Source organism: Cavia porcellus, unplaced genomic scaffold (assembly GCF_034190915.1).
Source record: "Cavia porcellus strain 051 isolate PalLab524CR breed Dunkin Hartley unplaced genomic scaffold, mCavPor4.1 scaffold_9, whole genome shotgun sequence".
NCBI lineage: Eukaryota > Metazoa > Chordata > Mammalia > Rodentia > Caviidae > Cavia > Cavia porcellus.
Window position 1 is genome coordinate 40,368,026 of NW_026947492.1, and position 60,948 is coordinate 40,428,973.

Sequence of the window (60,948 nt, forward strand, 5' to 3'; positions counted from 1 at the left end):
TTCTTCCATCTTTTATCAATTAAGATCGCCCTGTGTATCCATGGATCTCCCTGACCAGGAGAGGTAGGTGGTAACAAGAGACCCTGGAAGTTCTGTCCTCTGAAGGATTTTGCTTAGAGACATCCTGAGTAGGACACAGTGCCATCATGGTCCACTTCTAATGGCTCTAACTACTTATCACTGTCATATGTACCTGAGCCTAACATTTCCCTTCTTCACTTGTCCCTAGGAAATTCCTAGGAAGTAATATTTAGAGATAGAGGGAGGACAGAACTGTGGCAGAAGTAGGCACACTGGAGAGTGTAACTCACTTGGTCATGAGACTGACTTGTGCCTTAAAACACCATTCACACACGGCTGAGCTTTCTGGTCACTTGCGTCTCATTTTTTCTTGACAGTAAAAGAATGGTAGGAGTGCCTGACCTTGTAGTATTGTGAGCCAGTTATCACCTAGTTCATGATAACAGCAGATAATATACTACTTATCATGCTTCTGTTATGTTTTTTTGCTTTCTGCAAGTGTCCATTAAGCAAGCTGAAAGCTTCTAATGGAGAATTGTCATTTGTTTTAAAAGAAAATTATTGTTTATTGAATGCAGAAGAGATTTACTTCAGACCTCCAAATTGTGATCCTCAAACTTCAATACACAGTGAAGTCCTGTGGGTCTCATGTGACAATGCAAAGTCAATTCAGTAAGTTTGGACTTGGCCTGAGAATGTGCATGTTCAGTGAAACCCAGGTATTGTCAGCACTCCTTTTATGGACTCCAGTGTGATCCTCTTCCTGGACTGTGGTTTAGTGCCCATCAGTTGTTTTCTACGTGTGACTCCCTGTCTGTGCTCCAGATTCTAAAGAGCCTGGAGTGAGATAATTTCCAGTTTGAGGCCAGCCTTGGTCACATAGTGAGACCCTCAGCTAGAAAACAAACAACTGAAAGGTATGAATGCTCACAGTGTGGTTTTCTTCCTCTGGAATCAGTATCATATGACAATTAATTAGAAAAGCCAGTGTAATGTCTCACCTCCCAAACACATTTATTCAAAATTCTAAGATAGGATCCAAAATCTGCCTATGGAACCCTCAACATGCCTAGAATCCCAGCACTTGGAAGACTGAGGCAACAGGATATCTGTGAGTTCCAGGCCATCCTGGGCCACAAAGTCAGGTCAAAGCCTGCTTGAACTGCATAGTATGACCTTGTCTGAAAGAAAAAAAAACACAATAGAAACAATCAACTTTTAAAATAAGTGTTTAACCACTCACATATTGAAACTGGATAAATTCACATCAAAGGAAAATTGAGGATATGAAAAACTGACCTGGTGGTACCTGCATAGAATCTCAGCAACTGACTCTTGAAAATAGCTGGTTACTGGGACACATAACTAACTGGTCACTATGACAATAGACTGTCAGCTGGTAAATAAACCTCTCCTGCCTGGAAAGCCACCTCAAGATCTTGGAGCTGCCAGTAACACCATGATTGCCCTTGCCCTCTTGGACTGTTCTGGTTTCTATGTGCTTACTCAGACTGTGAGCCCCAGGGAGAAGTCAGTGGCTTACCTGTCTAAAACATTAGACTCAGTGTCAAGAAAATGACCTCCCGGTTTATGGGCATTTGCTGCAACAACCTTCTTCATGAACGAGGAAAAAAAATTGACTTTGGGACATTCAGACAAACGGTCCTGTGATGGCTGTGAAAACAGCACCCAAAGGCAAGGGGACATCATGGCCACCTATATCCAACTTCTTGGCAGCTTGGAAGGCCATGAAGTGTTGGTAAACAAAGCATTTGGAGCCTGAGGATGTCTTGCGAGCTTTGCAAACAATTTAAACAGAAAGTAGATGAAACAGTGCCTGTGTGATTGCTAAGGCTATGGGACGGTGGCACTGATGACATGCAGGTGAGCCCACAGGAGATGTCCCATATAGCCAGCATAGCCAGCAGTCCCTCTGTGAGATGGGCTCTGCAGGATGTGGAACTGCTGATGACCAGCATGAAGGACCTGCTCTTGGGGCCTGAGCTGACTGGCGCGATAAGTACATGGCAGCATCTCCAGCCCTCTTTTACAGATCACCCAGCCCATGAACTCCCATTATAAAGTCATGGGGTAAAATCCATATTCTGAGGGCATCCACACAACATATGGCTGACTCAACTACAGGCCATGGGAGGACAGGCAAGGGACCACAAGGCTATTATCATAGCCAAGCTTTGGGTCCTAGCTTAGTGACCTCGGAGAAGACATGGAGCTAGAAAGATACAACACAATCACCCTTATGGTTTGGGTCACAGTTATAAAAGGGAGCTGAGAGATGGTGTCCCTGGATGGAGAAATGACGGCACTAACTAACCAAGACACAGCTTCCCAGGTAGGGAGTTCAGAAATATGCTACCAGGTCAGGGATTGTGATGCCACCTGCCTTGCCTTTGGAACCCAGAATTGCCTTTTCTATTCTAGTTCTCTTCTGGGTCCAAATGAATTTTAGGGCTGTTTGCTCTAATTGTGAGGTATTTAAATGTCATTGTGATTGAGACTGCATTCAATTTGCATAATAATTTTCACTCTGTTGGTTCTTTCTATCCATGAGCAAGAGATGTCTTTCCTTTTTGTGTTATCCTCTTTGATCTCCTTTTTCAGAGTACTGTAATTTTTAATATCTAGATCATTCACATCCTTTGTTAGGTGGACTCCTAAGTATTTCCTCCTTTGGGTGTCATTATTTTTATTTTTATAGTATTTTTAAATTTGCTTTCAAAGGCAACAGAACCAAGTAAAATGAATAAAGCAAATCAATAGAAAACAATGAGAGCAACACAGATGCTTTGAAGAAGGGTGTGATTTACCTAATTTGTCTCTTGGTGAGTATCTTTTTGAATGTTGGTTTTATATTCAGCTATGCTACTGAATTTGATTATTCATTCTAGAAGTCTTTCTGTGGAACTTTTGGAGATACTCTATGTAGCGTATCACATCATCTGCAGATAATGATATTTTCATGTCTACCTTTGCTATTCTTAATCCTTTTATTTCTCTCTTATCTAATTGCACTGGCTAATGTTTCCAGACCTGTACTGAGTAGGAGTGGCGATAGTGGACATCCTTGTCTTGTTCCTGAATTTAGGTTGAAAGCTTTCAGGTTTGACCATTTAGTATGAAGTTGGCTGTTGATTTTGTCCTTGATAGATTTTATCATATCAAGGTAACAACCATCTATTCTAATTTTCTGCAGTTTTTTATTTTTATCATGAATGAGAGTGAATTATGTCAAAAGATTTTCTGCATCTATTGACATGATTATGTGGTATTTGTCTTTGGCTCTGTTGATTGCTGTACTCTAGCAAAAAGAGCTTCGTTATATTTGTATTATACCAAAATACCTGTAATGTGGCCATACTCTCTGTGTATGCATTTTCTTTCCCCCTCTGGGTGACCTAATTGATATCTTAATCAATGCTCTCCTCTATAAAGAATTGTGAAACCTAACCTTAATTGATATGTTAACCACTGTTGCCCTCTGTGGCATGGCTATCAAGAGCAAAGAGCCCTGGGGCTGGGGATTTAGCTCAGCGGCATAAGCACCTGCCTTGCAAGCAGGCGGTCGTGAGTTCGATCCCTGGTACCGATAAAAATGAAAAAGACAAAAAAAAAAAAAAAAGAGCAAAGAGCCCAACAGGATAATTTGCAATACTGTGAGTTTGGGGAAGGGGAATTTCCAGGAATGCTATAGATTGTAAAGACAGAGTCGAGATTTTGATTGCAAAAAAAAAAAAAAAAAACAGAGAAAAAGAAACAATTCGTCTTGTACTGGAAAAAGCCGATTTAAATTTAAAAGAAATAACTATTGTGCCTAATGTAATTGATGATTATACAGATAAAATGTAAGTTCTTGCACGTGCTGTGGACATCTGGGAGATTATGCGGCACAATTACTTTTGTTACCTATAAAAAAGCCTTTTTTGTTAAGTATGTAATTTCAGTAGAACAATGGCCTGTCATGTGGCACTGTGGGACAAAAAAAGTGGTGTGTCATCCAGATGAAGCCTGCTCTCTGATCCGGAATGCCAGAACCATATTTTCCTTTGGTCCCACCCCGAATGGACCACCAGAGGTAAGGAGGTTCCCGATCGGTATCACCAGTTGTTCTCTGTAGCCATTAGGGCATCCCAGAAAACCCACCAATATGCCCAAGATAGCAGAGGTGAGACAATTGGCTAATAAGTCTCCCTCGGGATTTTCTGAAAAGATTGCAAAAGGCCTATCACATTTACATACCAGTAGCACCTAAAAATGCAAGGCCCATTAATATTGCCTAATGTTGACTATATTGGTTGTTAGACTCTCCATTAAAAAAAAAAAATAAGACTCTTTCCTCCCAACGGATGCAAGGCATCCAACAGATTCCAGTCCCTGTGACTAAAGGCAAGTGCAAAAATTTCTAAGAGCCATAGGACTGATCCAGAGTTTAGGACCCTGGCAGAGGCCTGTTGCCTATCTTCCCAAGAGATTTGATTATGTGGCAGCCAGATGACCACCTTGTCTGCAGGTGATTTCCTCGGTGGCCCTCCTGGTAAAGGAGGCTTAAAAATTGACTTTTGGACAAAAACTCTTAATTGTCCCCTCTTATTCTCTGGAGACTCTCATCAAGGCTCCACTGGACCAATGGCTGCCCAACTCCCAAGTCATGCATTATCAGATATTACTTCTAGATCTGACTACCATCAGTTCCAAGGGAACAGCGGCTTCAAACCCTGCTACTCTGCTACCTGATGATGCCCCTCCTTGCCTCTCCATGACTGTATTGGGGACCAGACTTGACAGATGAGCCACTATTCAGAGTTCCTTTATATTTCTCTGATGGAAGCAGTTATATCTATCAAGGTAAGCAGGTCACGGGAGCTGCCGATACCACAGACTCTCAGATTCTATGGGAACCAACCCTGGAGCTTGGAACATTGGCCCAACAGGCTGAACTCATTGTACTCACTGAGAACTCAAGTTGTCAAAATATACATTTATTACTGCCCATGTTCATGGGGCCATTTATCAAGAATGGTGCTTATTGATTTTGGGGTTGAAAGATTAAAAATGCTCCCCAAATTTTGAACATGTTGGCTGCCATCTGGATGCCAAGGAGAGTGGGTATTATCTGCTATAGAGCCCATTGGGCAGGAGATGGCCTTGTTATACAAAGAATAATTTGGCAGATGCCACTGCCCAAAAGGCAGCCACAAAATCAGTGGGGATTGAGATAGCCCTGACAATACTGCTGATCCCACCTACTTTGTCAGAGCCTATTTACACCTGAAAAGACTTGCATCTGGTGGCTCAACTTCGAGTGATACCTGGGGGCTAATATCAAAGCTTGCCCAGTCTGTGAGCTTCAGATGCTCTCAGTGCCAATTGTGAACCCAAAACAACCAATAGAAACCACTCGCTACGTGGGACTATGCCTAAAAAACATTGACAAATAGACTTTACAAAAATGGGAAAGCCTGGACTTCAAAGAAATAAGTACTTATTATTAATGATAGGTATTTTTCACTAGATGGGTTAAAGCTTTGCCTACTGAGTCTGAGTCAGCCCTGATGGCAGTTTCCCCGATTTGACCTCCCTTTATCCATGGGGTCCGACAATGGCCCAGCTTTTATAGTCCAGATAAATCAAAAACTAACCTAAGTTTTGCAGATCAATTGGAAACTCCATTGTGCTTACTGGCCTCAAAGTTCAGGACAAATAAAAAAGATAAATCAGACTTTAAAGACAGTAGTAACTAAGATGGCCTTAAAAACTGTCAGGAACTGGGTGAGTCTCCTTCCTTTGTGCTCTTTTGCATGCATGATGTACCCTCTATGTTGCAGGTATTTCCCCTTATGAGGCTTTGTATGGCAGACCTCTTCCTCACATCCTTAAGATTTCTTTTTAAAAAAATTAGCTGATTTAGCTAATCAAGATCTTATTGAGCCCCTCCCCCAGACTTTTCAGCCAGTTCTGGCATCCATCCTCCATCTGCTGCCCACTGTAAGGACAAACGCCCTGCTGTGGGGCCTGGGACACCGGTCCTTATCAAGAGGCCTCACCATGAATCTCTTGAGCCATGATAAACCTGCCTAGATTCATCATTCCCACTTCAGGCAGGTCCCGGCTTCCAAAGACAATCAACCTACAGATAAGTGGACTGTCGTTCCCTCCAAGGATTTTTTTAAAGCTTAAGATTGCCAAATGTAACTGATAATCCTGTGTTCTCCCTTATAGAGACCCTGAGGAGACCTCTGTCTGGCTTTTAAAAAAATTGTTACTTGTATAACAAAACAGAGTTAATTTAAATGTTGGTTTTCTTTCTCCTTTTGGTTAACAGCTTTAATAATGACAGCTGCAAGAACTTTGTTAATCCTCCTATTGGGCCTTATATTGTAAACAAGTTGATAAACTATGTCAAAAATCTTGAAGCTTATGAGTTTAAAGATGCAAAGTTATAAACAGATACCTATGTCTAAAAACCTCATGAGCCAATGATTAGGTACACTGACTAAAATCAGTGGGAAATGCTGTACACTAGCAAAAAAGAGCTTCCTTATATTTGTATTATACCAAAATACCTGTAATGAGGCTGTACTGTTTGTGTATGCGTTTTCTTTTCCCCTCTGGGTGACCTACTTGATATGTTAATCAATGCTCTCCTCTGTAAAGAATTGTGAAACCTAACCTGATTGATATATTAACCATTGTTGCCCTCTACAAATAACAGATGTGGTGCTAGAATACACTGATAAAGGATTGTTAATTACTGCTAGACCTCTGTTCTCTGCTAAGGAAAACGAAGATCTTCCTCATTAGCAGATTTCCTGATTCACGCCCATAACCCTGTACTTTATAAACTTTGATATGTTCTTAAAGGCGGCAAGTATAGAGGAGCAACACATAGCTTTTGCAATCTCCACCTGCACTGTGTTGCTGGGCCCAGGATAAAATAAATCAGCACTGTTTTTTAAAATATGTTTTTGCCTCATTTTTGAACTTGAGTTTGGGGGCTCATCAGCACTATTTTTTAAAATATGTTTTTGCCTCATTTTTTAACTTGAGTTTGGGGGCTCATTTTTGGATGACAAGATTGATATGTGTGTTACATTTATTGATCTACATATTTTGAACCCAAATACTTGTGATGAATCCCACTTGGTCATGATGTATAATCTTCTTGATGATTTTCTGCATTCTCTTTGCTAGTATCTATTGAGGATTTTTACTTCTGTGTTTATTAGGGATATTGGCTTATAGTTCTCTTTTTTGGTTGATATTTCTGACTTTGGTGTCAAGGTGATACTTGCACTCAGGAATGAATTTGGGAATATTGCTTCCCTTTCAATGTCATTAAATAGTTTAAGGAGTATGAGTGTTAAGTTTTTTCTAAATTTCTTACAGAACTCTGCATTGAATTCCTCAGAATCTGGGGTTTTCTTTGCTATAAGTTTTGATTTAGATTTTCAATCTCATTAACTAATACTGGGTTTTTTAGCATTTGAATCTTCTTGATTCAGCTTTGGTAATTGATATGTATCTAGGAATGGACCCATTTCTTCTGTTTTCTTTACTAGGTGAGGAAACATTTTTGAAGTAGGTATTGATGATGACCTGAATTTCCACAGGATCTGTAGTGATTTCACTCTTTTCACTCTTCAGTGCACAAATAGGAGTCTCTCTGCATGACTCCTGAGGTACTTGGGGTGAAGGACCATGAGAGGATGAGAAAAATAAGAGACAAAGCTGGGATCAGGTGGAGTCCTAATCCTCCTGATGGGAGGAGAGGTATTGGTCCCTCACTACAGGGGCATTTATTTAATCCTTTAGCAACTTAATGTCACAGGAATCCCTATTGTCCTAGCAACCCACTCTTCAGGTTGTCTTGGGGGTGGCATTCTATGGGCTGAAGCAGCTTCTTCAGGTAGCTGCCCCATGTGCTCTTTGTTCTTGGAATGACCATGCTCCAGCCTTGCATGTGTGGTCAGTTTCTAACTTCTGTGGGCCCCAACATCTTTTCTTTCCTTTTTTTGCTAAGGTTGGCTAAGGGCTTATCAATTTTATTTATTCTTTCAATGAACCAACTCTTCGCTTCTGTAATTCTTTTGATTATTTTGGTAGTCTCAATTACATTTTTTTCCCGATCAGTTCTTTGTAATTTTCTCCTTTCTATGATCTTTGGGACTGACTTGCTCTTCTTTCTCTAGAAGCCTAAGGTGCAATATTAGCTTGTTTATTTGCGCTCATTCTTTTTTTCCTGATGTGAGAATTCACCACTACAAATATCCATCTGAGGACTACTTTTATTGTATTCCACAGGTTCTGGTGTTGAATCAGCATGTTTGTTTGATTTTAGGTATTCTTTAATGTCTTAATTAATTTCATCTGTGACCTACTGGTTGTTCACAAGGGTGTTATTTAATTGTCATGTATATATGCAGGTTTTGCAGTTTCTTTTGCATTTGCATTAATTTTCAATTTCAATGCACTATGGTAGATAAATATGCACAGGATAATTTCAGTTCCTTTACATTTACTTAGAATGTTCTGGATGCTAGTATATAGTCTATTTCAGAAAACAGCTCATGTGCAGCTGAGAAGAATGTGCATTCTGATGTTGTTGGGGAGAACACTCTGTAAACATCTTCTCAGTCCATTTGTTCACAGGTTTGGCTCAGTTCTGATATTTCTTTGCTGAGTTTTGGTCTAGTTGGTCTACAATTATTTTATTAATTATCTGATTTTTCATGTGAATTTCTATGGCTAAAATCCCCCAACAACAGCCATGCCACCATCTCAATTTTAGACTGACTTGAAATTTCTTAGCTTGGCCTGGTGGTGCATTCCTGGAATCCCAACACTCAGGAGGTTCAGGCAGGAGAGTTTGAGGCCCACCTGTGATACATTGTGAATTCAGTGTGTTGTACACTAGCAAAAAGAGCTTTGTTATATTTGTATTATACCAAAATAACTGTAATGTGGTCATACTGTTCTGTATGCATTTCCTCCCTCTCGCTGGGTGACCTACTTGATATGTTAATCAATGCTCTCCTCTGTAAAGATTTGTGAATACCTGGGAACCTAACCTAATTGATATGTTAACCATTGTTGCCCTCTACAAATAACAGATGTGGTGCTAAAATAATCTGACAAAGAATTGTTAATTACTGGTAGACTACTCTGTCCTCTGCTAAGGAAAACAAAGGTTTTCCTAATTTCCTTAGCAGATTTCTTGATCCACGCCCATAACCCCTCACTCTATAAAATGTGATACGTACATAAAGGCTGCAAGTATGGAGGAGTGACACACAGCTTTTGCTATCTCCAACTGCACTGTGTCACTGGGGCCAGGATAAAATAAATCAGCGCTGCTTTTTAAAATATGTTTTTGCCTCACTTTTTGAACTCGAGTTTGGGGGCTCATTTGTGGATTACAAGAAGTGCCAGCTTGAACTACAAAGGGAGACCTCTTCTCAAAAAGTAAAAAAAATAACAAAAAGAGAGAGATGGGGGTGGGGAGAGAGACAGAGAGAAATTTCCTTTACCAGATTAATTAATCTGCCCCCACTTAATCCCAGACTCAAAGTCCTTGGACGTGAGTAAAATGCAGACATATTTTCTGCCAAGTCATAGCACACATTGTCTGGAACCCAAAAGCCAATGCAATCCTTTTTCCCAGCAGAAATCTCCCAAGCTTGGTCTCCCAAGCCTGGTCTTTACTGGCTCTTTGGTCCTCTGAGCACTGACCAAAATCCCTTATCAAATACCATCTACCAAATTCCAGCATTATTTTTTCAGCAGGCATCTTTGATCCTTTCCAAATTCTTTATACAAGACTTTGCAAAGGCTCCTGAATCACATGCTCAGGAAAAGTCATACCCAGGACCCTGTAACCCTGGTATCAAATTTGTTATTTTATTTTATGTATGTTTGTGTTATTCATTTTTGTGTTTATGTATAGACTGGAGTTCACTCTATGGTACAGGCTGGACTGGAACTCACTATTTAGCTCAGGCTCACCTGGAACTCATGCTAATCTTCTTGACTCAGCCTCTGGAGTTCTGGGATTATACGAGTGTGTCATCAAGCCTGGCTCTGGTATCAAGTTCTATTTTAGCTGCTTTTCTCATCACTGAGACAAAATACCAGACACCAAAAGGTAGTAAGGAAAGATTTATTTAGCAAACACTTTGGAGAGATTTCCTTCCATAACTGGCTGGCTCCCTGGCAGGGTGGTGTGGCAGACAGGCATTGCAGGGGAGATGCTGGGATCAAGAGTGTGATGCTGGATTAAGGGTGTGTGCTTACTGAATCAGTCCACTGACTGGTGTGACACAAATCCTTGCATGCATAATGGGCAGCCCCGTCCTCCTCCCTATGAGTGCTATCCAAGAGTGTTGCAAGAGTCACCTGCTGTTGCTACTTCACTGCCCGCTGCCTTCTGCCTGCCCTCCTTTGCTACGGACTAATTCTCTTCTCTGATGCCCCTCTGCAGCCTCAGCCTGCCTTGCAGTCGGCTGATAACAGACTACAAACTGTACCAAATGGAGTCAAACCAATTCCTCTTTTATTTTGGGTGTCAGGTATTTGGTCTCAGCAAGAAGAAATACAACTAAGACATGGTGGTCTTTCCCTCTCTTGGGAATGTTCATCCCTAGGCAGGTGTGTGGGGTTTTTTTAACCTCCTTTTTTTTTTTTTTTTTTTTTTTCGGTCGATTTGTGTTTTTTGAAGCTACTGTGGGTAAGATTATTTCCCTGATGTCTCTCAATGAGCTCATTGCTGGCATACAGGAAATGTATTGACTGATTTGGGGTTTTTGAAGTAGGGGTGGGTGATGTCTTTTTTCATGTTCAGAGTGCTCTTAAAGTCACTATGTTGCTCAGGTTGGTCTCCAACTTGAAGTAAGCCTCTTGCCTCAGCCTCCTGAACCCTGGAATCACAGGAAACCATGCCTGAATGACTTTTTGTTTTCTATTTGAATAGCTATTTTTTTTCCATGTTTTAGTAAATGCAACTAAATGTTCATCAATTTTGTTTGTGCTTCAGGAAAAAGAAGTCTTTGTTGCATTGATCTTTTGTATTAACAGGCTGGCCTTGAGCTCACTTTATAGAGCTCATGCAACCGCTCAGGCCCCAGGAGCCACTGCTCATGTTGGAGTTAGAGTTTTGATCAGCTGAATCTGGCTGGCATTTCTGGCCTTGGGGTATTTTATGACTTTACTGATGCTTAATCAATTTGTTATTGCTGGCTGGGGATGTAGCTAGTAGTAGAGCCTGGCTTGATTTCTATCACCACCAATGAATGACCAAAACATTATTCCTCTATATATCTGTAATGCAAAGCAGTATAATATAATCTTTAAAATAAGACTTGTATGAAAAGTGACACATTTGAAGCACAGTGTTTCAGAAACATTAAGAAGTTACAAAATGGGCAAAATCTTACCATGGGAAAGGTATATAGGAAACATAAGTCTTAGTATGAGACAAACCAATAGAGACCAAATGTGCCTAGGACTACTTTGAACACTAAAGGTGAATTTTTACAGTGCAGACATAGCCACGGTGAAACATGCAACATATGTCCACTGAATTTTCAATATTCCTATAGGGGTAAAGTGTATGTAACATAAGCTTTAACGTTTATCTGTGTACTTTACTGGCCTTAATGATATTGTACTGTATAACTGTCAGCATTCATCTTCAAAAGTTTTTAATGCTGACACATTGGAATTCTGTGCATTAAACAATGACTCCCAATTTGTCTCTGTCCCAACTTCTGTTGTCCATTATTTCCTTTAGTTTTCCATTCATTTGATGGTTATGCACCTCACACAAGTGGACTGAGACTTTTGGGCTGTTGTTTTGTTGTGTTTTGTTGCCTCTGGCTGGTTTCACTTAGTATAATGAGCCAAGGCTCCTAGTGTCAGGGTTTCCTTACCCTTTATGCCTCCTAATACTGCATTCCATGTCAATGTCAGATTTTCCTTCTATATTTATCCATTAGTGGAAGTCTGGCTTCTTCCCCTCTTTGGCTACTGTGATACACCGTGGCCACTGTGCACAGCACTGTGGTCCCACTGATTGAAAAAGCTCTTTGCAGGTCCTGGCTGAAGTCCTCTCAAGTCAGTTCTGAGATCAGGTTTCATGTTCTTGTGAAAGTCACCTGTATTCCCTCACATCAGCCTTGCTCATATTTTCTGTCTAGAAGTGCAGTATATTAATTTTAATTTAAATTGTTTCTCAATTTTGAAAATTAAAATTAAAACTAAATTACCAAGTTATAAGAGTAGAGTGACTGTGGAATTCCATGTGAACCTGGAGAAACTAATGACAGCAATAGTTCTTGGCCACCTTCTCAGCTCTGTACACATTGAAATCTAGAAATATTCCAATGGATTCACAAATCCCTCCTATCTTAGCCTTCTTCTATATGTAGGATCCTAGTTTCTTTCCCTGTTCCTTGGTCATGAGCACCTAAACCTGGGCACCCGCATCTTAATTTTCCCCTCATTCGTGAGCTTGGATGCAGGTTTGCTTCCCAGTTCACTCCTGCACTAGGTCTCTGAGCATCACTGGTCTCTGCGGGAAGCTGCTGCTTGGGTTAAAGAGGAGACTGTGTAAGGCCAGCAAGCTGTTCCCAAATTCCACACAGTAAAGCACCCAGGAGGCTTTTTCAGGGTACAGAGTACACACCAGAGGGCCCTCCTGCTTCTTTAGGATGGAACTTGGCAGTGCAGGATGGCCTGTTTCTAGTTGTATTCCTTCTTCCAATACCTATTCTGAAGTCACTGGCATTCTGAGAGCATTTGCATCGGGTATGGGGGGAGTGCTCCCCAGGAGAATCTATGGACAGGTGTGTGTGTACAAGGATCAGGCAGTGCATGATCAGGGATGTCTTGTGTGGTTTTCCAGGCTGAGCTGCTGTTTCCAGGATGGAGTAGTGAGGAGATTCCTCCACTGACGTGTGGAAGAGAATTCTGGGGGAAACAGGCATCACTGCCTTCCTCTTTTCCTGCCTAGGACAGAATCCCTAGGATGCAGGTTCGAGATCCCAGACCAGAAAACCTGTAATACATTGGAGAAGTTTTTGAGGCCCTGTTGACAGAGCTTCCTGCAATATATACTGAGACAATCTTTGAATCTGCAATAGACATGATGTTGTAGTCAAGGTTTGTAAGAGAACAGATTTAATAAGGACATTTAATGTATAGGACTATTTTATATTATTCACCCAAAAAAGTCCAATGCAAATGTGCGCCAGAGATCTTTTTCATGCACTTGAGACTCAAAGAGTCCACCTGAAGGTGGACTCCTTTACAAGTGCACCTGAAGACCTGGAGCCATGACAGTGTCCTCCACAAGCCCAACTGGTGGTGTAGAGCCCACAAAAATGTCTCATGCAAATCTGTATCAAGGACCTGCACTGAGAAAGCCCAAAGGCCACTAGTGGAAGCTAGAATGTCTGTTCCTGTAAGATGTGGGATATTTGCCAACAGAGTGAGGGATCTGTACTAGAGCTGGAAAGTGAAGCTCAATATAAGGGCTATATTGGGGCCCTTACCACTCAAACTGCTTTCAAGCCAGAGGCATCTGAGGACACCTGAGGAAATCATCCTGCTTGTCTTGTGCAGGCACTCAGTGGAATACACTTACATAAGCATGACTTAACACAGATTAACCTGAACGGGTTAGTTATGGCCCTCTGTAAGAACATAAGTATCAGATAACAATCTATGAATTATACAGTAATGATGCAGGCATCTCTTGCTCTCGGACTCCTGTACTCTTGTGCTCTGCTCTGTTCAACGCTTCCTATCGCTATTGCTGATGTCTTGCACATGTACTTTCTTCAACCTTGAGGTCTCACTCTTGAAAATCTCTCTTGGGCCCCCAGAGAAGGCCAACAGCTGATGTAGTCAGCAGGATACTGAGGTGAATGATCTTCTGTAGGCTGTGAGAATAGCATCTGAAGGCAAGGGATAGCCTCAGGGAAAGGCTGCCATGTGACCCTGACTTCATCATGGCTACCTGTAGCCACCTTCTTGGCAACTTAGAAGGCCCAGGATGATTGGGAAACAATCTGTGATATCTCCCAAGCCTCAGAAGTGACAGATAAATTCCTCCCCAACACAATGAAACACTAGGTTAGATGACTTAGCCACATAAATCAAGATGTTGATGGTCTTGGCCAACAAACAAACCAGATACAGTAGATAGAAGAGGACCTTTAGCAAGGGCTGTCTGCTGCAGAGCTCACATTGGGGTGTAGGAAGTGCTGCCTCCTCCAGAAATGTCTTCAAAATTATAAGTCCTCATGTCAGAGAAAACCCCTGGGAAAATGTCCAGGTTTCGCATGCTAGGTGTGCTATTCATCAAACAGTTGAGGTAGAGGAACCCCTAGCCCAGGGAGGAGAATTGGGACGGCTGCCTACCTTTACTCGGTATACAATGTACATGACCTATACAGCTATGGAGGTTCAGAGCTGGCAAAACAAAGCAGAAGGTGGGTGAAACAGTGCCTGTGTGGCTGCTATGGCTGTGGGACATTCGGGCTGATTACATGCAGATAAGCCAACAGAGATGTTCTGAATAGCTAGTGTAGCCAGAAACCCTCTATGATATGGGTTCTGCAAGATGTACTGAGGACAGCCCCAGGAATAGATAATCAGACTGTGATAAATTGGTTGAGGACAGAGGCTTACCTCATTGGGAGAATCCAGGTGACCTGTCAGAGCAAGTCACTATCTAGACTTAATAATGTGCTACATGACATTGACATACAGCTAATCATGTTTGCACTGCAGCACTGTAGCACAGATGAGGAAGTCCTCATGGTACACGTAAAGGACATGATCCTGGTGAGTGGACTGGCTGGCATGTTCAAGTCAGAGGAAACCCTTCTAGCCTCCCTTACAGACTGCCTGAAGCATGATGTTGTGGATGTCTTCCCCAGGCATGAAAATAAAACACCATAGTAAGGCAAGATCTGTAAAAGCTGTACTGGCAAAGGTGAAAAAGTAAAGAGGCCCCTGGTGAGTGAGACCATCTCCCCAAGAACAGGCTGGGGGACTCCTGAAGTTCCATAGCACCTGATCTGCACGGAGCTGCTGGATGCCAGCTTAGCTGTAGATAAGTTAGACAGGCAGACTTTAATTAGCTGATTGGCCAAGGCTAAAAAGGCCAAAGCAGCCTGATGAACCTGCAAGAAATGACATTGACCTCCTTTTACCCTGATTAGGAACAGGCTATGCTCCTCGGGCGACCAGAGGTCACATATGAAATTGCTTATTTACTGGTCCTCCAAAATTTATTGGACTATTTTATGTGCAATTTGTACTAATGTTGATGGATATCAGATCTGAGTCAATGCTAATATACAACAATCCAAACCATTTTACAGGACCTATCACTCACACAGAAGGGTATAGAGTCCCACCATATCATGATCCAGAAGCCCCAAGTAACTGGGTATCAGGTGGTTGTCCCTATTTCTGTATGATGTTTCCCCACTTGGTGAATACTTAGTAGGGGTGGGCATAGTGACTGGGCTCAGCTCAATGCCATGCAAGGAAATTTCCAGGTGAATTCATGTGGTAAAACTGTAGTCTGAGGCCACCCAAACCATGTGCCTCTGACACTTCCACAGGCAATGTGGGTTATGTGCATAAAACAGAACCAGCTACCTGGAGGTCATGAGGAGACAGGACAGACTGTCTTGAAATTGAAAAAAGCAGGGGTGATACTTCCTGCACAGAGCCCTTCAGTCAGGACCATTTTGCCTTCACCCAAGAGGGCAGGCAATAGGACCTTCCAGATATTGCCACAAGGATTTTTGCATAGCCCTACTTTGTGTCATCACCTGGCAGCCCAGAACCTGGCCACCTGCACCAAGCCACATATAGTGTCACTGTTTTGTATTGATGATACTATGTTAACCTGATTGTCTTACAGATTTAAGCTACTGTGCACAGTCTGAAAGAAGCTTTTCTGACATCAAGGTCAAGTACCTGGATTGTCGGTCAAGTTCTTAGGTGTTATATGATTAGATAAGACCAGACCCATGAAAGTATCTGAATTACAGGCATATATGACAACCCAGACCATTTTACAGGACTATCTAGGTTTTTGTGGCTGTGCCACACCTGGCTACCTTGCTGTGCCCTTTATACAAGACGACCAAAAGGGGCATGACATGGAACTGGACAGATACAGCAGAAACACCTTGATGGGTTTTGGTTACAATTATGAAAGGAAACCAAGAGTTGGTATTCCTGGATTAAGAAATGGCAGCCTCATATGCTGGTTTGCATGCCTGTGAGGAATCATAGGACAAATATGTGCCTATCCCATTCCAGAATTAAATGACATAGGTCTCCACTCTCACATGTTGGAGGATACAGCTCCAACAGCAGGCCTCTTTCTCAGCTAGCCTGCTGGCAACCAAACTGGCAGTGGTTTTGGGATCCATGAAGTACACAGGCTAAGAACCCATCCATGAGGACAAACTACAGGATGTGACTCCTAGTCCCTATGCAGAAGGGAAAGAAATATCTCTGAATGGTGCTAGATATACTAAGGGGTCTAGCTGTGACCCAGTCCCACAACGGACAATGGTCTCTGTCCAGTTCAGTATGAAAGTACTCTGGCTTGAAACCAAAACAGATAGGTAAAGCCAATGGGCAGAGTTGCAGGCAGTGCAACTGCTTGTGATTCATTTTTAAATTGGCCCATATATGTATACACAGATAACTGGGCTATCTTTAGGGGGCTGATGCTCTCCCTGCCAACTTGAGCAGCTAAAGAGTGACAGAGCACCAAAATAAATGATAGGGATACAGTCTTGGATTCACCACTCCAGGATCAAGCAGGCTCATCCTGACAGCGGTTGGAAGGCCCCTCTAGGTGGGACAAACCCCATAGAGATCACCCTGAACAAATAACATGCTCAAAGGCTTGCTCCTGCCCCTTCAGAAGCTGGCAGATCAATGCACAGCTGAAGATTAGATGGACATAATACAGTGGAGTACCTGTCCTAATTGAATGATGCTCTGTTATCCTGTTTGGCTTTTAATCTTTCTCATCTTGCTGATTTTAGTACTTGCCATAGAACTCTGGACTGTATCCCTAGAGGACTGGAAAGTTCTTTACAAAACTGCCTTTACTTTTCTACATTGGTTTACCTATTGTACTAACTACCTTGATCTGTTTTGTCAAGTTATAGATTCAATGCATTCTTACTCTGTCTAGTTTTGGTTCCTTATCTCCTGTTAATCTCAGTGTTTGTTATTTGCTGGGCTGCAATTCTAGCAGACTTGGAACTCAATAGGAAAGCTGCCTTTGTTCTCTGCTACTTAAATATAATTCTTGGGTTGCCTACAGTTAGCTATTTACACCAAAAGTGAAAATGACCCTCCTGCGGACAATATGCATTAACATTAGAGTATATGGAAATTCAGGACATTGGGAATTTCAGGTTCAAACTGAAGGTGCAAGTACCAAGATAATTCCTAATCAGACCAAGTGGGACCCCCCACAGCCCAAAGTATATTTGTATTTTGGAGATCACTGGTGTTTTCATTGACCCCTATACCTGTTGTAAATCACACAGGGCCCCCCGACTCCTGATCTATGTCTAATCAACATAAACCCAGGCTTAGACAAAGACTGTTGGCTCTGTGTCCCTTTCAGTCCTATCCTATCAAGCTTTGAGCTCACTCAAAATAACTCTGAAACTTAATTCAACTAATGTTCCTGATCGCTTACTTCAGCCCCATCCTACAATGGTATGGGGAAACACTTTCTGCTTCCTGGGTTCCATTAAGGGCCAAAATATCTCCACTGACTATAGATATGTTGGCTGTCACTCAGGTTTTCTGTTAGTCTACCCACCTTGGAACTTTCTTTGTTTGCCCTGACAGGGTGTGTCAAGTATTTGATAGTACCAAAATGAGTCTTCGACTCTTGCTTTGTGGTACCTGACCTCTCTGTTTATTCAGGACAATGAAGTCCCGCACGTGCCCATTGGTGACGTCAAAAACGTGACCCTGTGATATTGCTCTATTACTTGGGATAGTAATAACAGGGAGTTTGACACTCAGTGCTACAGCTGTGGGTGTAAGTCTACAACAATATTCATCGTTAAATGTCCAGATTGATGGACATTTTGCCAACATACAAAGCTCAACAGCCACACTAAAGGATCAATTGTCCTCCATAATCAGAGTCCCAGGTCTCCTGATAGCCCAGTATTGAAGTACCTGCCTTTTCTTTGAAGAAGAATGCTACTACTATGCTTACAAGTCAGGAATAGTGAGAAAAAAACTCCGGTCAGCTGAGGGAATGCCTCAAGCATAGAGTTCCAAATCTTATGAAAGGCTCTCGATGATGGGGATCTTTAGATTTTTCTCCCCTCATGGAAATGAGTGCTCCTGAGTCCTTTAATGAGCCTCCTGGCACCACTTCTTCTTTTAGGCCCTTGTGTGATCTGCATTTTGACATGCTTTATGTCTGAATGCTCTGCAGCTATACATCACTAACTCCTTTTGAAAATTAATTTTCCCATATCCAAGGCTTTCTCTGTGAGTCTGCTCTATTTGCAGATTACGGAGGAAGAGAACCAGGCCTCATGGGAGGAGATCCCAATCAGGAAACCAGAGCCATGCACAGATCCCTGCCAGCTTGGGGACAGCCAGACCCAAGCTTCTCTCCATGAGTCAGTGCCATTTGCGACTCCTCCTTGGGGGAGGAGATTCTTCCCCAGAAACATATCATTTTCATTGTTTTGTTGGGTTGGGTTTTCATTTTCTTCTGTTTTGTTTAGGTTAACTCTGATGGCATAAGCAGCTATTTAAAAGATAGCAAGACATGTTATGGAAGCCATTATGCATTTACTACTGGCTTGTTTCGATGTCCTTTATTGCATTCATTGTTTTGTTTTTATTGTTTCTATTCTATTTTGTTCTGTTCAATTTTTAAAATGCCCTAAGGTGGTATCTGCAGCTAGACTGAAGACAACAAAGGCCTTGTAGTAACTATTGTTGATTTCATTAAGGTTTGGAAGTCCTGTATCACTTATTCTGGTTTATTCTTATTGATTTTATTCTGTTTTACTTTCCTTGGTTTTATCCTCTTTAAAATAAATGTTATCCATTTAATCATGTAAAAAGAAAAAGAAAGTTATTTTTCCTTACCAGCTGCTTAGTAATAAAGAAAATGAGAAAGAAGAATTCCTTCTATAATAATAATAGGGGGAAATATAAGGGCATAATTATAGAATAGCCAACTTACATTTTACAGCAAACTTAAATATCAATTAGTGACCTGTGACTATTCTGCTGCTTGCTATGTAGTTAGCCTGCTAAATTCAGTCAGCCTTGACTGCATCCAGCTGCTTCTCCTGATAACCCACTGGGTCAACTTGACTGTGTCCAACTGCAAGGCTTGTGTTTTTCTTTACTTAGAAAAATATATATTGTTTCCAATTTGCTTCAAGAACTTCCTTTTGGAAAAAACTGACCCAGTCACTGGCACATTTAGTTCTATTTGCTCCACTCCAACCCTCTCCCGTCCTTCCCAATAATATACTTATAACTATCTTGCTTGACAACACGACTTTATACATGTAACCAATCATGTAATAACTGCCATCAGCCTTGTACTTTCTGTTTGCAAACTGTATTTAAACTGAACTCCTAAGCTAACTCATGGTTGGTGATTTGGACGAGTGTAATAAAAGTTGCCTAGTGTAAAGAGTCTTCGATTCTGTTTGATATGGGTTTTGCTGCAACAGTAGTTGGAAGGAGGGGCGGTTTGTAGAGATGAAAGCTTGGTTTTCAGAAATATATCTTCCCATATATAAACTACCATTTTTCAAAATACATTCTTAAATCTAATATTTTATTTTCAATGTTGAATATTTTTCCTAAGTAACTCTCAGTGTCATTTTGTTTTATATGCATGATGTAGATATTTCTCCTGCCTCCCCATTTTTCATAGAACTTAGCAACTATTTAAATATACACATCACTTTATGTTTGTTGCTGTTGTAAACTTCCCATGTCTTCTCCTTTTGTGGTTCGCATGATCTAACAGATTCACATGCTCTCCTTTCCTTTCTGCTTCATCTTTATGCCCTAGACACTAATGAGCTCTCGCTATTTATGCAAAATCACAGTCACCAAGCCCCATGTTGGGAGATGTTAGGTTCCGGTGAGAGGAAAACACTGCTTTGGATCTTCCCTTTAGGCCAACAAGTTCTCAAAGAAGTATCCTGCGCTGTGAAACTTTTCTTGATCAGCACCCAGCACCTATCCATTTTACTTCATCATTCAATCTTTTGTTCCTTCACAGTACATATTACTAATTGATGTACTTGTTCATCATTGATGTTCTTGTTCATTAATGTGTAGGCTTATTTACTGAGCCTAAGCCCAATAAACAAATAAATGAGTGAATGAATGTAAAATATATCTTTGAAGAGAAGTGATGACACTTTTTTTCTATACTTGCTTTTTTATCCCTGCAACTTAGTTCCTACTGCCCAGCTGGGTGGATCCTCCATGTTCCTCAAAACAAAGTTGGAAAACTCAAATATTCCAAGTCCCAAGCTATGGCCCTAGACTGGACAACAGCACCTCTGGCAGACGGTTGCCCAAACCAATGATACACCCAGAATCCAATGTGCATCCCTCAAACATATTCATTCTGTCAAACAATGTAAACAGTTCACAAAAACAAATTTGCTTTAAGTGTTTTTGAAACAATTAAGAAAATATACAGAAGAATAACATCTGCCCCTACCTTACTATTTGAAACTGAAATATAAATTAAGTCAAATCTTAACATTTTAATCGCTATTTTTAATATATTTGTGAACAAATACTTGGTAGCAACACATTTTAAATACATCAATAACTTACAAAGGTCATATCTTTCTGTGTCTCTATTAAACTAATGGATCAAAAGTGCCTTAGTTTGCAAGAAATAGCTAAAGGTGAGGGGGGAAAAGGAGGGAAAGCAAAGAAGAACCCAAGCCTTGGAAGTATAGCACCCTCCACAGCTGGTCCAGAGGATGGGAGACCGGCAAAGTTCAGGTTCCATTAATCTTAGTGGAAGCTAGTTCTGAGACATAGCCTGTCAAATGGATGAAACCACAGCTAAGATGCAATCTTACCAGAGTTGAAAAACATCCCAAGGTCTGTAAAGAAGGACAAATATAGCAAAGGGATTTAATAACTACCGTCGAATCACCAGCATCTGGAGGCATCATTAGAGATGATGCATTATCAATGTCCTGCAAAGTGCAATTCAGTGAGTTACATAGGACATGTCTTCACAAGCTTCCAGACTGCAGAGCAGTGGGCTATAAAGACAATCCCTGAGTTTAGGGGTCAGAGGTCAAGCTACATTTGGAAGCTGTAGCAAGATGTACCCCAGGGCTCTTAGGTTCAGGTTTGACCATCGAAGCTCCATGCCCAGATTGGAACTGAAGGTCTGAATCCAGAGTTACGCGCTCTGTGGCTACTGACCTGCGCCTCTTGGCTAGAGCTTGGTGGCCTGGCTCCTGAACTCGTTCCCGGGGAGGTCGGCCACGGCGAAGTCTGCCAGCTAATACGTGGATATCCCGGGCAGATGGACTTTGGGAGGGCTGTGGGGCTGGGCTGAACTCCTGGGAGCTGTGGGCTGTGGCCCTAGACCGGGCAGCAGCACCACTGGCAGATGGTTGCCCAAGTGCACAACACCGACGCACATTCCTGCTGCAGCAGGTCTCCTTGAGGGAAGCCACAGGCAGAGGGGATTGCTGAGCCTGACGAAGCCTGAAGTGTCTCAGGCCCAGTGAAGCTCTCTTGGCTGTATGGACATCCTTCCAGGGAGTTAGATCCTGCTTCTGGGGAGCCGTGAGTTCCCTGTGGTCCACTACTGCTCGATCTTGTCCCCGTTTCCATAACTCATAGCGCTCAGGTTGCAGGATGCGCACAAATGCATCCATGGAAAAGCTGACTCTGGCCTCTCCACAGCTGCACTGAGAAGCCACTTTACCATAATCAATCCACCGAGGGGTGGCAAAATTGATGGCCTCTGCACAGTTGAAGCCATGGTTGAAGCCAGCGTGATAGCCATAGGGAAACGTCACCATGAACTCCCCAGCCTCCTGAGTCATGCAGCTGAAGGGTATCCCATTGTTCCTGAGCACTGTGGGTGAGATGAGAGCCACCTTGTGCCTCAGGAATGCTCCACAGACCCGAGAGCTGCCTGGGAAAAGCTCCCTGGCCAGCCTCTCCAGGCGTTTGCCATGCTCTGGGGGCACCGCATACCACGTTTTGGGCTCCCCAAAGTGCAAGTAGTTGATGCTGTAGAGGTCCATGTCCTCTGTGTGCCATGCAAATGTGGTCTTCCACATTCCAAAGTACAGGTAGGGTGTGTTGACACCCTGAATGACAACTCCGCACTCCTGCTCCAAAAGATCCTGAATGGTTCCCAGGCAACCAAGGTTCCACTGCTTTGTGTTTTCATCAAACAAGGAGCCGCTGATGTCAGCACCATAAATTGGGGAATCATAGAGGCGATTCTTCCAGTACTTTCTCTCCAACTCTTGAAAATTCCGGTGTGGAGGAGCCTGATACTTTTTACTGTTTGCTAGATGTTTGTACTCTCCCACTGTCATGGGTTTCTTTCTTTTATGGTATTGAGTGAACACACCTGCCTGCCCAGAGACCACCTGCTGCAGAGGAGTGGCTATTAAGAGGTCACTGATATTGTCATAGGACTCTCTGGCTCTCCATTCCTTGGGAGGAATGACCTTGGCTAGGCCAGCTCTGTGAGCACCCTGGGATTCCATGTAGGCAATGTATTTATCAAAATCATTAAACTCTTCTTTGGTTGGATGAAATATCATTATGCTACAACTTGGATTCTGAGCACATCTGTTCTTAGATTTCATAGTTCCAATTTAATAGAAAGCAAGCTCCTAGTGTTTAGATATATTCTAGATAGTTGAGGACGCAGAAAAATGCTACTTTTCAATTGCTGAGTTGCTGCAGGTATGAAGCAACAAGATCTACTAGCCAACTTTTTGCAAATGAAATAATAATCTTCTTAGGCTTTTTGATTGATGAATACTATCCAGGCAGCAGCTCTACCCAGACAATGATGGTCACTCAGTCTGAAACTTTTCTCCTCAGTTGGAACTGGGCTCTCCCTCTTGAGTTCTAATGAATTACCCAAACCTGGGTGGATGACTCAAATACAGCACAGTGTGTCCTCATGAAAGTATCTAAAACAAAATCTGAAAGAATGTAGAAAGACTGAAAATTAATGTTTGGAAGAATTATTGGGAGACTATAAATTAAACACTATAATGAGATACTCTCATTTAAATGAAAAGCTAAAATTTTTACAAGATTGCAAATACAACAACTAGGATCTCACCTCATTAAAAAGTTTTTGCACTTCAAAAGAAATCACCAACAAAGTAAATGAAAACCGACAGAATGGGAAAGAATTTTAGCCAGCAATCCCTCAGACAAAGATAAATATCCAGAACATAGAAATTGAAAAACATCGAGCCCCCCAAATTCAAAGACCTTCTCTAAAAATGAGCATCTGAGATGAACACACATTTCTCATATGAAGATATACAAATGGCAAATAAATACATGAAGAAATATTCACTATCACTGGTCATTCAAGAAATGCAAATTAAAACAGCATTAATATTTCATCTCACTCTAGAAAGAATGGCTACCATCAAGAAATCAACCAATGACAATTGGTGGTGAGGCTGTGGAAAAAAAGGAACACTTCTCCACTGTTGGTGGGAGTGTAGACTGACGCAGCCACTGTGGAAATCAGTGTAGAAATTCCTCAAAAAACTAGGATTGGAAGTTCCATTCAATCCAGCTATTGCCCTGATGGGTGTTTTCCCAGAAAAATTCAAAAGGTCATGTCACAGCAATATATGTGTACCCATGTTTATAGGAACACAATTTGTAATAGCTAAATCTTGGAAACAGCCAAAATTCCCATCAACCGCAGAATGGATGAAAAGATGTGGTATTTTTATACAATGAAATATTAGCTATAAAAACATGATATTGAGGCTTTTATAACCTATAACCTGCTTGCCAACATTTACCAAATGGAGGCAACTTGAGGATATCCTCATAAGTGAAGTAAATCAGACTCACATTTGTAAATATCGTATTTTCTCTCTGGTATAAACATAATAATAAAAACCAAAAGAGTAATAAGATTGAAAATGTGTAATAGATATTGTGATAATTAAAGGGGAAGAAAATGCTCTAAGGGATATTAATGTATATATGTTTAAGTATGCAAGACAAATCATACTATTGTTTTTGTTAGTTCATCCAACAGAATGGTTTGTACTGTCATGTTTGATTACCTTTTATGCTTTGATTTTGTGACTTGAGCAATTACTTCTAAGATAACAATATGTAATTTATCAAGTAATGATTTCTTTTATTTAATTCTACTCTTTTTTCTGTTTTGCATTTTTGGTCTAAATAAAAAAAGATTGCAAATACAAGTGATGACGTGGATGTGGAACAAAACACTAGGTATTCTCATGTCTTACAAGAAGGAATGTGAAGCACTACAAATCACTCTGGAAAGTATTTGGACAGTATCTTCTAAACTTGAATGTTTGTGTGTGCTATGATTCAATTCTTCTATCTGCCCAGGAAATGTGTAAGGCTGTGCATTGAAAGTTACATCTAAGAATGCTTTAAGCATTAGTTTTATCAACCAAATACTGTAAACAAACCAAGTGGTCAACAAGAGGTCAATAACGTTACAAATGTTAAGTCCAGTAGAGTATTATATATTTATACAATGGAATAGTGTATATCAATGAAGTTAAACAAAAGCTACAAAAAATATAGGAATAAATTTTATAAAGATGTTGAACAAAATCGTTGAACAATTATGTTCAACATAATGAACAATTCAACATATGAACAATTGTTCAACATATGAACAATTTTGTTCAACATAATACCTATTGCACAATCCTATTCATATGAAGATCAAAAAGAGACAAAGTAATCTATGTTCAAAGTCCAAATAGACTCCACAGTGACATTTGCATACTTTCGTTAAAAAAAAATCCTCAAAGTCCAAGTAGAGGTCATTTTTGGAAAAAAGAGGTTGTAGTATGGAAGCACCTGGAGGAATGGAGATCTCTAGAGTAAAGATGATCTCTGAATGTGGGAGCTGCTTACATGCGCATCTGCGTAGCTTCTGGTGATAATTCATTGAGTTATGGTTATATTCACAGGCTTTTGTATGTTAGTTTAAAAATATAATTTTGGCAAAAACCATTAAAGACAAAGAGACACATTTTAGTGTATTAAAAGGACAAAGATGAGTGATTGAAAATGAATGAACTAAATATTCATTTTAAATATTCAGAAAATAGAATTTGAAGAGAAGAAGGGATAGTGAATAAGGTACAAAGAATAGGGATCAGGCATTTCTTAACTGATGTTGTATGATTTTGGAGCATTTCCCATGCAGACACGTCCACCAAGATACAATTTTTCTCATTGAAAGGGGCAATCTAAAAGATATGAAGCAAACAAAAAGTAAATGTTCAGTCTAGAGCCAGAATTTTCCCAGGCAAGTATGATGCACAAAGAGAGGAACGTAGGTGCTGTTAACTTTGATGAAGACCAACAGAATGATTACAAGTATGGGCCATTAAAACTCTCCTGGATGAAAGATAAAATGAGAACATGAGGGTGGTAAAGGAGAGGGAAAAAATACCTGATTTTCTGTGTTGAATTTCTGCATTAGGTCAAATAATGCTGTTGGGACTCTAAGAAATACAAGTTACAAAAAGAATAGGATACTTAAAACAGAGTTTTAAATTAGGTGTGTATTTAGTTCTCTTTTAAAAATTTATTTCTTGAAACCTTCATGAATTTTGACTTTATGGTATTAAACTTCAAACTGTTTCCTTGTCCCCACATTTGCTCTACCATAATATTCCTTCCTTCTCAGTCTCCAAAGTTCTTTGCTTCCCTAAATAGGTAACTTGGCTCTTCTCTTCCCTTACCACTTTATCAAAACACCGTCTCTTTTTCATCTCCTATAGTTCTCTTTTGGCACTTACCGCTTCTATGCTGTATACAGCAATGGCACCTTTAGTTAGTCTTTGATTTTGTTGTCCTTTACTAGGTACTTTCTATATACATTCCTACTCAAGCTTCTCAAGTATTCCACTAAGTTGGTATTGTCAGTGTTCTATTTTATGGAGGATGAAATCAAAGAGGAAGAAAATTTATATTTAATTCAATGGTCTGTTTTCTCAGTCTTGAGTTATGTCTGTACCTATCTTATCCTCCATACAGGCATGATCTGCCTTGTCCATCCATGTGTTTTCCAGAAGATCTCAATACCTTACATACTGTAGGCACTCAAAAACTTTTACTAGAGAAATAATTAAGTGAGGCTATCTGGAAGACACTGCCTTCTCTCCTTAGCCTCACCCCATCTTTCTTCCTGCTTTCTGTGAAAGACAGGAAAGACATTTCTTTCCAGGGCTGGTCTCTCTCCTGGAAGTCCCTAATATGAGTATTTTCCACATATGCCAGCACTACGGTCAATTATGTAATTATGGTGATCTTTCTCTTCATGAAATCATCAGTCATCGATCCTGACTTATTAAGTCTGACTTAAACTTCTGTTCTTTTTCTACTTTCACCTTCTTAGGGAGATAAAGTTTACATTCATGAACCTGTTGCTTTATCTTTCTCTCTCCCTCTCTGAATCTGGCTCCATCATACTACCCACACTGTTCCCAGTACATCATCAAATTGCCACCCAAATGCTGTGCCCTTTATCTTTCATATCCTTGCTCCTGAGACATCTCCCCTCTCTGACCCACAGGGCACTAATACTCCTCTTCCCTTTCTCCCTAGTTCCACATCCACTTCCCATCATATAAATGCAGACTTTTCCAAAGCTCAGTTCTCATCCCTCTTAACTTTCTTTTTTCCCATTAAGTATCCTAATTATGTTCCTGGCAACTGCTATTATGGCCCTATGTGTTATCATGGCTTTCTCTAATGCTTAAGGCTTCCTGTACTTCTGCTTCATTTCTCCATCCTGAATGGTCCAGTGAGCCCCTGAAAGTCAACCTGCTAAGCACAAACTGATTATTTTTCTCCAGAAGTCAACTTTTCGTCTTAGATGTCTTTATGTTGATGATAGTTAGCCTAGTCGCTACTGACAACTACATCCCTCTCTCAGTGACAGAGGAACTCATGATAGTCTATTATGAGACCCCAAAGTCATTATACTTCAAGAAGGTTTCTTCTGTACTCTTTACCCTCACTATACAAAAAACCAAGGAATAAAGTTTCCCTGCTTCACCCACTTACAGCCATCCCCAGGCAAGCTAGGCTGGAGGATCCACAATGCCAAGACTACACGTATAACATTTAGTCTCCCCATCACCCTAATTTTTTAATCTTAAAAATTATTATATAATTAATTCATAACAATTTTTAGGAATACTTAATCAAACATTCTGGAATACATAATCACTATTTCATTCTTCTTCATCTAAAGTTTGCCCTTAAAACTGAAAAGAGAAAATTTAGGAGTGTTAAATATCAGAAACTCAAATACTATGTTAAGGATCTTTCCCCTAAGAAATAATACAATACTGGAGATCCACGCCACATTGGAACTTAGGACTCTGGGAAGCCAAGCCAGCACCTCCCCTCCCTGGTAAGCAGAGGCAGGATGGCAGACTGCAGCCCTTCCAGGGGGAGAACTAGCAGTGTCTCCTGAGATCCACGCCATGTTGGAACTTAGGACTCTGGGAAGCCAAGCAAGCACCTCCCCTCCCTGGTAAGCGGAGGCAGGGTGGCAGACTGCAGCCCTTCCAGGGGAAGAACCAGCAGTGTCTCCTGAGATCCACGCCATGTTGGAACTTAGGACTCTGGGAAGCCAAGCAAGCACCTCCCCTCCCTGGTAAGCGGAGGCAGGCTGGCAGACTGCAGCTCTTCCAGGGGGAGAACCAGCAGTGTCTCCTGAGATCCACGCCATGTTGGAACTGAGGACACTGTGAAAACAAATGACCATTCTGCCTCCCTGCTTAGCAATAGTGAACCTACTGCTACATGGCCTAGAGTCAAATACCCCACCTCCCCTATCCTCCTCCTCCTCCCCCTCCCTGACCATTAGCAAGTGGGAACCAGGAATCTGAGCATCTCCTGGGAGGTTGACCATAGCAAATAAGGGGGACTTCCTTCTACCATTTCTTTGAAGGCAAATATTTTTATTACTATTTTGCTCTTTTCTGATTAATGGTACTGCTCTATTCAATATTCTATTTTGATAAGTTCTATAGTGTTCTATATTTCATCTCATTTTGATACACGGGATTGAAAGAACAACTATTATAAAGATAACAAAATATACTGTGATACCTATTACCGTTATCCCAGTAACCTGCTTGAAGTTCTGTACCAATTTCACTGTAGGATGTTAGTTGGCTTTATTCTGACTTGTTCTGTTGTATACTTTCAAAATAAAAATTAAAAAAAGAAAGAAAGAATACAATACTATTACTATCACATAAGGCCATTTTATATTCAATATACAATTAAAATGAGCTTTGAGTTCAGCACTATTTGTTTATAGACTATTTTATTTCCTTCTTATATTTGTAAGACTCTAAGAATGAAGCAACATCCCTTATTTAGTCTTCAGATGTTCATCAAAAGGAAGCAATCTGGTTTTATAAGTGTAACTCTGCTCACAACAAAACTGCTCAGAATCTTCCAAGTAGTGACAGCATTTAGTATTCCAGCCAAACATGTCACTTCTCTCTGCAAGTTTCAATTGGTTACTGTAAGACTGTCATGTTGTGTCTATCAAGTGGAACCACAAGCTACTAGTAGAAAATAACTGCTGTCACTGCAGATCCTTATCCACAGTGACCACAGTAACAAGAATTCATCTAAGGAAACTTGACAGTTCTGACAGCTGAAGAAAGTATTTTCTTCCTATCAAAGTGATAATTAAAAACAACTGGTCCCTAAATTTGAAGGATTTCTTGAAACTAGAGTACTGCATTTCTTCCATATCTTTTAAAAATCCTGCCTCTTGAATGTCCCTGCTTTTTCTGTGTCTGTGTCTGTGTGTGTGTGTGTGTGTGTGTGTGTGTGTGTGTGTGTGTGTGTGTGAAACTGGAAAAAGTGAGAAATGGAGTTGGGTGAATTTAATGGCCCCTTCACTGCAACCAATACTCAAAATGTAGCATGAGAAGAAAGTGCCTTTGTCTTTCAAGTTGCATATACAGTATATTTCAAATCTATTACTTCAAATGGATCGTTGGCAAAATGCCTCAGACATTAGTCATTGTTTCTTCATCAATATCTAAATGCTACATTTAAAAATTTTTTTTCAAATTAGAAAGTCTGAGCTGGCTGTGGTGGTGCATACCTGTAATCAATCCCATTATTCTGGGAACCTGAACAAAGAGGATCTCAAATTTGCACCCAAGCTGGGTAACTTAGTGACTTAATGTGGCCCTGCCTCAAAAAAAATTTAAAAGGCCTGGGGATGTAGCTCAGTGCAACAGTCTTGGGTTCAGTCCTCAGCACTAGAAAAATAAGTATATTTATCCTTCTCTGAAAATTATAATTATAAATCATAATTATATTTATAAATCATAATTGTGATTATAAATTATAAATCACAATTTTCAATAGCTAAAAAAATTCTATTTTATGGAGACCAGTGATTTCCTTATTATTAATTACTTAATTTTTATTTTTCCACCATTATGACTAATCACTTAATACTTAAATATTGACCCCGTATTTCAGTACATAAAACAGTATATCCAGTAAAATACTGATTGAATGAAATGCTGAATGAATGAAATGCCTTAGTGTACATAGTTATAGACTTTTTAATGACTATTTTAGTATCTCTAAAACTTTCCTACAAGAATCTATCATTTTTACATACTCAATATTGAGAAAACTTGTTCTGTTTTATTTGCAATACTTTGGATTAAACACAGGGACCTCACACTGAGCTACACTCCCAGCCCCCCACTCCTTTTGGTACCTGGGGATTGAACTCACGACCTTGCGCTCACCAGCCAAGCACTTAAGCCACTGAGCTAAATCCCCAACACACACACACACACACACACACACACAGAGCTTTTTTTTTTTTATGTTTTATCTGGGACAAGGTCTTTATGGATAGCTAAGTTGCCAAGGCTGGGCTTGAGTTGTGATCCTACCTTAGCCTCTCAGACTGCTGGAATTATGGGCATGCATCAATACACATGCCTGAGCTATCTTATTTTGGAAAAAGAAAACCTTTTACTCACTTGATGAGTGAAAAAGTGTAACTGAAGTTGTAATTTACATTTATTGAATTATAACTAAGGTTATTATTTTTCATGAATATTAGCCTTTTGGATTTTATTTCATTCATTTATATACTTTGTTCATTTTTCTCTACTATGGTCCTAGTGTGTTTTGTCATCTATTCTGACTATTTTCTATATTCCCTATATGAACAGTTTATATATTAATGTCAATGTGTTAATAGTTTTCACCAACTTGCCACTTCTTTATAGATCTTTAAATTCACTTAATATGTTTTGACACGTACACATATATATTGACACATATAAAAATATTTTTGAACCAGCAATCAAACTCAGGACTTCGTGCTTGCCAGACAGGTGTCATGCCACTGAATTATATATTCTCAGCCCTGACGTATTTCAGTTTTTTAAGTTTCTGAATATACCTCTCTGTATAGAAGCTTATCAACATTAAATTTTTTCCCTTTTTTGCATGCTTAATTCTGTTTTTTTAGTAACTTTATTGGCATCTAAAATTGTTTTATGTATATTGGCATGAGAATAGATTTAAGGAGGGCACAAATCTGTTTCCTAGTTCTTTACAGGTAAACTGTTCTTTGTGCCATGTTTTTAAATTTCATTAATCTAAAAACCAGGCTCTTTGATGCAAAATTTTGAGCTACTTCTTTGGTATAGCAGTACTCTTTTTCCTTTGTATATAACTTTTAATTGGATATTGGACAGCTCACAGGTTTCTAATTTTCATCTTCCTGTCAACTTCCCATCTTTTGAAAAAATTTCTCCATCTTTATCTTGCAAAACTCCTTTTGTCTTTTTCATTTCTTTTGTAAAATTTTAAATTTCCACTGAGTCATTTCTGTGCCCTTAATTTTTGTTTGTTGAGTTTTGGCTTTTTCATTTGTTTTGGTATATATGTAAATTCACTTTCTTTTTCTTATTTTTTATTCTGTGGGTGTATTTCCTCTTTTGTTCCTCTGAAAAATATTAAAGTACCAATGCTTTGGGGAGTTTCTTTTTTTCTATATGGTCTGTTTTATTGAAATCCCTTCTCCTACCAGTCTCAATCTGTCATGTTTAAGACTCAAATGTTATATTCTCAAACATTCCATGGTTCTTAGCCCATGTAGTATAGTTCATATATAGAAGTACAGTTCACAAAAGTTTATTAGAAGCTGAAGGTACATGGCTGGGTTTGAGGATGTTTCTCTGCATGGTAGTTTGACTGATTTCCAAGTAAAGCCCAATGCTAGTATCTCACAGCCAAGCAATTTAGCTTTTCTCCTAGAAGCAACAGGTCTTGATTCCCCACCAAAATGAAAAGGGAGAGGGCCTAACAGTTCCATTATCCAAATTGTAAAGTTTGCTTAATGTGCTTTCCCCATGATGATTACACTCAATAGTCCTGGAAATTTCCACTCCAGAAACCACCTTCCCATTCGCTGTAGAAAATTAAGCTCAATCTTTTGCCAGGGTCTGAGAGTGGCAATTTAACTGGCTTTCTGAGGAAGAGTGGTGACTTGGGATTCCATGTTTCTTAGACAGGCTTTCAACAAATCATTCTCATTTAAACAGCCACTTCCAGAGGTCCCCAGTGCCATGACATCCTAGACAAAATTGCGTTGCTTCTTGGCTTTTGTTCCTGCCCATCCAGGATGTGATAAATCACATCAGGGTCTGATAAACCAGTTTATGCTTCTCCATATGCTTTCCAGCTTACAAGTTTTGCCACTACCTTGTCTCTGTTACCACTTTTTATCTTGGCATGCTTATTTCTTAAAACACAAATCCTGTTACTGTTACTTAGTGAGGCTTTGGAAAGTAGTAAAAAAACGACTGGTGACTGATTGCTGATTCGTATCTTTATTGCTTTTTGTTTTCCCAAATGTGTCTCTTGATACTTCCTTATACAAACTCTTGGCTGTATTCAAATAGTCCACTCACAGACTCTGTCTTCCTTCCTTCCTTCCATGCTTCCTTCTTTCCTTCTGTAACTTCTTCTCCATCCTCCTTTTAAATTAGAAACCCTAGGGGCTGGGGATTTAGCTCAGCAGCATAAGCACCTGCCTTGCAAATAGAGGGTCATGAGTTAGATCCCCGGTACCGATAAAAAGTTAAAAGTTAAAAAAAAAGTTAAAAAATGTATAAACCCTGCCTTCCAGACCAGCGTGGGGCTTTGCTATGTAAGGAATCTTTCTCTACCAGTCCTAGACTTCAGTGAGGATCTTGTTTTCTGTTCTCTGTACTATGGGCACCACTATTTGCCTGAACCATTTACTTGGTACTTAATACAAATTGTTGAGATGGGAGATCTCCAGAATGTGTTTGACTTTAACCACCTCTGGGCACTTACCTAAGATAATAAATCTCTTCCATGAGATGTGTTTGCTTCTTTCTCCCAGACATCTGTCTGACTCTGCCCCCACAAGCTTTAATATTCATTTCTTTATAAGTTTCATAGCACAGAAAAGGTAAAAGAATTGATTTTGCTGTGCTCTTTTTGCCTACAAATGCCAAAATTTTGCCTAGACCAACTATTTAGGAAGATCCAGAAGATGTGTAGTTACAGAATTGATTCATGGCAGGAAGAAGCATCAAGTATAAATAACATAAACCTTGAAGTTAGAATTTGGCCTTTAAATTCAGAAACTTAAGCACCATATTATGGTTCACAATTTATTATGACATAATAAATTGAGCATGGAATTATTTACCTCACTTGAGTCACCTCTATTTACTTTCATCTGTTGGATGGATACTAAGGAAATAATAGTGGTATCTAGTAGCAGTAAGACTGGAGCCAGATATCTTCCATAAGAATACATAGTTGATGATGTAATTACTAATATATCCTTCTTTGAATGGTCAATAAACTATAAATACAATTCTTGAGTAACATGTAAGTCTAGTTATTTGACTTCCCAGAGATTCTGTAAACTACTCAATATTTAAATAACAGTTCTCTTGGCTTAAACTAAATAGAGTGAATTCTATAATATGTAACTAAAAGAACCCTGACCAATGTATTTCCCCTTCCTATTCCTCACATTCAACCACCATGCATTCTAATGGATTCTCCTGTTTGGTTCATTTTTACTTTTCAATTTTAGAAACTATGACCACTCAAACTATATAGATTTCCTTCTCCTACCTCAGTAATATAGACTACCTTTCTCTGTTTTTAATACAACTACATCAAACTTTTTAGTTAAATTAAATGCCTGAGTTTTTACCATGTAGAATTAGTCACTACTGGTTCTTGTACTGTGATTACATTATCACTCATGTATAAATATTTAACCTGTAGCTGAGAATTGTTTTTCTTTCATTGTTGCTTTGTTTTGTTTTTTTCCTGGGGGGGGGATGCTTTTGTTTGGTTGGTTGGGATTTTCTTTGGTACTGGAAATTGAACTCATGACCTCGCGCTTCAGGGTAGGCGCTTACGCCCCTGAGCTAAACCCCCAGCCCTCCATTGGTTTTGTTTTATATATTAATTCATTCCCAGAAATTTAAATCTTCTAAATGCATAAAACACACCAAATACTAAAGCAGGTTTCCCATCTCAGAAACGCTTTTCCTGGAGCTTGGTCGAATTTGGAGTGGTTGCACAGCCCACATGCCGGCATACTTATATCATAATCCAGAGTATTACTTTTCCCTATTTTGTTAGATCACTTAGGCCCCTCCATCTCAGTCTCTTTCCTGTTTACTCATTTGTGTTGGAGTACCTTTAAAAGCTTCATTAGAAGATTAAGGAACTCGCAGAATCTCCAAAAGGACCAAAGAACAGGGTTTGAAGACTGTTCAGTCAGTAGCTATAGCCAACTTAGCTAACCAAATACATGGAGGTGCCTTCTCACCAAAGGCATATTCTACCAGAATCTCTGCCACTCCTACCCCGGAAAGGTCGGTCTCCTACCACCCTCTTTCAAGGCAGATCCTTTGCAAAATCTACACCCTTGAATCTCTTCAGCTGAAGTTTTTCATGGAAATGTCTGATTAGAAGAGCCTCCTGGGTCATAATCTATATTTAGGACATACCTATGCCTTTTAGTAATAGATGCTGGAAAACTTGAGTTGTGGCTTCAACTTTAGCACAGTAGGCATCATAATATGAAGTATTCTCAGATATAAAAAGGAAATTTTAAAGTTATCGAGTGGTTACAAATATCATAACTGTTTAGCAGACTTTGCCCATCTGAAAATGTCCTTTTCTACTCTCAAAATCATCTTTTTCTTTCAGAATTGTAGATACTCCTTTATTGAATTCTATCTTCTCAAAATCCAAAACCAATCTGTTTTCTGATCTTTCTTAGACCATCTGTTTTAATTCTCTGGACACTTTTAGGGTATTACTTTGATGCTCACTTTGAAAGATTTCATTAAGATATAACTGGTAAATTTGTCTTGTCAACTATTGTGCCTTCCATTATAGAAGCCAATGTCTTCCTTGCTGTGAAATTGGTTTATATTTTTAAATGGCTTTGCTCTCTCTCATACATAAATATTCAAACCTTTTGACTGGTCTTTGAAATATATTTTTCTCTTATTTTCTAGCATTTTTTTTTCTGTTATTTGCCAAGCCTCTTAGCAATTATTTTTAATTTTCAGCAATTATTGTTCTCTGAATATTCCTTTTATTGAGGATTGTAAAAATGTTTTCCATGGTTGTTTTTCTCTTCCCTCTCTAGGAGTATTAATTATAGTTATGCTTGATTCGCTTTTAAGAACTAGGACCTAAAGAGTTGGATTTGCTATGCATAATAATAAGCTTCACAGGGAGTACTTTATTAAGGATCTAGTCATTTCCTTTGGGGATAGAGATACCTGTCAGTATCTGAAGCTCAGAATCTAATTAGGACTAAGTTTAGACATTTATCTAGTTTGAAACTAGGGCCCAGAAATTTATGACATCTGAGTTTTGTTCTAAATAAGTATTAAAAATAGAGAAATTAGAATCTATAATGAAAACCTTCATTCCAACCAGTGAGAATTGAGACCTTTATATTTCATATTTGCTTCAAGTAGTTTTTTGAACAACTTTATTGAGATATAATTTACATAACACAAAATTCATCCATTTTAAGTGTACACTTGGTTTTCAGTATACTTACAAAGCTGTGCATGCATCACCACAACCTAATTTTAGAATGTTTCCATCACTCCAAAAAGGAACTTTGTTCCCATTCAGTCACAGCCCCCACACTCAGGCAAACACTAATCTCACTTTCTACCTTGATCAACTTGCCTACTCTTGATAATCATATAAAGTACAGTATTTTATGTCTGGCTGCTTTCAGCATTTTTTTTTGAAGCTCACCTATGTTGCAAAATGTATCAGTATTGTTTCTTTTTATTGCCAAATAATATTATATGGTTGTAAGGCTACTTAATAATTTTGGATATTGTTACTTGTACTTTTGGTATTGTTTGTAAGAAATTAGTGCCAAACATAAGATCATGGAGATTTTCCTGTTCTTTTTCCTAAGGTTTTTATAGTTTTAGCTTATATTTAAGCTAAACATATTCATTCATCAGTTGATGCACACTTAAAGTTGCTTTCATTTCTAGGTTATTTTTGAATAATGGTATATGAACATTTGTGTACACATCTATATGTAGATATTGATTACTGGGTTCTACAACAATTCTGCTTTAACATTTTGAGAAATTGCTATTTTTCCAAAGTAACTGCAACATTTTATATTCCTACCATATAATAAGAGTTCCAATTTCTCTGACAGCCTCACCAATACTTGTTATTGTCTTTATTATAGCAATTCTAGTGAGTATGAAGTAGCAACTATTGTGGTTTTGTGATTTATATTTCCTTACTGATGATATTGAGCATCTATCTTTTCACATATTTATTAGCCATTCACTTATCATTCCAGGAAGATTTCTACTCAAAACTTTTGCTCATTTTTTTGGTATGTCTTTGTATTACTGATCTATAAGAAGTGTTTATGTATGCTGGTAACAAGTCCCTTACCAGACGCATGATTTGCATATATGTTCCCAAGTTTTGGGTTTTCTTTTTACTTTCTTAGTCACACCTTTGGAAGTATACAACTTCCAAATGTGATAAAGGTACTTAACAATTTTGGATGTTGTTGCTTGTACTTTTGGTATTGTCTCTAAGAAATTAGTGCCAAATGTAAGATCATGGAGATTTTCCTGTTGTTTTTTGCTAAGGTTTTTATACTTTTAGCTTATATTTAAGTTAATGATCAATTTTGACTTAATTTTTGTGTAGGGATCAAAATTTATTCTTTTGCAAGTGGATATACAGTTGCGTGAGCACCAGTTGTTGAAGATCACTTTTCCCCTACTGAACTGTTTCAAAACTCTGTTGAAAATGAACTCACATAAATGTAAGAGCTTATTTTGGATTATAACATATTGCTTGATACCTATATCTATTCCTATAAGTACCAGTATGGCGATTACCATAGTTCTGCAGCAGTTTTTAAACAAGAAAACGTTAAATTCTCCGTATCGTTTTTTTTTTCAAAATTATTTTCACTGTAATGGGTCTTTTGTCTCCACATGAATTTTAAAATCAACTTTTAATTTCTAAGGGAAGAAAACCACTAAATCTATAGATCAACTTGGGGAGTATTACCTTTTTAATAATATTTAATCTTACCCCATGAACACAAAATATCTTTTCACTTACTTAGTTTTGACTTTTGCTTAACGTTTTGTGGTTTCTAAGGTATGTCTTGCATTTCTTTTATTGTATTTTTTCCTAAATATTTATTAACAATATTGTGAATAGAAATTTTATCAATTTCCTTCATATTATTACTAGTGCAGAGAAATCAATTGATTTTTTTATAAGCTGACTTTGTATCTGAAACCCTGATGAATTTTCTTGCTTCTAGTAGCTTTTTAGTTTCTTAGAATTTTTTATATGTAAGGTCATATTGTCTGTCAACAGAGAGGTTTTCATTCTTTCCTAACAATCCAGATACATTGTTTTCCTTGCCTAATGGTCTAGTTAGAACCTTAGTTTCTTGCTGAATAGAAGTAGCGAGGAAAACATCCTTAAGATCTTGTTTCTGCTTCAAGTACTTTTAAGTAGAAGAAATAAACATCTCAGATAAAGTGATCTTGTTTCTGCTTCAAGTACTTTTAAGTAGAAGAAATAAACATCTCAGATAAAGTAAAAGTTCATTTATACTCCAAATCCCTTCTGCCATTTCCCTCCCCATGTGTAACTACAATCATGAATTTAGTGCCTTTCCATTTCTGAATAGCTTTTCATTTTTGTGTGTATGTATATGTGTGCATATATGTGTACTCAATCACAGCGTACCATGTGTGTCTATTTCTATTTTATATAAATTATTTTATACTATGAAAACATGATCATTTCCTGCAATTTTAAGATTTGACATTAACGGTTTTAAGCCAATTTTATAAATGTTATAATATATTTTCTAGGAATACATTTTATTATTGCGTATCTTTTGGTGGGATTTTACATTATTTCTAGTACATATTATTATAATCACCTGACATGTCTTAGTGCTTATATATGATCATTTAGGTACATCAGATAATTTGGCAATTAACACAGAAACTAAATTCTGTATTTTACTAGGCTATGACAAATTGCTCTACCTACTGGCTAGCCTAAAAAGACCAACCAATAGAGTAGGAGAATTTCTGTTTCTCTGTAACTCCAGATGCACTCAAGGTCAGTTTTTTTGTTTTAAACAGCTTGATTAATCTATCTCCTATCATTATTATTACTATTATTATTAATATCATTAAAGAGTGACCTATTTACCAGTAAAGTCAAATGCTTTTTCATTGATTTACTGACCTTTTCTAGGTTTCCCATGGGTGAATCACCAGTTACATATTTTTATCATTTTTTGTTAGATAGGTTTTTAAAACTTTTGTACTGATTTGTAAGGGCTTTTTAAAAAATGTTTTGGATATGAGGGGCTGGGGATTTAGCTCAGCAGCATAAGCACCTGGCTTGCAAGCAGGCGGTCGTGAGTTCGATCCCCGGTACCGATAATTAAAAAATATATATTTTGGATATTAATTCTATCTCTATTGTATTTTCTTATTCCAGTCCACCACCTCCATTTCAATTGTCAGAAATTTTTTAATTAAATGTAATCAAACTTTTATCATCACTCATTCCTTATGTCCAATTCATGTAACACATTACTCTGAGGTCACAAAAATCCTACCTTCTTGTAAGTAATTTTTTTATTTTCACTTGGTTTCACTCATCTAGAATATTGTGTTGCTGTTAGGAGGCAAGGGCTTTGTTTGTCTGTTCTTTGATTTAGAAGTCCAGTGTCTATTGCCATTTTCCCCCTGGAGTTGGAATCTTCCTCTCATATGTCAAATTAATAATATAACAGATCACCTCCTAAACTCTCCATCAGGCCCAATCACTTATTTTTATACTCTGTGACACCAATATACTCAATTAGTACAATTTTATATTTAGCACTGATAAATTAGGTAAGGGAAGTCTTCATATCTTTGTATCTTTTTCTCAGAAGTAATCTGGCAATTTGGCTAGATTGATAAACTTCAGCACTCATTTTAGAGTCAATCTATCAAGTTCTGTAAAAATCATTTGATTTGAATTAGAACTACATCGAAAGTAAACTTTAAGGAAGATTTCCATACCTCTCCTAGACATTCCCATTCACTAAATAGTGTATTTTCCCCTTTATTCAGATCTTCATATATATACTTCAATACTAGTTTGAACATTCATTCTAGAGTTTTCCATGTAGATTACAATATTTTCTAGAAAAAAACACAAACTATATTTCCTCCTTTTCTACAACTTATACTTACTCTACTTTGGAGGTGGGCAGCAATAGAAGTCCTAAATAACCAGATAAGATTTTTAGTAAAACACTGAATGTTGGCAGAGTTAATGAGAATTATATACTATTTTAGATTTTAACACAAGTGGTTCTAACCTTTAACATTAGGATATATCTTATCACTTATCTAATCGGAGACACTTGAAAGTAAAGGGACACAGGAATGATAGGCATAAACCAGAACACTAATATATCAAACAGTTAAAAAGTAATAGAATATAGAACTCTGTACTCTCAAAATATAGAATATAATTTCTTTCAAGTATTATGAAGTTAGAAAATTAACCATAAAACTGGCTATAAATAAGTTTTAATAAAAGAGTTAAAAGCAGTGACCACAACGAAGTTAGAAAATCATAACAAAATGATTTATAGTCTTACAAAATTAAAAATACATTTAATAAAATGAAACAAAAATTGGGAAACACTTTGATCTAAATGAGAGTAAAAACACTACATTTAAAATCTTATCAGCTAAATCCCCAGCCCCTCATATCCAAAACATTTTTTAAAAAGCCCTTACAAATCAGTACAAAAGTTTTAAAAACCTATCTAACAAAAAATGATAAAAATATAAGATACTAGTGAACAGTATTAAAAGAGAAATATAAAACCTTAAGTAAATATTGAAGAAAAAGAAAATGGCTTAAAAATTAAATCAACTGGGGCTGGGGATTTAGCTTAGCGGCATAAGCACCTGCCTTGCAAGCAGGCAGTCATGAGTTCGATCCCTGGTACTGATAAAAACAAAAAAGACAAAAAAAAAAAAAATTAAATCAACTAAGTATCCACCTGAGGAAATTAAAAAAAACAGCAAAAAAAAGTAGAAGAAAGAAAACAACCAGGCCAAAAATTGATGAAATACCAAAACCAATATAAAATGGAGAATAATAGAAATACCCAAAATTTTTCTTTTAATTCTAATAAGATTGAAAATCTTTGGTAAAAACGATTGAAAAACAAAGTAAAAGACATAAATAATGAATATAAGGAAAGAAAAAGGGACTATCCCTACAGATAACGCAGAAATTTAAAAAAGAAAATATAATATGAACTTTATGTAAACAAAATAAAATAAATACAATAGCAAAATGACACAAAGAAATGGAACATTATATCCATAACCAAAAATGAAACAGAAGCTGTCATCCAACTCTTCCCAGAAAATAAAACTCCAGGCTTAGGTGGCTATACCAGCAAATTTTATCAAACATTCAAGGAAGATGTAGATCCAATCTTTGACAAATTTCCAGAGATCAAAAAAAGAAAGAATAATTCCTAATCCATACTATAATACAAATTATATTGTATAAATAAATCCCCCACAAGGACACTATGAGGAAAACAACAAGCCAATTTCTCTTACAAATACAGATGAAAAATCCTTAAACATTTGAACAAACTAATTCCAAGAATGTATGCATCATGATACAGATGAGTTTATTCCAGTAAAAAAGACAAGCTGCAAATTTTAAAACTTTAAGAAATGATAAGTTAATGTAACAACAGACATTACAATAAATTAAAGGGGAATCTCAAATGCAGGAAAAAAAAATTCGATAAAATCTTTTTTTTCCAGGGGCTGGAGGTTTAGCTCAGCGGCATAAGCACCTGCCTTGCAAGCAGGCAGTCGTGAGTTCGATCCCCGGTACCGATAAAAAGGAAAAAGACAAAAAAAAAAAAAAAAAAAAAAAAAAAATCTTTTTTTTTCAGCAAACTAAAAAACCTTTAAGAATAATAAAGCATATCTACCAAAATCTTCAGCAAAATCACACTTCATAGTAAAAATTTTAAGTTTTCCTTTGCAGTTCAGAGAAAAGAAGAGGCTGCCTGCCTGCAATCAGCATTTTATTTGAAAATCTCTTAAAAGTCCTAGCCAACATAAGGCCAGGAAAAAAGGAGAGGAAAGAAGAAAAATGAAAAGAAACAGTATTATCACTATTTGTAGATATGACTGTATATGTGAAAAAACCCAAAAAGTATCTAAGTAAACCATTTGAAATAATAGGACAGTTTGGCAAGTTCTCTGAATTTAAAATAGCTATATATAAAAATCAATTATATTTCTATACAGTAGAAACACAAAATTTAAGAAAGATGCGATTTACAGTATTGTTAAATATTAAGTAGGACCTAAAACTAAAAACATTTGCAATATTTCTAGAAGCCTGTTATACATACAATATTTAAAGATTACCTAAGTAAATACAAAAGTAGATATATTAGCTGCTAGTGTATTTGGAGAATCAATGTTGTCAAAATGTCTATTTTTCTTAATCTATTCAATGCAATGTTATCCTGATTTAAATACCAAAAGTACTTTTGTGAAACCTGACAAATGGTTCCTAAATTTTATACTAAGGTCCAAAAGATCAGGAATTGCAAATGTATTCATATAAAAGAGGAATGAGGTAAAAAGACTTGTTCAGCCAGATTACAAACCCTGTGCAAAAGAGAATTTCTAGTGGAGCTGTGGAAAGCCTAAGAAACCTTGGGAAGATAATAGCTGAGCAAACTGTGATGTCCTCAAGGTAGGGACATTTTTCAATCAAGAAATGCTATAAATACAAAGGAAAAGATTAATAAGTTTACCCTAAAATGAAAGATTTCTGTATATCAAAATCAGTATCAGGCTGGACAGAAAGCTTAAGCAGTAGAGCATTTGCCTAGCATGCCCATGACCAACACACAAGACAAAAAATCATTTTAAAAATTTTCCAAAAGGAGAAGCCAAGAACTAGGAAATTATACATATAGTACAATAAGTACGGGAGAATCTGTATCCAAGGTATTAAAAAAAATCACAGAAATTCACTAAGATAAAGATAATTTGATAGAAAAGCACCTCACAGAAGAAATCCAAATAGACAACAGCATATGAATTAGTATTGAAGGAAGGAAATAAAAATTAAGTGATTTGGGGGGTTTTTTTGAGAGTGGTTTTTAGTTTGTAGTTCAAGACTGTTCTCAAATGTACGATGATTTTCCCTTCTCAGCCTCTCAAGAGTTGATATTACAAGCATGCATCACTATGCCTGGCTCTTCAATGATGTATCACTACACACAGATACATGAGATGAAAATGAAAAGTTAGAAAAAGTGTGGTAAGATTATAGAACTGGAGAATTCTTATCCTGCTAATGAGATATATAAATATATATGCATATAAATATACATATTTAAGTGTTATATAGTCACACATATATGAATACACACACACACACACACGTTTCTGCGAATGTTTATAGTGGCATTATTTGTAATACCACCATAATGGAATTCTAATTGATAGAATAATATAGTGTGCATTTATACACAATGAAATTCTAAAAGCCTGCCAGATACACATAACATATATTGAGAGAAAAAAGCAAAATACAATGGAGTATATACGATTCATTTATATAAACATTTAAAACTTACTAAGATTCAAAGATCAACAAGGCTAAGTATCATTTAGAAATGTACACATAGGCATTTATTGAAATTTATTTTGGGTCTTTATACTTAATTAGTTTTGGCAAATGTTCAAAGGTCACTGAAAATAATAAAGTTTTCCTATTTTGGTTGTAGGGCTTCATATACATACAAAAATACAATAAGCATTTATACAATACACATATGCACTCATGTAACACATATTATAGCACTGGCATTATTAAGCTGAATCTATGTGAAAAAAATTCCCACCATAATCACAGATTGGTCAGCTTTTTCTTATAATTTTTTTTTTTTTTGCTATATATGTTTCCAACTATGTGGTTATCTATATATATGTCCATGATTGTAATATTTTCTAGCAAATATTTGTGACATAATAAGATACCTATTTTGTACTTATTAATGTTATTCAATATAAAGAATGCTTTGCTAATATTGCTAAAGCTTTGTTTATAACTTGCCTGGCATGTCTTTTTCTATCATTTCATTTTCTGTACTTTAGTTCTTTAACTGCTTTAATGTGTTCATTTTTAATTTTCTTAGTAATAATAGTCTGGCCTGCTAATGAGATAGCTATGTGGTTAGGTTAGTGATGGTTGTTATAATCGTATCAGTAATCTAGAGAATGATATATCCTGTAGAGGTTTTTTCTAAGAGGCCACCTCTCTGGGTCCCAGAGAGTTTTCATTTAAAATCAGCAATTTATTGGTAGAATACAAGTCACTTTATTTCTCTATTTTCTTATATGTCAAAACAGATTAAAGCACTAGCTTCTTGCATTATTAGAAAATACATTTGCAGTTTAACATTTCAATGCAGATCCTATTGTTTATATTACTTTATTTGTAAATGTGATTTCTAACCCATAAGCATTGGTTTTGTTTTGCTATTTTGTATTAAAAGCCTCAAATATTAAGTAAAATTTTTACCTTCTGTGAATTGATACCCATATAAATAAGGGGGTTACTAGAACTGAAGCAACTGGTAAAAATGGCAACAGTGTATTAGAGTTATAACTAGATTGAAGGTATTGAGTAACTTAATTAGGATTTTGATAATATATATAAAGTCAGATCATCACATAATTTTTTTAATTTAGCAATTGTCTCCCAAATAGAAACCATCTCTCGGGATCTTGTCATATCTTCATTTGAAACCAGGATTTCAAAATGTAAGTTAATGTTTTCTCCTTTAAAATATAATAGAGTGCTGGGGATGTAGCTCAGTGGCATAAGTGCCTGCCTGGCAAGTGCAAAGTCATGAGTTTGATCCCCAGTACCAAAAATAAACAAATAAAATATAACAAAGTAAGGCAATAACTTTGTACATCAGAACAGTTTTTCCTGATAAAACTCATTCATGCATCCATCCACCCATTTACTTATTCTTTCATTTGCAACATTGGAAAGAAGTCAAAATATCTTCTACTCTCAAAAATAGGAGAAAGGAAAAAGAAGTGGAAGAGATAAATACAGCTGAAGAAAAAGGGGAATGTGGATATTATTATTACATGCAGAAAGAAAACCATTTAGGAAAATATAAGAGAACTGGCAAGCAGAATTCAGGGTAGATTTTTGCAAACTAGATTTTTGCAGTAATTGATTTAAAATTGTTGTAGTTGTTTGTCTCTTTTGTTGTTTGTCTTTGTTTTCTGTATTTATCTTTAAAACAAAACATATAAAAATTTTTAAAAAATTAAAAATAAAATGGATACAAAAATTTATGAAAGTTTAAAAGATCTTTGCCAACTAGGTTAACTGACAGGATGAATTATAAGTATCAGTAAACTTTTCGACATTTACTTTCTTTTTAAAAAATATTTTCAAACTGCTTAAATCAAAGGTTTTATAATTTCATTTTCATATTGGTACTTTCAGATCATTTAAGTAACCACGGGTTGTGACACAAACCTGTAATCCTATCACTCAGGAGGCTGAGGCAGGATGATCACAGTGAATTCAAACCCAGCCCAAGTTGCATAATGAGAACCCATCTCAAAAAAAAATTAGGTTAAAAATTAAGTAAAACAATTTTAGATTTTTTTCTTATTAATATTTTCAGGCACTTTAGTCAAAAGTTTTAATTTTGTGGACTAATTTATTATAGTACATGGTGTTAATTAAATTATTGGGAGTTTGATTACCGTTGGCAGTCAAAAGATAGTTTAATGGATTGGGGTGACTCACTTGAGTTGATAAAAGACATTTAGAATATAAAACTATTATTGTCTATAATTGTGTCACCTTCTTGCCATTGTTACCTTATTCTTCTATTTCATAGTGCAGCATTCATTCATCCATTCATTCATTCAACAAATACTTACTCAGTACCTATTTTGTGCCAGGCACTGTTCTACATGAAGAGGATACACCAGTGAACAAGAGACAAGGTTCCTGCTTTCCTGGAACTTACGTTCTAATACAGGAAGATAGACAATAATAATAAAAATAATATTAATAATGATAGCTAACATTTATTTACCAAATACTGATGTTGAGACAATTCTAAACACTTTACAGGTATTATTTTACTTAATCCTTACAGTAACAGTATGAGGTATGGACTAGAATTATCCTTGTTTTTGTATAAGGAAACTGAGGGCGTAGAGAGGGAGAATAACTTGTCTACGGTTACATAGCCAGGAAAAGTACTATACTGTAACTTAGAACCAACATAGGCCAGATCGCTCTCTTTCTCTCTCTCAATGCCCTTGCTATGCAGCCTCACAGATCAAAACCAAGCAACAGAAAATATACAGACAGTGTTCGTAGCTGTGAGAAAATAAAATAGGCTGATGTGATGGTATGTGTGGAGGTGCAAATAGAGATGTCAGGGAAAACCCACAAACCCTGTAGTATGCTGAGCTGAGACTTGAAGGATGGCAAAATAGTTATCTTGGATCAGAGACAACAACAAAAAACTAGCACAGGGCCAATGATTTAGCTCAGTGTCCTAAACGCCTGGCAAGCACAAGGTTGGGTTTGATCCCTGGTAACAAGACAAAACAAAATAAAAAACTGACAAAAACCTAGCACAAATTCCTTTAAACAGAAAAAATACCAACTTTACATCTAGAGGTTAGTAAGATTGATTAGAAGTCAAGTCAGGGACAAAGCAGGACCCAGACTCCATTGGACTTCAGGTCACCTTAAGAAATGTGACTATGTGACTATGTGCAGCAGAATATTATCAAGAAATATAACATCATCAAGTTGATGAATTTTGAAAGATGACTTCCACTGCTACATACAAAACTGCAGGACAAAAGAAGCAGAAAGATAAGTGGAAGACGCCTGTGAGTTGGAGGAAGATGGATCTATGAATGACATTTAAGAACTGGCAAGACTTGCAAATAAACAGGATTGCAAAAGTGGAGGAAAAGGAATTTAGGCAGATAATTTGGGGTTTTGGTTTCAGTTACTAGTACGATGGTAAGAGTCCTTTAAGATGTATAAGGAGTAGGAATACCTTTCCTACGAAAAATCTAGATTTACATCTTGAACTTCAAGTGAAGGGGCTTTTTCTACTTTTCTTTTTTAAATTTTACAAAGAAAGAACTTAAGGAGAAAAGTATTTAAATGTTAAATTTTATGGGATCCTGACACATGAAATTAAGTTGAGAAAACCAGATTTTCATTTATTTAACAATTAGTTACTGAGAATCTAAGTCAGGCCCATCTCTATGTGATGATTTATACACCAAGACAAACTAAGCCCTGCCCTCAGAAGGCTTTTTCTAAGGATGGGAGGAGAGCCCCCGCCCCACGCCCTGGCTTTTCCATGCCTCCTTAAAACTTCACATAACGCTTGAGTAGCCATCTTAACTCCATCTCGCGCTCCTGGCAGTTGGGCCCACCGTTCTAAACGTTCAAGGTCGTAAACGTAATATTGACATCTCCCCTCCCAGTAACGCTAAACGCTTTTAATAAAAAAAATTTTTTACAAACAATACGACCACAGCCTTTGCTTTGAAGTCTTAATATTTTTGCAGGAATGGTACCTTTATAAAGATCGTAGCTGCCCCCGTAACATATTTGTTCTTTCTTCAAATCCAATTAAATGAAAACACTAGTCTTTCCGTAGCCCAACTCCCTAGGCTTGCTGGGTCTAGCTCAGGAGAAAGGACGGAAGCAGAAGCCGTTGAATTTAAACAGTTTGTGTAATCCTAGCCGGGGACCTGGTGTCGGCTACCCGGGGCTTTCCATCCACGCAGAACCAGAATGGAGGAGTCTGGGAGGGGGTCGGGAAAGGAAAAGACATTAAGTAATTGGTTCTCCAAGGTATAAAATGATATTTAGGGTCTCTTCTGAGGCACGGATTTCAAACACCCGCCCCCTGGGCTGTTTCGGCCCCGCCCCCTGGTGTCGTCATCCCGACTTCCTCCAGAGCCTTTGCGGATTGGTTGTGGCCTCCGCCTCTGAAAGCAAAAAAAAGAGAGTTTGGGTTCTGCTTCCGGGTTTCGGGTTCAAGTCGTAGACGCAGAGGATTCTGGGATTCAGGAGTTGCAATGGTGTTTGTATGATCTTTGGAGGCTGCTGTTTCATCTTTGAGCCCAAGTGAGCGGCAGGAGGATTGCAGTGTATCATCCTCCTTATACGGGTGGGAATGGAAAGGGCAGCTGGGGTCGATTCCGGGGCGGGTGGCGGAGGCCCCAGAGCGACGGGCTAGTGGGGCGCGTCCGCAGTTTTCAGAGCGGGTGCCGAGGTAGCTGAGCCTCACGCCCTCAGTGGGCCCGGGTCGCTGGCACCGCAGAGGCCGCCCCCTGGAGAAGGGCGGCGAGTTCGTGGGGATTGTCGAGGGCGGGCTCGCGGGGTACCGGAGCGACAATGTCACGGGAGGCGGCTTCGCCCTAACGAGAAAGCCCTGTTTCCCCCTCTGGATACACTCCGTTACCTTTTTGATAATTAAGTGACGTGTGTTAAAAAGAAAGGCAGAAACAATCTTGTTTCTCATACCTAGTCCATTCACCTGTTTTGCCAACAGTATCGGAATTTGGGTAGCTACACGTGCCAGGCAGTTTTTTTGGTTGCTCAAACTAGAAAGTAACCAAGCATGAGTTCCTTATTTTAGGAGTGCGTGGTGGCGCACTCCCGTGATCCTAGCACTCAAGGAGGCTGAGGCAGGAAGTTAGTTGCGAGTTCGAGACCAGCCAGGGCTACAGAGTGATTTGTTACTGTCGTCCCGTACCAGACCTATCTCGTGAGGATTAGCCATATTTCTACAAGTGACAGAAACAAGATAATGGAATTGCTCAAGGCTGCGCAACCAAAACTTCTTCAAAAACAAGAACTCAGTGTTTATGACAGAATATTTCGTTCCTCATAAAAGCTACGTCAGACACCATATTCCTTGTACAGAGCTTTTGTGGAATGCATTTTGAGAGGTTTTTCACAAGGGTAGATGTCAGTGAGTAATACATAAAATGAGAGTGTATAGGAAATAACATCTTTCTTTTCAAAGCGTAAAAAATGACAACAGCAGCCAGGCCAACTTTTGAACCTGCAAGAGGTGGAAGAGGAAAAGGAGAAGGTGATTTGAGCCAACTCTCAAAACAATATTCAAGTAGGGACCTTCCATCTCATACAAAGATAAAATACAGGTAATACTGATTTCCATTTTTTCTTATTCACAAAATAAAACTGTTAAATGGCATGACTATGGTGTATGATCATGGTTGAATTGTATCACTGATTTTCATAGAAATAGAATGCAAATAAAGGGTTTAACAGTAAAATTATGCTCTATGGTTTTTGAAGTGCTACCATACATTCCTCCTAACCAGGGATTTTCACAAATAGATAAAATGATAATTAATGTATTACTTTAGAGAGATTATGAGCACTATAAGCACCAGTTCATGTGAGATAAAAGTCTTTGTAACAAGCTTATGAGTTGAATCAATCTTTAGCCATATTGTAGTACTAGAAACAAATGTGTTATCTTGTCTTCATTCTTGTTTTTTGCTCAAGGGACAAAGTTGCACTCAGTTGATCTTATTGCTATAGCCATGTAATTTTTTTTTTCTTTTGTGGGCTAACATTTTTGTCCTAATTTGTTTCTAATTTAGACAGACTACTCAGGATGCCCCTGAGGAGGTTCGTAATCGGGACTTCAGGAGAGAACTGGAAGAGAGAGAGAGAGCTGCTGCAAGAGAAAAAAATCGGGATCGTCCAACCCGAGGTACACCACCATTCCCAAATGATCCCTCCATAAAACTCTGTTGTTGCTGGTTCTTCTCTCATAGAGCAAATGGGAAGTGTTACTATTTTTGTGAATTCTGATACTGCTGTAACGGTTTCATATGGGCTCTTTGTGCCGATTAAACATTAAGTGCAGTAGTTGTTTCAGTGAGTTTAAGGATGTTTGTTTTCCTTCAGAACACACAACCTCCTCTTCAGTGTCAAAGAAACCTCGGTTAGACCAGATTCCTGCTGCCAACCTTGATGCAGATGACCCTCTAACAGATGTATGTTGTATTTTCTCCTTTGGTTTCTAATAATTTATTATGTTTTTCTGGAGTACCTTTTTTTAATGCTTCTAACTTTTAGAAATGACCCATATTTGTTTTCATATAGTGTTAGTCAAATATATCTAACCTCAACCCTAACCTTTACAGTTCATTTTAAAATAAAAATAATTCAGAAAAAAATAAAAAGTATTATTTTACATTAAGGAGTTAAAGAGCACTTGACAGCTAGGAGTTTGAGTTCTTGACAACCAGATTGGAAGCAATCTAATGTTGATCACTCTTTCTCAAACATTACCTATATTAAGGCCTCCAGGGTTGTGCTAGCATATTTCCTCCAGAGGACTGCTTAAGGCTGGGCTCTGGGATCTGTAAACAGCACCCCTTACCTTTATACCCATGGGCCTTCCCTATTAGATTTGAAGCTCCTTTCAGGATTTCAATGCATGTAGATTTCCCTCTGTGCTTAGGGTAGGAAATAATCAGGTTAAGGATTCACACATGAACTCACATTAAAAATTCAGTGGTGCCTTATAGGTTGTAATTTGAGGTTTTCTACATAACTGGAAAAAAATCTAGATAGTATCTATGCACATATGTCAGCAATTCTAGAGCTAACTGAAAATTACTGGCACTCATTAAGACAGAAATCCAAGTTTTAAGTGAAATCTAATAATTATTCATTTGAAATTATTTAGTACCCTTTTTGTATATCTAATTACCTCATATTGCTAACTTACAGTTGCTATGTAAATTGCATAAATTGTAACTTACATAGTTATGTATTAGCTATGTAAAATTTTTTCTTCTTCTACCATATGTATATACAGTACTTCATCATGAGATATTCCCTTTCTGATTTTAGAATATTTTCATGTGGAAGTTCTTTTTGGCCATGTAAATCTGAAGGCACTTTGTGAAAGGGTGACATGTTAAAATTCAAAGATTTTTTTTTTCTTTTTTGTGGGCTTTATGTTTTTTGGTTCATTGTTGATTTTAATCATTGTATTTGGGTATATTTTTCCAACAAGGAAAGTTTGTTTCTGTCTCAGAGATTTGGCATGTGCAATTTATATGGGGAAAAAGTAAATATGTATTTTTTCTCAAATCTCCTGGATCATCATTATGCCTTTTTTAGGAGGAAGATGAAGATTTTGAAGAGGAGAGTGATGATGATGATACTGCAGCTCTTCTTGCAGAACTGGAAAAAATTAAAAAAGAAAGAGCTGAAGAGCAGGCCAGGAAGGTAAAATCAAAGTGCTAAGTATTTACATTTTCATGTCTTTTCACACATTTTTTTTAACTCCAGAAATACCTTCTTATATTAGGAATTTTCTTCATTGTGTCTGAACATGACAATACCCTATATAGCTATAAATCTGATTATTTTTATGACATCCTAAGTCATTAAGTGTCAGGAAAATCAATGATGGTTAATATATAGTCATGGTCTACAAGATTTTTTTCTGTCTCCTCCCTCAGCAGTAGTTGAAGCAATCTGTGTGTAGGTCTTACATACTCTTGGGCAGGTTACCTAACTACTTTGAGTGCCCCCAGACCCCCCACTGTTACAATGGAAGAAAGGTCTAATTCAGTATCTTTAGAGAAATAAACACATAGATTAAGACATGAAACTGGGAAACAAGCACAGATCTGAGCATTTAAAGTTTATAAACCAGTGTTACAGGAGTCTGGATTTTGTTCTGAAGGTTATAAAGAGCCATTTGATTTCAGTAGAAGATTAATAAGATTACACAGAAAGAATACTATGACAAAAATATGGAAAGTGGATTAGGAAACACTGAAACTTTCAACAATCTTCACATGCGGTTAAGAGAATCTTACCTTACATGATGGGAGATGCAATTGAGAGAAATAAATGCTAATAGAGCAATCATGGAGGTGGAGTTGGCCGCATATGCTGATGGTTTGATTGCAGCAGCAAAAAATAAGTAACTTATTCCATAAGTTAGGAACACAGAGAAACTGGAATAGACATGTTTAAGCAGCAAGAGATGATGAGTTCTGCTTTGAACATGTTGAATTTGACACATGGTAAGATATTCAAGTAGAGATACCTCCCCCTGGTTTCAGCTAGAGGAGCACAGCTTTTCCTGTGGACTTTGGTATAAGATTTTATTTGAGCCAAGAATTACTCCATTTTTTAAAAAGAAAGCCTTCGAAGAAACACACTGACAGAGAATAATGCTCAGAATCTAAGGAAATACAGTTCACGTGAGTCAGAAGCATCAAGGAAGAATTCAGAAAGAAGTAGAATATGAGATATACTTCTAGGACTGTTGAATTCAGATTGGAAGAAAAATGAAAGTAAAGAATCAAGAACATCGAAAGTACCTTTTGCTTGCCACTAGAGGGCTGGCATTCCACGTTTTTCTGTGTGCCTATCCTCTGTGCACAGAGAGATGAGAAATTTGAATAATTGATTGTGGTTGACCTTGGGGGAGGATAAACATTTCAGACAGAGACCTGGCGATTAAAGGAATTTCATCTGGTCTCTATATGTGTTGGTATTGGTGTGATCTTGGTCTTTTGTCCTGTTTGTCTTTCCATCAGCTGTTACTTTGATGTGTCCCACAACAGTATTTTCATGCTGTAGCCTGTGTCAGGTCAGCACACTTTCTGTAGTAAAGGGTTATCTGATAAATATTTTAAGGTGGATAGTGATACAGCATCTGCTGCAGCTACTGAGCTCTGCTGTTAGAACACAAAAGGAGCTGTAGAAAAATATATAAATGAGTAGGTGTGGCTGTGTTCCAGAAAAATCTTTTATTTTCAAAAAAAGAGGAAGAGTTGTTTAGATTTGACCCATGGGCTAGCCAACCATTGGTCTGTGTGCCTGGTATGAGAATAATGGGAGGTGTAGATACCTTTTTCTGATAGTGCTGTGTGTAGTAATCAGGTGACTCTAAAGGGATTAGTACTCCAAGCATTAAAAAGTCCAGCGCCGATGTGTTACATACAGTTTGAACACAACTTTGCCTGTTTTTGTAGCATCTCAAAAAAAAATTTGTATCTTAAGTATAGTATAATTTGTTAAGTAATGTATATACTTTTATAAAAGCTGTGCTTTTATTTGAAGCATAATTACTGATTTTTGCATAAATTTTGAGCAGCATGACCTAAAGAAATTTCCCTTTTTGTTTTCCTATAAATTGCATTTTCTCACTTCCCAGTTTTCTGGATAAAAATGAAATGCATCGTTCGCAGTCTTGGGCAAGTTGCCTAACTACTTTGAATGCCCCTAGTCTCCCATTTATAGAAGATCTAATTCAGTATCTTTGGGGAAATAGACACATAGATTAAGACATGAAACTGGAAGACTATCACAGATCTGAGCATTTAAAGTTGATAAACCAGTGTTACAGGAGTTTGGATTTTGTTCTGAAGGTATGACCGATGATTTATAGCAGTAAGTCATAAAAAAATGAATATATGTTGAGTAAATTAATAGAAGATCATGTTAATGGAATGTCATCTTTTCTGTGGTACTTTGATGTTAGTAGTTGCTTCTTAGTTAATAATTTGTCATTAAAATCTTACGATACAAGTTTTGAAATTCAAAAGAAAGTTGTTTTGATCAGTTTGTGTATAGTTCTTTAAAAATTGAGGTACTAGCTTTGCTAAATGTTTTTGATGTTTAATGTGTTCTTAAATTATAAATATAAAGTACTATGTTTATTGATATACTCTTAAATATTAAGATGATTTTGTATTTACCTCAGAAGAAAACAGATTTAGATGTGCACCTCAGTTTTCCAGAGTCAGAGATTAATTACTTACTGTATAGTAGCAGCATGAAATATTTATAATAATGCCAAACATTCTCATATATTCATCTTTTTCTTTTTAGTGAACTAACGTAAGAACATGTCCTAGAATTAATGTAAGTGAGTTTGCTTTTTTTTTTCTATCAATGTCAGGAACAAGAACAAAAAGCTGAAGAAGAAAGGATTCGTATGGAAAACATTCTTAGTGGAAACCCTCTGCTTAATCTCACTGGGCCATCTCAGCCTCAGGCCAACTTCAAAGTTAAAAGAAGGTAGTATAAGTAATAGGTTGGATTTATATATAGATATTATGAATTGGATACCTCCTGCATTATGTTAAGCTTCTAAAACTCCGCTTCCTCTGACATTCTTCTATATCTGATTTTTGAGAAAATAGAAAAATGAAAAAAAACTCATTTCCAGTAGATATTTATAGTAGCTAACTATATACTGAGTAATATAAATTCTAGGAGTAAGTTATAAGCTGAGTCCTTAACCCTGTAAACTTTATTTATTGTGTGCATGTGTCACTAGTTGGGAAGACCACCACTCACATTGAAATACTGCAGGGATTCAGGAGACTTGGCATATGCTTGTATTCATGGCCAGCATAGTAAAGATGCACAGCCATGTCACCTAGTGCTTACATTGATGCTTTAGGATACATAGGCAGGTCATAAGGGGGAAAGATACAAACTGGAGTGGGAAGAATCCACATGCAGGCTTCCCCATGCTTTTTCTTTCCCCCAAGAGTTAGGGAACAAAAATGAAACAATGTTTCCAAAAAGGGAACAATGTTCCCTGCACAGTGTTTCTGCCCTGGGAAGCCCAAGAGAGACTGCCCGCTTGAGGTTTTCCTTGGGAGCTAGTTACAGAGGCAACTTTTGCTTACCACATACTAAAATCCAGACTCCTGAAAGGGAGATAAGTGTTGAACATAAAATACATTGTGAATGCACGTTATGTATAGTGACGGTAAGATATACCTGAAGTGCAGGTTTCTGAATGCCAGCCAAGGCCTAGCCTTACAAGCAGGTCTAAGGACAGCGATCTTCAGTGTGTATGTTAACAATTTTCTGTACTGCAGATATGTGTGGAGAAGTAAGTAAAAGCGAAAGAGGGATAGATGAACAGTAAATCTTTTACATGGTACTTCAATGGTGATATGTAGACAAAAGCTTATTAGAAATGCTGAATGGCAAAAAGATTGGTTATTATATTACATAAGAAACCCCATTAGCTTAACTTTTAAACTGTTTGCATTCAGTTGTGCCTTGGTTCACAAACTCAATTCTCACCACAATTCTGATCACAAACCAAACTGGACAAGAACCGAATCAAATTTCCTCACAAGATCAACATTGAACCTAATCATTGAATATGATTCAGCTCTCATCCGCTGGTTTTGTGACCAGAATTGTGGGAAGAATCCAGCATATGAACTGAAGTATCACTGTATTTCTTACAGCCCATCATGAGTGACATGGTACCTCTAACTACTTGCATATGTATCACCTTCTAGCCTTGTCCCGTTTTTTTTTTTTTTTGTCAACATAGCAACCTGACCCTTCATGAACTATAAAATCTCAACAACTCCTTATTCTAAACCTTTATGGCTTCTTAATTTATTCCCAGTAAAAATGCAATCCTTACAATAATTTATAAAACTATAAAAATCTACCCATTCATGCGGAAGCAACAGTATACTCAAAGGAGGGTTTGTTGCAAGATGACAGATCAGGGTCTAAGGTGTTTAGCCTGAGCAGCTGAAAAGCTGGCTATAGGGGGAAATGTAGCCTGAGGTTGGACATGGAGAAGGTTTAGAACATGGTAGAGGTTGGGCTGTTATATAGAGCTGTCTTGGGTAAATAGCTTATTTACTCATAGCAGATGTGTTTCTGCAGTTATTGCAAGCTGGAGATAATACATTTGGGAGTTGTCAGCTTGTAGAAATGTTGAGAGCTTCAGCATTGAGTAGTATCACTTGGGGAATGAGTGTAACTAGAAAGAAGAGTGCTGAGCCTGCCATTATGTTTAGAGTTTGGATAAATGACTGATTATTGATACCTGAAACAGTGTCTAGTACACAGTAGGTACTTAGTAAATTGCTGTTTGAATGGAGTAAATGAAACAGCTGAGAAGGATCAGCCAGTGGATAAGATGTAAATAAGAACAAGAAGAGATTGGCATCTCAGAAACCAAGCAGACAAAGTACATTTCAAGAGGAAAGGGGTTGTCATCTAGGTCAGGTATTGATGTCAGAATAAGTAAAATGAGTATTGAGATTTAACAAACAGAAGAAAACTTTCGGTGTGGGAGGAGGGACAAGCCTGTTGGGAGTAAGTTTGAGAACAGATATAGAAAAAACTAGTGGTTAGATATTTGTAAGCAGTATAACTTTATTCTGCATTTTTTGGGTACAAATAAAAATATATTCCAGTTATACATCTGCTAATGTTTGTACACTGCATTAGTGACAACTTAAATATTGTTGAAAAATACCTATATTCTTTGCATATTTCGCATGTGCAACTACTTCTGGCAAAAATACATGGATATCCGAACACATTAGATGGTTTTGAATTTGAATTAGATAGATAGATAGATAGATAGATACGTACATACATACATATTTACAGAGTTAGGTGTTTGTGAAAATATGGAAACCTGTGTTTGTGTGCTAGGTAATACTCTGAGATCTAGCATATGGGCCTTATTATATTCTAATAGTTTGTTCTCTTTTTGTTCCTTTGTAATGTGAATATTACAATATTACAGTGGATGACTACTGAATGTTAACGGATAGGCGAATACATTAACTCTTCAGAATCACCTAATATAAACTACACTAAGTGACCAGTTATTATAATTTAATGGTGTTTATACTAATTATACTACTCTTAGGTATTACCTGTGTTTTAGACCTGAAAATACCAGTTCTACTTTAATCAACATATATAAATATATATTTAATCAATATATTTCAGCTTTATAACAGAATTTCTTTTACCAGAGCAGCAACAGCAGTGTTTGGTGTGTGCTTAATAAGAATTGTCAGGGGCTGGGGATTTAGCTCAGCGGCATAAGCGCCTTCCTTGCAAGCAGATAGTCGTGAGTTCGATCCCCGGTACTGATAAAAAGGAAAAAACAACAACAACAACAAAAAAAGAATTGTCCCTCCTGCAGTAGAAAAGCAAGATTCTGTATTAAAGATCAATTTGTTCTTTGGCTGTATCTTGTAAAAACACAGATGAACACCTTTCTGTGATAACGGGCTTGCAATGCACACAGTATTCCTGTCCTCTGATATAAACATGAAGGCCTTTTCTTCTTTTCTTTCAGGTGGGATGATGATGTTGTCTTTAAGAACTGTGCAAAAGGTGTAGATGATCAGAAGAAAGACAAAAGATTTGTAAATGATACACTGAGATCTGAATTTCACAAAAAGTTTATGGAGAAATATATTAAGTAGTACAGTTTTATGTGCTTAAATGCTGTAAAATGTTGAGGATTGATTTTGTTGTTTATTCTTTCCCACCATCTAAATAGTGTATAGGCTTCCCTAATTTTAAGCTATAAAATACCTTGACCTTTGATGATGCATTGTGATAATGGCATGGGAATGGGTTTAACAGTTTCCATTCCCTGAATGTTTCCAGTCACGTTTTGTTTTTAATATTGGCAAAGGAAATGTGCTTGCAATAAATATTTGTAATCTAAACAACTAAGTCTGTGTATCCAACTTTTTCTTGTAATTTATGCAGCATGTAAAATGGGGCACAATCTTTCTTTCCAAAAGAAAAATTACCTTTGTGTGTTGTAGTTATTTAATGCAGTATATTTTCCCCTTTATTTCTCTTACATTGTTTTAAGATCAGCTAATTCGTAATATTTTCATTATGTGTTTTGTACAAGTACAAAAAGAAGCTAAAAGGATCTCATTTTGAGCCACATATTGTAGAGAAATGTCATCCGCGAGTACATAGGCATCTGTCTAGGAGAGTATTGGGTCTCTCACTTCGGCAGGCACTCTTGTTTTGTTATTTGTCCTGGGACAGGAGCTTTGCAACACTCCTAAGAAAGCAAATGGCAGTCACTGGTGTTCTAGGTGCTGAAATGCAGTGTTTCTCCACATTGACACCGTATTGGACACAAAAGCTGAGGAAAGTTTCAGATGAATACATAAACCTTTAGAAACAGGATTTGTTTGTCATTTTGCATATCTGTAGGAAATGGGAGGGAGAAACACATCTGGGCTCTGTTGGGTAATGAAGCTTTCCTAAATTTGGGCTGTGGTTTACAGGAGCCACTTTTATAGAAATTGGACCCTAGACCGGGGTATGGTAAGCTGTAATCCCAGCTACTCAAGAGGTTGAGTCAGAAAAGTGGTGAGGCCACCTCGGACAACTTAGCCAGACTCATTCTCAAAAATTAAAAAGGATTCAACGATACAGCTCAGTGTTAGAGCTCTTACCTACCTTGTGTGGGCCCCTGGGTTTAATCCCGAGTCTCACAAAATTTGGGATGAGAAATAGAGCCTTTTACAGATTGGGGTTCCTTAACTGTGAATGTGTTGAGTTTTTTGGGTTTCAAGATTAGACTTTTAAAGCAAACTAGCATATTACTTATTATTTGGTATTTATTTAAATCCTTTTCTGTAAGACCTTATGCTTCTAGCATTTTCCCCTGTGGAAATTTGAACATGGGTTATATGTAGCCTGAGTCAAGAATACATCTAGAGGGGGCTGGGGATTTAGCTCAGCGGCATAAGCACCTGCCTTGCAAGCAGGCAGTCGTGAGTTTGATCCCTGGTACTGATAAAAATGAAAAAGACAAAAAAAAAAAAAAAAAAAGAATACATCTAGAGAAATGGAGCCTAGGTCTTGAATCCACATTTATACTCTGCATTTTGCAAGCAGGCATTACACAAAATGTTGAGCAATTTGATGTGTTTCTAAAAACCTTGAATAATTGTAAGACCTTATTTTTATATTAGTTTTTCATTATCTTTCTAGCAGTATTGTTAGGTGGGAAGACAGGACTGTGTTACTCAAAATTAAAGGAAATGGAGCTCAGGCTCAGTGACTTGATCCAGGTTAACATGTGAGTGACGGGTCCTGTATGAACACAACACTAAAAAATGTGTTACAGACATGAATGATACTGGCTTTCCAAAACTGTAGTCCTTGTTATTTTTGTGACACCTGAAGGTGTATATGTAACTCGGGAGTCTGGTTTAGGTGCAACATTATTGCAAGATCCACTTATTTCTGATTTTCTATTTGAATCAGATAAGTCATGGGAGAATCAGAGTAAAGCCAATTGCAGTTTTTTCTCCCTTCTGGTTTTCCAGTATAGGATCATAGCACGTAACCTGAGTCACAGACCCAGGACACAACTGTCAGCTTTCTAATTTATAGCACAAGTTATATAACATACTTGACTGAAATGCCTTGAACCTTCCCTTGCAAAAAACCCTGTGTTTTAGCAGTTAAGGGGTCTAGTCCCGATGAGGGCTGATGCTGAGTGGAAAAAGCCGGAGCTTCAAATGATTGGGGTTGGAGCCCAGCTTTGTCACTTTGAGATTTATTAGAGTCAGGCTGTTGAGTGTTTACCATGTTTGTACTGCAGTTATCTGGTGACCACTCCTTATAAGGTAGGCACTGTTATTTTTCACCTATTAAGTTTAAAACAAGAGTGTACGCTCTCCTTGCATACACTTAAGGAAAGAGAGCCAAATTCAAACCTGGCATTTTTTTTTTTTCCTAAGACCTTCTTCTTTACTTGGCAACAATCTTCAGGAGGGCCTTCCGCACCCAGAACCACCCTGATTCAGTTCAACTAGGTGTTCCAAGTTGACCACTAGTTAATTCACCAGAGGATGTGATGCTCAACCAGCACTGTCCTCAAATCGTTGTAAACAAAATTTTATAGGACAGACGACAATGGTCCAGGGGCTTAGAGCCTTGGCTCAGGTCTTCTTGACATTTGGCAGGTTTCCTTCTGCCCGCTTCTGGTGCAGTCCTGGGCCCAAGCACAGGTGGAAAGACGACCCTGGAGACTAGAGGCCTGAGAAGTCCTAATGGACTCAGGCCCTGTGGGTCAGTTCCTGCTGCGTCCTGAAGTACCAGCACCCAAGGAGCAGGATGCAGTCTGTTCATCTGTAGGACACGATTTTAAAATAGGATTGCACCATTCTTGTAGCGAAAGGGTGGGCAAGTAAAAGGGAACAGTGACAGCTGAGCTTCTAAAGGATGCAATATTAGCTCTGTTCTGGGCCAAGACCAGAACAAAAGAAAAACCTGGGTCCATCTTGGCATCATCGTGTACTAAATGCTAGGTGTCATTTGTGTAATTGCTGTTATTACTGGTAATGATGTGGTGAACATGTCCTAAAACACACTTTCATAGTCTCCCCAACTCGGTACATCCCAGCTCCTGAAACCTTTTGATACCCAAACTCTTCTAGGAAATCTTCTGTTGCATTTTTTAAAATGCCCTATTCTCACCTAGCCTCACTCAGAATCACTGCAGGAGGGAAGAGGAGAAAGGTAAAATCTATTGTGTTCACACTCCTGGTAGAAGTTTCCTCTCCGAGGTGTTTTTCATCTTACCACAACTCCAGGCTCCCCTTGACAAAGAAGGGAAGATAATGATTGCTAAAGGTCCTAAGATAATTAGAAGCAGCTTCCTGAGTGCTCAGTCACCTCTGAGTGTGCTGCAGCTTAAGGCATGGGGAGAGAGGGCTAGGAACATCAAAGATGTTTTTAGTTTTTCAGAGAGAAGTGTTGTGATGTCATCTTGAGATTTCTTCAACACTCACACTTCCTTGCAAGTCTCACTCAGGGGTCTCAGAGCCCTCCCGGAAGGTGTGTTAAGTAAGACCTGGGAGTTGAGTCACTGGTTGAAGTATTTACTTCAAAGTAGCCACAGGGGAAAGAAAAAGCTACCAAAGTCAAGAAAAACTGATAACATAAGTGGCAAAGCCTTCAGGGCATCAAAGCCTGTTCCCTATGACAGTCCTAGGATAGCATCTTCCTAGCCAGGCCTGCCTCACACTCTGCCACCCTACCCCTCCAAACCCCATCTGTGGTAGAAGTTCCGTTATACCACTTCCCTGTTTAAATCCTTCCCCCATAAACCAACAGGTAATATAATGGAAGACAATTCAATTTGTGCTAACTACAGAAAATGTAAAATATATTGTTGTAACAAGAAATGCAAAATATATTGTAACAAATGTGCAAAATCTCTTTGAAGGAAATTCACTGTGTTTGGGGACATTAAATAAGTGTGAAGAAAGATCCATTCCTGGATGGGAGGACTCAGTTGGTATAAAATTCTCAGTTCTTTGCCCCCCAGGAGTAAAATATTGAGGTATGGATATGATCAAAATACATTATACATTTAAATCTCTTATAATCCAAAAATGAGCTCCTCATACCTCCAACCTCAAGTCCAAAAATGGGGCAAGACATGTTTTTAAAAAGCAGTGTTGATTTATTTTATCCTGGGCTCAGTGACACAGTGCAGTTGGAGTTTGCAAAAGCTGTGTGTCTCCCTCAAAACTTTTCAGACTTTTTGTAGAAAGCACAGTTTACAAAGTAACAGGTTATGGGAGTGGATCAGGAAATCTGCTAAGGAATGAGGAAGACCTTTGTTGCCCTTTGCAGAGGACAGAGAAGTCTAGCAGGAATTAATAATCCTTTGTCTACTTATTTTAGCACTCAATTTTAGATAACATCTGTTGTTTGCAGAGGGCAGCAATGGTTAACATATCAATTAGGTCAGGTTCCCAGGGACTTACAATTCTTTACAGAGGGGAGCATTGATTAACATATCAATTAAGTCACCCAGAAAAAATGACGTATGCAGAACAATATGGTGGCATTACAGGTATTTTGGTCATATAATTTAGGCATAACACAAACATAACAAAGCTCTTTTTGCTAGTGTACAGCAAAATCCCCTGAAAA

At 37.9% G+C, this 60,948-nt stretch overlaps 2 protein-coding genes and 1 long non-coding RNA gene across 4 annotated transcripts; 1 reads left to right on the forward strand and 2 right to left on the reverse strand.

The window, feature by feature from the left end:
• Nucleotides 1-20,862: 20,862 nt before the first annotated feature.
• LOC100719778 (lysine-specific demethylase 4D) lies at nt 20,863-22,972 on the reverse strand. Its single transcript, XM_023564592.2, has one exon. It carries the CDS (start codon nt 22,962-22,964, stop codon nt 21,408-21,410), a length of 1,557 nt encoding a protein of 518 aa, XP_023420360.2. The 5' UTR covers nt 22,965-22,972; the 3' UTR covers nt 20,863-21,407.
• A 9,275-nt stretch (nt 22,973-32,247) lies between these two features.
• LOC134477669 (uncharacterized) lies at nt 32,248-47,062 on the reverse strand. Its single transcript, XR_010049774.1, has 2 exons — nt 46,719-47,062; nt 32,248-45,133 (listed from the first exon to the last, which is right to left on the reverse strand). It is a non-coding gene; the product is annotated as an uncharacterized LOC134477669 (long non-coding RNA).
• Nucleotides 47,063-47,129: 67 nt separating this feature from the next.
• Cwc15 (CWC15 spliceosome associated protein homolog) lies at nt 47,130-56,696 on the forward strand. Of its 2 annotated transcripts, none has more exons than XM_005003161.4 (7): nt 47,130-47,274; nt 48,179-48,317; nt 48,786-48,898; nt 49,096-49,184; nt 50,323-50,430; nt 53,126-53,244; nt 56,315-56,696. In XM_005003161.4, exons 2-7 carry the CDS (start codon nt 48,187-48,189, stop codon nt 56,442-56,444), a joined length of 690 nt encoding a protein of 229 aa, XP_005003218.1. In that variant the 5' UTR covers nt 47,130-47,274; nt 48,179-48,186; the 3' UTR covers nt 56,445-56,696. The 2 variants fall into 2 exon arrangements, with proteins under 2 accessions (XP_005003218.1, XP_003468647.1); XM_003468599.5 differs by having other exon boundaries at nt 47,164-47,317.
• Nucleotides 56,697-60,948: the final 4,252 nt, after the last annotated feature.

Coding starts and splice junctions, on each gene's coding strand:
- Cwc15 (XM_005003161.4), top strand. CDS start 48,187: ATGACAACAGCAGCCAGGCCAACTTTTGAACCTGCAAGAGGTGGAAGA. Junction 48,318..48,785: donor CATACAAAGATAAAATACAG/GTAATACTGATT, acceptor TTTCTAATTTAG/ACAGACTACTCAGGATGCCC. Junction 50,431..53,125: donor CTGAAGAGCAGGCCAGGAAG/GTAAAATCAAAG, acceptor TATCAATGTCAG/GAACAAGAACAAAAAGCTGA.
- LOC100719778 (XM_023564592.2), bottom strand. CDS start 22,964: ATGAAATCTAAGAACAGATGTGCTCAGAATCCAAGTTGTAGCATAATG.